The sequence below is a fragment of the Panthera tigris genome, chromosome B3 (assembly GCF_018350195.1).
Source record: "Panthera tigris isolate Pti1 chromosome B3, P.tigris_Pti1_mat1.1, whole genome shotgun sequence".
Taxonomy (NCBI): domain Eukaryota; kingdom Metazoa; phylum Chordata; class Mammalia; order Carnivora; family Felidae; genus Panthera; species Panthera tigris.
The window spans coordinates 1,099,055-1,168,456 of NC_056665.1; the positions used below are offsets into that span (position 1 = coordinate 1,099,055).

A 69,402-nucleotide genomic window follows, 5' to 3' on the forward strand; every position below is an offset into this window, starting at 1 on the left:
GACCTGTGCGTGGCAACAGAATGTGGCCACTGGTCCGGCACAGACCCGCCGGGGGAGGCCCGGGCCGGGCAGAGAAGCCCCCAGGCTTGGCTACTACAGCGCGGGCCAGAGTCGGGCCACAGCGGCACTGGTGTGATGACACAGGGATGCCCGGGCCGCGTGGGGTCCGGCTGCAACACGGGGGGCACCTTCCAGTTGCTTCTATGCCGCTGACCAGGCTGCCAGCACAGCTGCAATCTCAGAAGCCAGAAGAGGTCACCTTTGAGCAAATCTGCACGTCTTTAGTCCAGCGGCTCTCAAGAGCATACGACAGATCACTGGAAGTTTCCGAGTCAGCAGACCCGGGGCCGCGCCCAAGGATTTGCTTTTTCTAGCAAGTTCCCAGGTGCTGCTGAGGCTGCTGGTCCGACGCCACTCCGAGACTCACCGGATTCGTCAAATGTCTTCGGGGCAAAGCAGACCTAGCCCCTTGGGGTCTCCCTTGAACCTGCTCATCACGAGACTGATTTACACCTTCATCCCCGTGACTTTCAACGGGGGGCAGGCCTGGCAGGGGACCGTATGTGGGCGACCAACGGCCGTCACTCTTTCCTGCCTTCTTCCTACACTTGATCGGTCAGGAGGCGTGGGAGGGATGAATAGGTGTAGGGTTGGCCTTGTGTGTGTGTGTGTGTGAGAGTGTGTGCATGCATGTGAATGTGTGCACGTGTGCGTGTGTTTTGCATGTGAATGTGCACGTGTCCATGCATGTGACTCTTGATCTGCTCCCCAAAATTCAAGTTAAACCTTTAAAAATAAGAAATCATAGAGGAAACCAGTATGGTCAGAATTTGCCGTGCTTCCTTGGAAGCAAGAACGGGGGGGAAGGGGACAGCACCCGCCGAACGTCCTGTGCGCCACAAGGGCACGCCCTTGTCTGGTTATTGCTTACAACAATCCTGGGGGACAGGTGTTACCCCCAGCCTTCAGATAAGGAAACTGAGGCATAGAGAAATCCGGGTACCTCCTCGAAGTCAGATGGGGAGCAAGCCACAGCACCCCACTCTGTCGGACTCTGCGGCCTGTGCTGCCGGCCACTGCCCTCCAGCCCTCCAGCCCGGGGTGTGGGGGAGACGCCCGGTTCAGAAGATGAAGCCTAGTGCCGGTCCGGTCCTGGGATGGTGGGCGAGGGACAAGTCGGAACCACGGTCGAGCGCTGGTCCAGCTGCCCCTTGACGAGTCTGGCCAGGAAAAGAGGGGCAGGAGATGCATCCCAGGGTCCACCTGCCTGGAACGGAGACAGGGACGAGTAGCTGGGTCCCAGGAAAGGTCGGGATGGCCGTTGGGGACCCTGGGGGAATTCACAAGCCGTGATTTGTTGCCCAGCCCCACCTGCTCCTGAAGCCCCAGCTCCCTTTTGCAAGAAGCCTGGAGAGGCCATGCGGTGTCACAAAAGGGCAGGTACCTCGGGGGACGGACACCTGGGTTAACCGTGCCTCCGCCCCCTCCAGGTGAAGGTCCTGGCCCCTCTGGGCCCTCTGCTTCCTCATTTGTGCATCAGGATAGCAGTCAGTGCCCCCCTCCCAGAACCCGTGTGCGGACCGGATGACACAGCCGGTCTGGTAAGGCAGGGCAGGGACTCGACCAAAACCTGTTGAGGGAGTGAATATGTTCATTTGTTCCACGTGTATATTTCCTCATCGGCCCCGCGGAAAGCTGAAAGCCCAGAGAAGGGAGGTTTATCTAGCTGGTTCTGCTTGGACGACAAGAATCTCCCTTTTTCATCCTCTGCAGTTGAAACCTTCCAATTTGGGAAACTGGGTCAAGTCACATCACCGTGCGTTAATTACAAGCTGTGATTCCAGCAAAGCTGTGGAAAGCTGAGAGAACCGTCCAGCACCCACAGCCACAGACGTGCCTCGGGTGACAGCGCCATAACCCTCCATAACCTTCCAGCTGCGTGGACCCGGGCGGCTCACAAAGAACCGCTCAGGCCCGTGACTGTGTATCCTGCTTTCGAGGAAGGGCATGTCATCCCATTTTGTGGATGAGGAAACTGAGGCTCCAGGAGCTGCTGATGTGCTTGTTGACCTTGTCACAGATTTCGAGGACGAAGCCCTGGGTTGTCCGACCTGGTACCACCTGCCTGTCCCCCCTGAGGCCCTCGGGGGAGGTTCTGAGGCTCCCATCTGTAGACTGCACCCCATTCGCCCTCCAGAGCCAGACTGGAAGCAGACAGGAGCGCAGCGGCCTCGATCCCGCAGACTCACGAGGCCGTGGGAGCTGCGTCCTTAAGACCATCGCATCCGCGACCTGGCCGCACGGCCAGGATGCTGTATCTTACTGTGGCGCTGTGCAGATCTGGCTGTGACCCGGTCCAGCCCAGGGTGAAGGGCGATGGCGCTTACCTGGAGAGACAGGATGATGCACAGGTGAGGAAGAACCTGCTGCTTACTGGTTGCCTACTGTGTGGCATGTGCATGCATGACCCACGGTGCCCACACATTCAGCAATACTGTCACTATTATTCCCCTTACACCGCCGGTGGGACAGAGGCTTGGGGAGAGACGTGGCTCCGAGCTGGTGGTTGTCTGGGACTGAAATCCCGTTCTGTTCACTGTGACCCCAGGCCCTTCTCAGCAAGGCTCCATGACAGGCTGAACTCTGATATCCTCCCTGCTTCCTCCGCAGAGATGAGTCACGGCCTTTGGTCAGGACCGTTCTGGGAAGGCACGAGTGAAGCTCTCCCTTGGAGAGCCCGTGTGGAGGGACAGGACCCACCTTCGTCCTGCACATGTAGGAGGGGAGGACCATCAGGGAGAGCCAGCCCAGAGCCTGCAGCACAGGCAACCGGAGAGACGGCACGGGGACCCCTCCTGGGACCTAGCACCTGCCACCTGCAGGGACAGGGAGCCACTGGCTCTTTGCTGCCTGAAGGTGGCCGTCCCTTCCCAGCCTGCCTCTCACTCCTGCGTCTCCTGGAGGAGGGGAAAGGCTGCTCCACTGGTGAGATCGTGCCTGGCAGCCCTTCCAAGGGTCCTCCCTTGTCCCCACCCACACGTGGGCACACGCTTTCTTCCTGGTGCCCTCAGCCCTGTTGCTGGCCGAGGCTGGCTCTGCCCTGGGCGGGACATGCCTGTCTGTAGTTTGAGGACGGGACGGGAGGCCCAGTTCAGAGGAAAGAAAAGAAGAGGGAAACCAGGGACGCCTGGACGGCTCCCTCCGTTAAGCATGGGACTCTTGATTTGGGCTCAGGTCACGATCTCACAGTTGGTGGGTTGGAGCTCTGCATCGGGCTCTTTCTGTGCTGACAGCCTGGAGCCTGTTTGGGCCTCTCTCTCCCTCTCTCTCTGCCTTTCCCCTGCTCACACCTCTCTCTCTCTCTCTCTCTCTCTCTCTCAAAATAAGTAAATAAACTTAAAAAAAAAAAGAGAGAGAATAGGGAAACCAGACTGGGGCCTTGGAGTCAAGGCGCTTTCCCAGCGAGCCTTACCGGCCATAAAGCGGACCCTCCCACATCCCTGTGCTGAATTGCCGGGGCCAGAGAGGGTGCTGGACTCATGTCCATCTCCGTGGTTAGTAGAGGCCCTGAAATTCCAACATGGGAAACGGAGGAGAGGAGAGAAGAGGCGGAGGTGGTACAGCCACACACTGGAGCACACACCCGTGCACACATGCGTGCACACACTCTTGCACACACTAGTGCAATGCGGTTGTTCCAACCTCCCAAGACGCCGGGCTGCCTGCCCCCTGCTCCGGAACACTCACCCTTCGCCCGGCACATCTGCGGGAGCCTGACGTCCAGACTTGGGCTCCACCCACCCGTCCAGGCCCCGCCCACCCACCAGGCCCCTCCCCCTCCACACTCCTCCCCCTGCAGGCTCCTCCCTCTCCCCCTCCAGGCTTCCCCTCTCCAAGCTCCTTACCTTCCAGGCTCTTCTCCCCTCCAGGCTCCTCCCCCATGGGCTCCTCTCCCTCCACCCCCTCCAGGCCCCACCAACAGGTCCCTCCCCCTCCAGGCTCCACCCCTCCAGGCTCCTCCCCCACAGGCTCCTCCCCCACGGGCTCCACCGTCTGATGGGCACCGACTTGCCCACCCAGAAACCCCTGTCCGGCTGCTGCGTCCGTGTCGCCCTCCCCGCTGGCAATGCCAGGGTTCGGTGACAGAATGTGGCAGGACGTGAGGTCACCTTGCTCAGCCCTCATCTGAAGAAGGGGCGTCTGAACTTGGTTTTCTTGTTTTGCTCCTGGAGCGGCATCTCCGGGACTTGGCATTTCTGCTTTTTCTGAGCAGTGTCTTGGGACAAGCGCTGTGTGCCGTCCGCGCCACGACGCGCTTCCGGGCATCCCTGCCCAACCCTCTCTGAGCTCCTGGGCCCGAGAAGCCGGACGGCGTCCGGCCATTCGCAGGGCAGGCGGGAGGCCCCGCTGCCAGCTGCCTCGTTCCGTGTCTGGCGCCCTGCCCTCTCCTCTCCTGTGAGTGTGAGTGGTTCGTGTGGCTCGAGTGCTCCTTCACAGCGCATCCGTGCGCAGGGCGGTGACCCCATTGGAAAGGAGGTGTCCAGACATGCCGAGGGGCAGCGAGGTGGCCGCCAGCAGACCAGCACTGGGTCAGCAGGGGCGGGGCGGAAGCACCAGCAGGAGAGGGCCTGGAATGCTGAGCCCACCACATGCCTCAAACGTGCCCTTTTATCTGCAAGCGTGGGACAGACACGGACAGACAGCCACAGAGGCACGAGGAGGGTTTGAAAGAGGCCGGTCCTCGTGTGCCAGAGAACGGCCCTTGGGCACTTAGGGTGCCAAGCTTGTCCTGGCTCGCCCAGGACTTTCCCGATTTTAGACCGACAGTCCCGCGTCCGAGGGGAAACCCAGACAGACAGGCCTCTGTACTTGGCCCGCTGGCTGCAAGGACGGCCCGGATTATCAGCCCGTTTGTTGTCGTCTGAGCAGCACAAATTACACCGCACACAATGTTTTTGTGATAAAGACGTTGGTGAGTTGGCTGCAAACACTGGAAATATGCTGGCCGCAGGGGGATTTCTTTATACTTTTAACATACGGAGCAGCTCAAGCTTCTGGCAGGAGGACCAGGAAAATGCAGAAGTGAGAGAGAGAGACAGCAGAGTTCGGGGTTGGGGCAGCGACAGCGCCCATCGGAGGTACAGGACGTGAACCCTTGTGGGGCTGAAGTTAGGGCTGGCATGGCCACAGGGCTCTGCGGGCCAGGCGGGGGACTCTGTCGTCGCCTCGGGGAGCCACACACCCTGTCCCGCAGACGAGTGTCGCGAGTGTCACGGCTCGATCAGAAGGTCCACACGGGTGTGTTTTGGAGAGCTGGCTAGGGTGGGGGTCGCAGAAGCCCAGGTCGGAGGTGGAGACCGTCCCAGTGCTGCCGGGACCATTTAGGAGGGATGGACGGGACTCTGCTGTCGAGGGTGCTGAGCGGTGGCAGGAGGTGGGCTGTTCAGCTCTGGGTTACGGACGACAGAAGATCGGGCTTAAAGAGGAAGGTGACTTCAGGGGAAATGCTGCTTGGGCCCTGGGCCCTCCGAGTGGAGACACCCTGCAGGCAGAGAATGTCTGAAAGGAGGGAGATAATTTGGCTATCATCGGCCTTCCAGGTCCAAGGTGCCTGAAGCGGGCGGGTGGGAGCGGAGAGGTGGCCCCAGCCCCAGGCAGGGGTGGGAGGGGGAGGGACTGGGGGCTGAGCTGGGTCCGCCAGAGTGCTGGCTCTGACCGCTGTCCTCAGTGTCCATGCACACAGGCAGGTCCCGGGACCCATCCGGGAGGACTGTCCTTTCTCGTGTGACCCAGTTCCAGATAAGATGACACTAATAATACCCAGTCACCTCTCTGGACTGTGAGGAGTCGGCAGCTAATGTTTGCACTGGGCTCGTTATGAAACAGCTCGTCCTGAGGCACTCGTCCTTCCTCTCCTCTCCCAGGATTCTGGAACTGTCTACAGCTGTCTGCACAGCCCTGGTCTTCCCCCAGGTGTCCGGAAGTCTGTGCCCGAGCATCTCTTGGAAACAACTGTCTTCATTGGCGGCCCCGTCTTCAAACAGTTCAGCCTACGAGAATGCTCACTTAGAGTCCACTGCTATTTCTAGATGAGAAAGCACGGCCCCGGGGACTGAGCAGGTGGGTGCTGTGTGACCGAGGCCGCCTCTCCCTCTCTCAATTCCTGCACTACGGGAATGTCGCGTGAGCCGGATGAACTGTGGAGAGCCAGCCCCGATGTGCCGGCTGTCTGGCGCTAGACCAAACGTCTCACGGTCCACCAGGGCCTGGGTCAGAAATACTAAAGTGTGTTTCGACACACGGAGTTAAGGACGCTAATTTTCATCATCTCGCTTATTCATTCCATAAATAGGTATGGAATGCCCGCTGGAGGTCGGGGACGGGACCCGTGCGGGTGGGGCAGTGGGGAGGGGACACAGGACGGCCCGTCTTAGGACCCCGAGGGAGACACATGCCGGCAGGAGCTGCAAAGCGGGGTGTGTGGGCAGAGGACCAGGGAGGCCGGGGTGGAGGCTGTCCCCACCGTCCCGGGGCCCCCGGCTTACAGGGTTCCTGCAGGATGTGCCGGGCCCACGTCCACCTCCGTGAGAAAAGCCGCCAAAACACCCAGAGGGTTCGGGGCACCCCGCCCTGCACACGGAGCACCCCGTCCTGGGGGGGCACGGCCCGTGCTCATTGCTCGAGCCTCACCGGGAGCTTTGCAGGTGGCGGAGGGCTGGCTCAATTGTGCCTGAACTATTTTTAACTGCCTGTCGCCATGGCAGCGTGAGAGCCGCTGGGAGAGATGTAGACTTCCCGACAGGGCTCAAGACGCCGCTGGCCTCTCCTCTCACTTAAGCCCCTGCGTGCCAGCACCAGAATAACCCGCGTCAACCCTGCCTCCTCCTGCAGACAAGCTGGCTCTCCTCTCTGTGCCTCCTCATCTGCAAAGGAGGGATTTTAATTAAAAAGGGCCCAAGCCAAACACAAACACCTCCCTTCCTGAGTCGCCCCCCCCCCCCGGGGGACAGGTCACGTCACCCACGCATGAGAGTCCCTGCGTGCCCCTGTTAGGTTCTGTCGCCGAGGTCTCACTCCCACTTCGGCCCCCCGAGACTGCTAGCAGTCTAAGGAGTCCGCGAGGTCCGGAAACAGAGGGTATCATGTACTTGTTGACACAGGGTCTCGTCCTTGCCCCTTGACCACTCGTTTGCCCCCGTTTCCAGACCCTACGGCCCCCCTGGAGGGTCGCTGCACGCTTGCGTCCTGCCTGGTCCTTACATCCCGAGGGCAGGGACTGCTGTCTTCCCCTCGCTGTGCCCGGCCTGAGGACAGACAGAGACACTTGACTCATATTTGATGACTGAAGGAAGGAAGGAACACAGGGTCAATTGGGAGCGCAAGTGAACTACTGTGATTTATAATAAGAAACACGTTTGGTCTGTGTCCTGCTCCCAGCGCAGAGCTCCTAAAACCCATGGAATTTCCCGAGCGGTGAGACTAAAAAAGTGTCTGTCGTTGTGTCAACGAGCTGGCCTCTGGACCCACCGCTGTGGGTCACCTAAAGACGGGAACAGAAGTGTGATTGGGGCTTGGAACTCTCAAGTGTCTTCCCTCCCCCACTCCGGTGATGGGAAGGGGTCAGAGATCGCGTTCAGTCACGAGCGGCCAGTGATGTAATCAATCGTGCTTGTGCAGTGAAGCCTCCCGAACAACAGCACAATCGCAGAAGGACAGGTTTCGGAGAGCTTCCCGGTGGGTGTGGGGACCCACGGGGCCCCCGCCCCCTTCCCCACACCTGGTCTCCGCACTTGTTCTGTCCGACTGCTGCTGAATCATAACCTTCTAGAACCAGGAATCTCGTAGGTGAAATGTCTGAGTTCTGCAGTGGCTCTGGAGAATTAGCCAAACCGGAGGAGGGGCGGTGGGGACCTCTGATCTCCAGTCGGTGGGTAGAGGTGCAGGTGACAGCTGGGACTGGCACCCTAGACTTGTGACTGGCGTCTGAGGTGGAGGCAGTCTGGCAGGACTGAGCCCTTAGCCTGTGGAAGGTGACGCTGCCTCGGGGTAGATGGTGTCAGAACGGAGTTGAGCTGCGGCCCTCCCATCCCGGCGTAGGGGCCTGACCGGTGTGGACAGCGCCCCCCCACCTGCTGGAACCGGGTGCAGAAATACAGCAAGCCAGGGGGGCTGCCTCTGAGAGAGGCTTCCCCAGGGAGGAAGGACTTGAGTCCGGGCCTGGAGGGTGGGGGGAGGAGGGGGAAGCCCCCCTGAGGGTCTCAGATGTAATCCTCACTTCGTCTGCACTTTACGGAAAAGGAGGCTGAGGCCAGAGGCAGGAAGAAGGGCCCAGAAGCTGCCGGTTAGCGAGTGGCTGAGAGAGATGCGCAGGCCTCGTGGTTAGGCTCCGGAGCTCTGGCTCTTTCCTCTCCGCGTGGCCCGGGATGGGGTGGGGGGGGACGGGAGTTGGGGGGGAGGGGACGTTTCCAGCAGAAGGAGGACAGGCGTCCAGCTTGGCCGTCGTGAGCACCACCCCGAGTCCGCCCGCGAGCGCCTGGCACTGGGCTCGCGCCATGGGCGAGCGTGTGGGCAGGTGCGTCTGGCAGCGGAGAGGCGCGCAGCCTCGCCGGGTTCCCTGAGGCTCCCCGAGCCTGGAGAAGGGCCTCACTCTGTGGGCAGAGGTTCCTGGGAAACCTCAGAGCCCGGCTCCGAACAAGGAGCAGAAAGCCGCCGTCGGAAGGCGCTCCGGGTCTTGTGCCCCCAGCCGCCACTGCACACCTGTGTCGGGACACCTGCCCCCGCGCCCCCAACCGCCAGCGCGCACGCCTCTTCTGCCACCTCTCCCCCCCCCCCGGACTTCTGCGGCTGAGCTGTCTCCCGGGGGCTCTCTTCACACCCCTACGTCCGTCTGGATTTTCTAGAGCTCCCAGAGGACAACCAGAAGTTCCTGCTTTTCAAAATTTCTTTTGTCTGCAGAATTATCCTTTAAGACACTTCATTAAAAAATAATATTGGAGCAGAAGAGCCTCACAGAATCCGGTCACTAAGTAGCTCACTCCAAAATTTCCAGCTACAGACAAGGGCCTTAGACGTGGGAGGTGGAGGCCCCCGTGGCCTCTCCCACGTGACTGCCACCGGGGGCGGGGCCGGGGGCGGGGCCGCGAGGAGGGCAGGCACCTGCTCTGGAAGGAAGTGACGTATTTCTGGAGAACAGCGGCTGTGGAGGGAAGGTGAGGTTCCGGGAGCGGGAGCCTGGGATGGGGTGGCCGCCCGCACGGGGTCACGGACAACCGTCCGACCTGGGAGCCGGGGCCACAGGGGCCAAGCTCTGAGGAGGGGCCCCGGGAGGCGTCGACCTCCTCTTGGTTCTGCAGAGGGCCTGGCGGCATGGCCGCAGCCGGGGGCAGGAGCACATGTGGGGGGAACGCATCTTGGGTGATTTCCGCCGCGGGAGGCGTGGGGGAGAGTGGAGGGAGACATCTAACCCGAGAGGCTACGACCCTCTGCCAGGGTGGTTCTGCTAGAGACCGCCCTCCCCAGGGAAGGTGCTGCGGGCTTTTGCAGGTACCGAGTGGTGGTCGAACCTTCTGAGACCCACTCACGCGTGCATCCTTTGCCCCACCCCAGTCCGGAGGCTTCCCGGGAGGGCTGGACTTGAACGACGGGGGTCTGATGCATGCCTCCGCCGGGTCTCCCCCCCCCGCCCCCAGGCTGGCTTGTTTTCGGAAAATCACTCCTATGCACAAGCGACTTACCCTTTGGGGGAAATTGAGAAATACAGAAAGGCAAAAGGAAAAAGGGCCAGCTGTAGTCCAATCACCCAGAGTAACCCTTCTCCACATTTTGATGTCTCCTGTTCTGCGTGAGTGTTCACATGAATTATACATGCACGTATGTGTGTGTGTTTATTTACATGCATCGGTTTGTGGAAATGCATACTTATGCAATGCGTGATTGTTCTTTAGAAAGAAAGCCGTCATATCACGTCTGTGAGCGCCGACTGTGGCCGCGCTGCCTGGATTCTGACCCGGCTCTGTCGTGTGCTGGCCGCGTGGCCCTGATCTTCACCCTTCGGAGCCTCCGTTTCCTCATCTGTCGACGGCCAAATTCTGGCTGATGAAAAACAGAATCTCATCATGCCTGGGACTGCAGTCTGCCTGGTCATTCGTGTTTCTGGTAAGTCCCGGCTTGCGCCCAGCCCTCTGAGGGTTGGTGTCCTGTGTGCGAGACTCCTGCACCATCTGGGCCGTCCCCCGGTCTGGGGCTCGGACCCCACCCCGCCTCTGATAGCCCATCACCTGTGCCGTGTCTTCAACTTCTGTCCATGCATTGGCTCCTTGCCGCAATCAGTATGACCAATTAACACGCTTGATGGGGTCCTGGAGCAAACGGTCAAGAAAGAATTCTCGAGGCGTCTTTGGCGCAAAAAAGGTGGTTTTATGAAAGCACAGGACAGGGCCCGGGGGCAGGGAGAGCCGCGCTGGGGTTGTGACGCGTGACTGCTTCTATACTTTTAAGTTAGTGGGCGTCAGGGACGGCGTGAGTCTCTAAGGAATTTGGAAGCAAGGCTTTCGGGCCCTTGAGGGGCGAGCTGCTGTTGAGATCAGGTTACCTGCAGTCTCTAAGGAAAGGACAAGGCGAAGGGAGTAGGGCAGCCACGAGTCCCTGGAGCAAGGTCCCGCTCTGCGTGTCTGGGGGCGTCTATCGGTGGCTGGGAGCGAGCGTTCAGGAGATTTAATTCAAGCTACGTTCCTCTTGCCTTTGTTTTCGTCATTATGTTGACTTTATCTTTTAATTTTTTAAAGTTTATTAATTTGGGAGGGGCGAGAGAGGGGGTGGGGTGACAATGGGGTGGACGGGTAGAGGGGAGGCAGGGAGAACCAGGCACGAGCAAGGAAAGAGCGACAGCTGTCCCGAGTGTGGGCGGGGAGGTCTGAGCACACCCGGGGCCAGACGCTGCAGGAGACAGGGAGGGTGAGTAGAGGCCTGGAGACATGAGGGTCAGGCCTCCCCCGGTGAGCTGGCGTCTGGGGAGGGAAGCGGCAGGCACGGGTCCCGGCCGTAAGGGTCTCAGTTAGGGTCCTCGGAGCCTCCGTTTCAGAAGATGGGCCTTGTGTGGCCACGCTTGACGAACCCTGAGCCCTTCCCTCCCTTTCCCAGGTGAGTGAGCGATGGGGCTGTCTCTGCCTCGGGCCTCAGCCTCCTGCCCCCAAGCCTGCTGAGCCTGCTTCTGGAAGAGGGGCCTCACCAGCCCAGTGCCGTACAGACAGCATCCGCCGTGTCAGGACTCGGGTTTTCCAGAGCCCCTGCATCAGAATAGCCTGGGACACTGCTTGTTAAAAGGGTAGGTCTGGGCCCCGCAAGGGGTACGCAGAGTCAGGATGTGTGTGCAAACTGACGTTCTCGGTAAGCTGGCCGAGTCGTTCCCACGCACATCAGAATTTGAGCATCGCTCCAAGGGGGGTCCCCGCACCAGGATCGCCCGGCAACTTGGTAGAAACGCGAGCCTCAGGCCTCGTGTCCACCTCCTGAATCTGGAGCTCTGGGGGCGGGCCCCACGCTGGGTCTTGACCAGCTTGCAGGGGATTCGGATGTGCGCTCAAGGGTCGGGACCACGAGGTCAAGGCAAAGGTCCTCGACCTCAGCTGCACGTTAGAAAAATCCCGAGGAGCTTATAGTGTTCCCAGTGCTCCCAGAGCCCCTGGTTTAGTTGGTCTGAGGAGGAGTCCGGGCCACCGTGAGCTCCTCAGGTGATCTGAACGCGTAGCCCTCGATGGTGGTTAACTGGGGGCCCTTTTGCATCCGTGGGACACTTGGTGGAGCCCGGAGACATTCCTGGTTGTCACGCTGGGGAGGGGTGCCGCTGGCATCCAGTGGGGGGAGGCCAGGGATGCTGCTGGGCGTCCTACAGTGTAAGCGATGGCCCCCTGCCACACCCTCCTCCCCCCACCCTGCATGGCTCCCCCCTCGTCCGCCAAGCCTTTGCTCAAACGTCACCTCACTGGGAAGTAAACAGCCCTCTAACCAGCACTCCCGACCTCTTTCACTTTGCTAAAAAAATTACAGAGTATCCGTGACCTTTTAGCATAACACATACTTTGTTTTTATTTTATTAAAATTTTTTTAATGTTTATTATTTTTGAGAGAGAGACAGAGCTCGAGCAGGGGAGGGGCAGAGAGAGAGAGAGAGAGGGAGACGCAGAATCCAAAACAGGATCCGGGCTCTGAGCGGTCAGCACAGAGCCCCACGCGGGGCTCGAACCTACGAACTGTGAGATCGTGACTTGAGCTGAAGTCGACGCTGAACCGACCGAGCCCCCAGGTGTCCCCACTTTGTTTTATATCTGTGTCACCTCTGACCACTTCGCTAGGCTTCACGAGGGCATCGAGTTTTGTTTCTTCATTGTTTCCCTAGTGACAATGTCTGGCACGTAATAAGCCCACAGTGAGTACTTGCTGAATGAATGAATGAATGAACGAATGAATGAACGAATATAGAATTCTACAATATAGAATTGCACCTGCAGGGACTGACTCAATTGGTGGAGCGACTCTTCATCTCCCGGTTGTGAGTTCAGGCCCCGTGTTGGGTGTAGACACGACCTAGAACTAAAATCTTTACAAATAAATAAAAATAAAATTGCACCCACAGTGTAATTGCAGTTTGATTAAAAAAAAAGTATGAAATATTTGCCATTTTATTTTCTAAAAACTGTGACATGACAGGCGTTTGCATATTTTGCGATGCTTTTCTTTTCCTCCCCTTGTCCCTGAAAGAATATTCTGGGGGCGCCTGGGTGGCTCAGTCAGTTGAGCGTCCGACTCTTTTTTTTTTAATTTATTTATTTCGAGAGAGCGAGCGGGAGCAGGGGAGGGGCAGAGAGAGGGTCCCAAGCAGGCTCCACACCGTCAGCACAGAGCCTGACCCGCGGCTTGAGCTCCAGCACCGTGAGACCATGTCCTGAGCCCAAGTCGGACGCTTAACCAACTGAGCATCCCCTCCCGGCCCCAGGAGCTCCAAGCGTCTGACTCGATTTCGGCCCAGGTCATGATCTCACGTTTTGTGGGTTCGAGCTCCATGTGGGGCTCTGTGCTGACAGTGTGGGGGAAAAGAAAAGTGCTGTCACCGTTTGCTGGCTCCTTCCCCTCCCCCAGCCCGGACTCTCCCTGGGGACGCCGGGCAAAGGGGCGGAAAGTGAAGGGTGAGCTACCAGGTGGGGCTCGAGCCCAAATGTGCTGGCGGGAAGGGGACGGAGGCCTCCGAGGAGGAAGACAGACTTGGAGACGGCTTGTGGGGTTGGCAGAGCGCTGGCGGTGGCTGGGAGGGCGACCGAGAGGGCTTTGGGGCGGCTGCAGGTGCTGGGGTCCAGAGGCCGTGGACGGGAAGGGGACGTTTAGGAAGTGCTTCTATGGATTAGAAATTGGACGTCTTTTGATTCTCTTTGAGCATCTCCAGTGGAGACCTCAGGTGCTTTTGATGACTCGCGGAAAGTGATTTTTTACGCCACATAACTGGGCTGGGACTGCACCGCGTGGGCCCCTGGCTTTTGCGGGAAAGAAATACATGGTGATGTGACAGGTGGTTTGTTGAAGGTGGCGGTTCGTGTGAAATTTATGGTGTTTCTGTACTTTTTCACATTTCTCGACTATAAATGTGTCCCTTTTATAATAAAGACACACAGGCTCTGACGGTTTTCTGTCCCTTTGTCCTTTGAAGAGTCTCTGTGTGGCAGGCAGTAGCTGTGGGGGGCCACTGTCCTCGCCTGTCTGGCCGCAGCCCCGGGGCCGGGGACGGAGCGTGGCCTGGCTGCAGTGACCTTGCTCGGCCCCTCTTCTGACCCCCACGCGACTCCCCCTCGGGCCGCTCTGCTCTGTGCTCGCCTCGGCAGCCAGCTGCTTTGGGTCACGTCCCCGGTCTTAGCTCCGGGGCCTTAGGACTGGATCACCCCTGGTGTCCCCCGGATGGGGGTTTGGTTACTGGCTATACCCATGGGACTCGCCTTACAGAATTCCATCGTGCTGCTGAGCTGAGGCTGTTTTTCCAGGTCGTAGGAGATGTGGCTTCTGGCTGCCCGCCCACGGTGACCAGTGGCCCTGCTTCACCCGGGACTGAGAGGGTTCTTGCGTGGGACCCAGGCCTTTTCAGTGCTGAAACCGAGAGTCCCTGACAAATTGGGACGAGCTGGTCCCTGCTGCTCCCCCGGCACCGGTGGACTTGACCGCCATTGTCTCAGTCCGCTCCTGGCACGTAGCCCTGAGGACAAGGGTGCTGTCTCCACAATGGGGGGGCGGGGCATGCCCCTTCCTCTCCTGGAGCAGGGCGGGAACCGGATTAGAATGCAGGGACGTCCCTCCACATCTGTCAGTGTAGAGGGAGTGAGAAAGGACGGCTCGGAGGGTCCTCTGCTCGGGGGCGCACCTCCCCCCCCCTCCCCCGCCCCGCCAGTGTGCACAGCGCTCCCGGGGTCTGCGAGCCAGAGCTGCGTCTACACAACATGCGGGCCGGGCGCGTCCTGGAACTTGGCACGTGTGAAGGTACTGGGGGGGGGGGGTGCTGGGGAGGGTTTTCAGACAAAGAACGGCAAGACGCTCACAGGACCCGAAGCACGAGCTGACAGCTTCTAACTAGGTTAGCGAAACAAGGCCGCGCCTCGCCGGGAACCGCCAGCACCGCTCTATTTTGGGCATTTCAGAGGAACACTGGCGATCAGGACTTATCCCGGATAGAGCGGCTCTTTGGGGACATTCATTTTTGCTGAAATATTTGCCGAGTGTTTGTATCAAGCGCCTCAAATCTGAGAAGGTGAAAACGGTTTCCGCAGGAGCCTTCGGAACAGGGTGGGGAGGAAGCCGATGGTGACCCCGTCTCCGCGAGGACGCCTTCCGCGCGGTCTGCACAGACACAGGCGATGGGAGGGGGAGGGGCCGGGCCAGGCACAGACCCAGCGCTGTGGGCTCGCTGCCCCTGCTGCTTCCCATAGTCCACTTTCCCCAAAGGGCAGGATGGGTCCTCGCTCCTGCTGGGCGAGCACGGCATCAGGGACCGCGGACCCGCTCACTAGCAGCCTCCCCCTGCCCCCCTACCGGACCCCCCACCCTGCACGCGCCCCCTGCAGCCAGCCTCGCCCTGCCCCTAGAGGAGGGAGCACCCATGAGGGCGCTGGGACGTCCACGGTGATGGTGACATTCTGGCTGGGGCGTCCTGGAGGAGACGTGGTGTGCCTCACCCGGCCTCCACGTTCCGTCAGCTGGAGAAGCTTTGAAAGCATCTCCGTGCTCGGGCCCCACTCCGTTCGACGCAGCGTCTTCCGAGGGGGGGACCCAAGTAACTCAGCGGGCGTCCCACCTTCCTGTGCTTCGGGCCGCCCGCCCCGGAGACGTTCCTCTCCTGAGTCAGCAGGCCTGGAAGCGGCCTGGGATTCTGCGTTGCTAACAATCCCAGGCGATGCTGCGGCTGCTGGAACCACAGAGAGCAGGACGTCGTAGAGAGAACGCGCTGGGCCCGTCGCGGGGAGCCGGAGGGTGGCTTTGATGGCCACGACCTCTGGGCCTGGGTGACGCGAAGGCCGGCTTCTCCACCCACGCAGAATGTCAGTTGGGCAAGGTGTCTGCCTCTTCCAGCCCAGCCGGGCCACGGCTCCGGGGGTGCGGACGGCAGGCGCTAGAGTCCCCTGCCTGCTCACAGGGGCGGGTCGTTTCCCAGAACTTTGAGAGCCTTTGTTGGACGTAACCATGACAAAAATTAATATACACACTTACAATTACATTCTATTAAAAGCAAAGGTAATAGATACTCAGAATTCCTCCCTTCCTAATTATTTGGCGCATTCCACTGCCGTCTGTGCTCCCGTGGCTCCCTGGATCTGCTGTGTCTGCACGGTGGGAACGGCATGGTGTGCCTCTGTCCCCAGTTCTGCATCATGACGGCCTGTTGGCAGCTTGGAATCGGACATTCTGGAAGCATCTGCACAACCGAATTGGCAGGTGTAACAACCCGGGGCTTGACTTACTGCTTTACTGATTGTCCACACTATCAGTGTTTCGTTCCGGAAGCATGCTTGTAATCCAAAGCACTCATATATCAAAGCGAATTCCCCTATAAGAAATAATGGAAACTCGGGTGAATGGTTCCACAACCCAAAAATATTCATATAAAAACGATTACAATACTGTCATCTAATACAAAATAATAAAGAAAATACAAAATATAAAGAAAAATAAACAAATTAACCAGCACTTACCTTCGAAAACCTTCGTGGCTGGTGTGAGGGAGACAAGAGAGAGAGGAGGGTCACTGTGGAGGACGACTTTCACCGTCACTAACGGATGTTGACTACAGTACAGTATTACTGAACTCTTGTCATAGACTATATCGAATATAACTGGCAATAAGGCAGCAGAGGAAAGGGTCTGTATCAGCAGGCAGCCTGACCTGGAGTGAGCAAAGCGTTCCTAAGCTCCCTCTTGGATGCAAAAGCAAAGGACTGTCCACAGGTGCTTGGAAGTGACAAAAAATACATGAGTGCCAGTTACGGGCACCTTCCAACGTGCTGAAAAATCACAGATTTCTGCCAAACGCCACGGCCTGAGACCGAGCATCCGAGCATGGGACACAATCACCCACAATCCCACAGTGAGAGAGAGAGAGAGAGAAGAACCATTCGCTCAGTTGTGATCTTGTGACATTCGGCATCACGTCCTACTCGTATTGCAAGACATCGCTCGTTTATCAAGTTAAAATGTATTAGAAATGTTTGCTAGTCTTGCGGAACCTTCACAGAAAAATTCCTCACAATCCAAGGTTTCTCTGTATATCAATGAAAGAGTTATAATAACGCAGATCAGACTTAAAGTTAGTGGGGAAACGGAAACAGGTTTTGAGTGTCACGAATGTAATTCGTATGGGGTGAGAGATAGTTTAACAGATCACATATCTGATGGTACGACAGTAAATTTTGGAGGGAAGGAGTTGGTGGAAGGGGACAAAAGTCCATTTGTGAGATTGTGCTTGGACTGCATTTGTAGACTGACTGGGGATATAAGAGTTTGTTAAAAATCAATGAAACCGGGGTGCCTGGGTGGCTCAGTCGGTTGGGCATCCGACTTCAGCTCAGGTCATGATCTCACAGTCTGTGAGTTTGATGCCACGTCAGGCCCTGTGCTGACGGCTCAGAGCCTGGAGCCTGCTTCGGATTCTGTGTCTCCCTCTCTCTCTGCCCCTCCCCCGCTTATGTTCTGAATCTCCCATTGTCAAAAATGAATAAATGTTAAAAAAAAATTTTTTTTTTAAATCAATGAAACCATTCTATGAAAATCAATTGATTATACAGAATTTACAGAACATATTGTGTATTTTATTCTTTTTTTTTTTTTAATTTTTTTAACGTTTTTTTAAATTTATTTTTGAGACAGAGAGAGACAGAGCATGAACAGGGGAGGGGCAGAGAGAGAGGGAGACACAGAATTGGAAACAGGCTCCAGGCTCTGAGCTGTCAGCACAGAGCCCGACGCGGGGCTCGAACTCACAGACCGTGAGATCATGACCTGAGCCGAAGTCGGACACTTAACCGACCGAGCCACCCAGGCGCCCCATGTGTATTTTATTCTTATATGTAAGTAGAGTATTACATGTCATTTATATCAAGTTTAGAATAAACTTTTGTAGGTGTGTGTGTGTGTGTGTGTGTGCACATACGTACACAAATACACATGTATATATCTTTACTCATACACAAATCCACAAGTCCTCACTGGGTACCAACTTACATCAATATGACTGCTTTCCATAGGCTGGTGCCCAGAGTTTTGAGGGGCTTCAGGGGAGTCTTACTGCTTAGGAAGCCAAGTGCCATGATGGTTTCCCATGATGGTTGCTTTGAAATATAATGTCCCTTCTAAGAGGCCTATTTCCCTCACCAGAATGGGTAATCCAGCCAATTGCTAAGTGTTTCCATGCTTACAGCACACACTTGAAGAAATAAAAACCAACCAACCAACCAACCAACCAGGAGTTATTTCCAGAAAACACCTCTTGTTCTCCTAGGAACCTCATCCAAGGGGAAAAGCTGTGAGTGTTGTGGGGAGAGAGTCATTAATGAACAGACACAGGTGACTGAACTCAGAAAGCTTATGTTGAGCTTGTGTAGACGGGCTTGTTCTTGGGCCACCATAACAAGACGCTGTAGATCGTGTGTCTCAAACAACAGACGTTTATGTCTCATAGATCAGGAGTCTAAAAAGTCTAAGACCAAGGTGCCAACTGATCGGGTGCCTGGTGAGGGCTCCTTATCTTCCCTCGGTGTCGGGATATGGTGGAGAGAGAGGAAGCAAGCTCCCTCTGTCTCTTCTTATCAGCCCACCAACCCATCACGAGGGCCCCCCCATGACCTCATCTAACCCTAACTGCCTCCCAAAGGCCCACCTCCAAGTACCATCCATCACATGGATGTTAGGCCTCAACACAGGAATACTGGGAGGCCGGGGGTGGGGTGGGGTGGACATGCAACTCAGCCCATCAGCCCATTGCACAGAGTGAGGCCGGAGGCTCCCAGGCCTCTCTGAAGGTCTGCAGTGTGGTTCCACGCCAGGCTGCGGTCTTAAAAAAGAACATGAGACTTTTCACTGGAAATACAGACCTCCCAATTTATTTTCAGCAAAAAGAAGATTGTTCGGTAGTGTCGTTGCGATTGGAAACAAACCACTATTTGATGAAAAATGTAGCCTTTACTATCTAAGATGATTTTGAGGTTGATCGGAAAGAGCAAATCTGTGGTTAAATTCAGGACGTTTGGAAAGGGCGTTTAAGGAGAAATACATGCCATTACATCCGAAACTGTAAACTGCTGACAGTGAGAACGAGGTGGTACAAGGAGGGGCAGGTGGGTCGACAGAATAGCACAGAACGGGACGCTCACGAATAAAGTCGAGTTTTCGTGACATTCAAAAGCGGTGGGGAGAAGAGAGATTTCTTCACTGGGGTAGTGAGTCTGTGACTGGGAGCATGGTTCATCTCAATGCACTGAACAAATGACAGACTAGAAGGAGCAAACATCTGACTCCAAACCCCAAACCCCAAACCCCAGAGCCTCAGGAGGAACCTGGATCTTTCATAGTCTTGAGGCCAGGGCACTGTAAGTGTGGCGTCTGGAAGGCGAGAGTTTTAAAGGAAAATAAAGAAAGATTTAGACAATTTAAAAAGTAAAAACTTACGATAAAACTAAAACACAAAACACTGGAAAATATTTGTAATGTGTATGACAGATTAAGAACATAAATACAAAATATGGAGAAAGCTTAAAAAATTAAGAAGTCAGAAAAATGGGAAAGGATATAAGCAGTCGATCTCACACACATGTGCACATATAAACATAATACAGACAACAGGTAAACACAGTACATCAACATCATTAGTAACTGAAGAAATACAAAACTAAGATATATATATATATATATATATATATATATATATATGTATTTGTTTTTTTTTTCCTGCTAATCAGATTGTTAGGGATTAAAAAGCTTGATGTTATCTAGACCCCATGAGGGGGTACGACAATGGTTAGTATTGTGCTCTGTTGATGACAGTATAAATTTTTATAATCTTTCTGGAAGATTGTCTAGAAATATTTATTAATATGTTTATTCTTTTCCCCACATTCACTCGGCAGTTTCTTTTGTAGATATTTACTCCTAGAGACTAGCCGGGCAAACGTATTATAGTTGTTTATCACGATGAAAACTTAGACATAACTTAGAATGTGCATCTCCTGTAGATGGGTTAAATAAATTATAATATATTTATACAATGGACTCATTGAAACCTATTATGTGTGTTACAGTCATTAACAGAAAAACAGTTTCATTATAGAGTATATTATTAAAAGTATGGCAGGACACCATTTGCATGAGATTTTTATATACATTTATTAAACAGAATTTCTGGAAAGATGTTCCCCAAAATGTTAACAATGGTTAACTCTGCAAAGAAGAATTTCAAGTGATTTTCTATTTTCTTTGTACTTTTCTATCTTCTTTAAAATTTCTAATTGTATTAAAGTGTCGTATTTTTCAAAAAGTGATTTTCGTTTTGAAGACAAAAAAGAGGGGGATTGACAAAGTTGTACCTGGAAGATACTTTGTATCCTTGAATAAAGTCAATTGTATGCAAAGAAGAGTAAGACAGAATTAACTATGAATTCAACTCAAAAAGCTAAGAAAACAAACAGCAAGAGAAACAGGAAAACAAGGGTAGGGAATTAATAGGAATGAAAGTAAAACATAGTGAATTGAAACTAGAAAAATACTACAATTAACAAATGTCAGAGATCTGTCTTTGGAAGAAAAACAATGAAATAGGTAAGCCCTGGTCGGGTCTCACCAAGAAAAAAGAGAAAGGAAGCCCCACAGAGCCAACACTGGGAATGCCAGAGGGTATGATCATGGACAAAGAGAAAAGCTTACAAGCACGCCTCTCAAACTGGCAAATATTTTAAAAAAATAGTATTACTGTAGGACTCCGAAATCTGACTTTGGGGTATTTATCCAAAGGAAATAATCACAAGATAGGTACATAGAGAGATCGATCGATATATAGATGGAAGGGAGACATCAGAGACAGAGAGAGAGACAGAGACAGAGAGGCAAAGAGAAAGACAAGAGACAGAGAGAAGGCAAAGAGATAGAGAGAGACATGAAAGAGAGAGACAGAGAGAGAGGCAAGGAGACAAAGACAAAGAGACACAGAGACAGAGACAGGCAGACAGAGAGGCAGACAGAGACAGAGAGAGAGACAGGAAAAGAGGGAGAGGGAGAGGCATATAAAACCCATTATGAACTCCCATGAATAACTGGTGAATAATAGTGCTCATTTCTGGATAAGGAAATTATGAACAATTTTATTTACTTTATGTCCATTTTGTAATCAACTGTGAATCACCAGTACACCAAGAGAAAATTTAGAAGGTATAAATGAGCAATTGACAGAAAAATAGGCAATAAACACTTCTTTAAAATTCAGCCATGACTAGTAGTAAAAGAAATACAAACGAGAACAATGACCTAATACATTTTTAATTATCACGTTAGCAAGTTTCTTCAACAATGAGATCTCATAAGGTGGAGGATGCACTTAGCCATGAGCAAGGGGTAATGAAAAGTGGTACGGCCTTCACGGAGCAGCCCTTTGCACTCTGTATGCAAATGGTAAAGTTTTGCATACCTTTCCCTCGGGAACCTCAAGTATTTTGCTCTTAGGGAATAATTCTGAAATTTGAAAAAGACCGACGAAAGGGCCTTCACCGGAGTGTGGTTTACGACAGAGAGAAGCCACGGGAGAGCGTCACATCTGAAACAGAGTTGGTTAAAGGTATTGCGGTTCACGCGCACACTCATGTCTCACGCAGCCACTGACAAGGCAGTAGAAGAGCTCGCAGTCGTGTGGAAATAAGTCACAGAGGAACAGACCTCTAGATGGATGGCTTCGTAGCTGATTTTTAAGGAAACGAGACTAACACAGCGTACTCTGTTGTTTAATTCTAGTTTTATAAATTATACTTGTGTATTATAAATATTATATCAGCCTCTTTTTCTTGCTCATCGGCACCTCCCGAGTGTTTAATAACAAGCACTGTGACAGTCGTATTATTCATTTCCGATCTGGCATTAGACCAGACCAAGGAAAGGAAGCATCTCTTGATCTAAGCCAATCATAGCAATCTGGCTTCCCGTTTTCCCAGCGTCCTCAGATATGTCCCATTTCTAATAGATTCAAGGAGAACCCGGCTGTGCGATGTACTTCTGGGAAAGGCTTGCCCTTCGGATAAGAGGAGAGATGTGATTGCCTCCACTCCTTCCCAGTGGTCTGTCTGGGATGTGGATGTTATGGCTTGAGCTGACGGCAGCCTTCTGGAAAACTCCAGGGGGATGCCACAGGCATCAACTGCTGGCCCTGGGAGTTTTGAACCTCTGAACCATCATCAGCAGTGGCCCACCTTCAGACATGCTGTTGTGTAAGAAGATCAGTCCCTCTTTGTTTGAGACGGGCGTTCTGATACTTGCTGCAAAAAGCATATCCGATTTACGTGTGCAATAAACGCATTTGAAAGAAACTTTTTTTTTTAACATTAAAGGTGGGCTAAAAGGACTGGAAGAACATGTCCATATCTTATCTGTATTTTCTAGGCAATACCGATAACACACTTACAATAACAATCTAGTAAGTTATTTAAAAATGTGTAATAGCCTGGAACACATCCAATCCCACGACACTGACCTCAAGAGACCTAGTAGACCTGGAATTGATTTGCTGTGTGATCTTGGGAAAACGCCTCATGGCTCTAGAACATAGCCTCCAAATCTGTGTACAGACAATGAATCAGAGGACTTAAGGCTCCTTGCTTACAGCTCCAGCCAAGCAGCTCAGTATTGACCTCTGAGTCTGTCTTCCCTACGGACAGTGACTGACCAAAAGTGTACTCTGTGCAGGGAACCCGTTCAGGCTGGGAAATAAACACTGTCCCTGCCCTGGCTTGGAACGGAGTGTATACTCATGGACACAGAGAAGACGCTGGTGATTACCAGACACAGGATGGGGTGGGGAGCAAAACGGGAGAAGGCTAAAAAGTACAAACTCCCAGCTACAAAATAAGTCACGGGGATGTGATGTATCGCATGGGGACTATGGTTAGTAATAGGTTCTATATTATTACTTGAAGCTATTTTTTTAAATGTTTATTTTTGAGGGAGCGCAAGCAGAGGAGGGGAAGAGAGGGGGTGACAGAGGATCTTTAGTGGGCTCTGTGCTGACAGGCTGATAGCAGCGGGCCCGGTGTGGGGCTTGAACTCATGAACCATGGGATCGTGACCTGAGCCAAAGTCAGACGCTCAACCAACAGCCACCCAGGCACCCCCATATATTTGCAAGTTGCTAAGAGAGTAGATCTTAGACGTTTTCATCACCAGAAAAAAATTGTAACTATGGTTAATCAGATTACCGTGGTGATCATTTTGCAAGATGTACATACAAATACTGAATCATGACGTTGTGCATCTGAAACTAATACGTTATATGTCAATTATCTCTAAAAACAAACAGAAAAACAAAAACAGTGCGTGGGAAGCATGGCACCAAGGATCACTTTCTAATGTTCTTTGTGGCATCAGAATACTGTCTGACGTGATTCTCCTCTGTTAAGAGTGGAGCAAACCCTCCCCTAAGCCTCCCAACCAAAGCCCTAATTCTGCAGCACGCTCTAGCACCTTCTTGCTAAGATGCCCAATGCGTCCCGTCCAGTTATACACCTGCAAGTGTGTTCCTGGAGGTCTCAGGCTAGGAGGCATTGCCTACAGTGGGGATTCTTTTCTGCTACTACTAGTAAGGCTTATTTTTTGAAAATTGTTATTGTTGTTGTCAATCAAGTGGGTCTAGCACGTAGGGTGCATCTCTGGCAAAGGGGCGGAGACTCCACCAGAAGGCGGATTTGGAGGAGCATGCAAAACGTTTGCCTCGTGTCCTTTTGTGTGAACTGGGGGTCATGGAACAGCAGACCACTGATTCTCACACACACACACACACACACGCCCAGAGACATGCCGACAAATCCAGATTTTTAGAAGGGCCCTCCACGAAGGCAGAGAACTTGTCTTTCTTGTTCACAGCTCAGTCTCCAGCATGTACCAAAAATAAAATAAAATAAAATAAAATTTAAAAAATAACAATAAAATGAAATAAAATAAAAAATAAAATAAAATGAAATAAAATAGAAAATAATAAAATAAAGTAATAAAATAAAATAGTGAAATAATAAAAATAAAAAATAAAATAAAATGCAGATTTGGTCACACGGCCCAAACTCGATACGTTTTTCTTGAATAATAAGTGAATTCAAACACCCCGAAAGTCTTTCTAACAGTTTACTTTGAATATTACTGGATCAGGTAGACAAACACAGCTAAGACCTAGAGAGCGCCGACTGTCTACCAGGCAGAGCACGGGACATTTTACGTATGTTAGCTGCCCCTCCTCCCTGGCCTGATGAAGCAGACCCTTTCTTTCCTTTTTTTCCTTTTTCTGGTCGAGTACAGTTGACACGTGTTAAATGTTGTATTAGTTTCGGGTGCAGCACAGTGATTCGGCCACTTGATAGGTGCCGCCATGCTCACCATAAACGCGGCTTCCATCTACAGTAGATGCTATTATTAATTCAGTTTTATGGAGGTGGAAACTGAGGTACAGACCGGTTAGTGACTCACCAGAGATGCACGGCTGGCAAGTGGTTGGGTTGGGATTTCAGTCCATGCAGTCTGACTCCGGAGTTGGCTCAGCTTCACCAATCCCGTCCTGCCTTGCGGTACAAAGTACAGGTGTAGAGGGTAGTAATAGGTCATGAACTTCACGGGTGTATTCGCATGCATGTATCCAAAAGCACGCATTGTTTCCTTCAGTTGAACAGTCGTTCACTGTTTCCTGCAAGGAGTAGGAGGAAAAATGCTTTCTGAGTTTATCGGTCCTTTAACGGGCCGCAAAATGGAACTTAGGCAGATCCCGTAATTCAACCACAACAAAGTAAACACCAAAACGACTAGGGGGAAAGGCAACCATGTCGGAATGGAAAGGGGGTGTAAGGACACGTTTGGAAGAGATGAAAAATTACAAGGTGGTGACAGGTGTAGCTGTGAGAGTCCGCCGTTGTGAACGAGGTGGGCAATTTTGTAGGAAAATGTAAATGACTACGATTGACCCAAGGAGGAGGAGGGCCTTTCCTGTAGGAAACACTCACCCCACGCGTGCAGGTTTTCACCCAGACATGGGGGGGCAGGCCTCCGCGAAGCCGGGGCGCAGGCGCGCTCACCTTGCAGATACGATGCCAAGTGCTTTGAGTCCCGGGCACCTGGAGCAGGTGCGCTGAAGGGCGGGGCTGGGATGGAAACAGATCCTCGAGCCCACCCCCCTCCCCTGAGTCTTACCGCCACAGCCCCCCTCTTCCCGTCTTCTCCCGCCCACGCTGTGGGCGGACGTCCTGGATCCCAGGGCCTTTGACGAAGGAAGCCCCAGGAAGGCGGAACAGCGTGGACAGCAGAGGATCCCTCCCGGGGTCCGGCACGTGCGGCGTCAGGCTCGCGGCGCGCGCGCCCCTCTACCGCCCCGGGGTCGCCGCGCCCACGCCCGGGGGCCCCCACCCGGCTGGGGCGGAGCCTGGCCGCCGCGGTCGGGGTGCGGGCGGGGCGGCGGGCGCCTCCGCCCGCCCCCGCCGCCCCCGCGGTGCTCGCTCCTCCCCGGCGCACCCGCCCACACGGCCGCGCTCGGGGCGCGGGCGGGCGGCAGCGCTCGCCAGCCAGCCGGCGGGGCCCCGGGACGGCGCGCAGGGCCGGGCTGCGCAGGAGACCTGCAAGCCAGAGCTGGGCGAGACCGTCGTCTCCCACGCCTCCTTCTTTCTCTTTAAAGAAACTGCCGTGTTCTCGCTTGAACTGGGAGAAGCGAGGGGTGACGCAGAGGCTTTACTGACGAGCCTTGAAGTTCCGGGCAAGTCATTCTACAGGACCCGCGAGGCCCGGCGCGAACCCAGCGCCCGCGCGGGTCAGCCTGGCAGCGCCCTTCGGTAAGCGGCCCGAAGCCAAGCCGAGGGCCCCTGACTTCGCTTCTGGAGCAATGACACTACCGGTGGCCTGCACTCAGGTGGCCTCGTTTGGTGAGCACCCCCAGCAGGTAAGCGCACCCGCAGGGGTCTCCGGTGGCTCACTGTGTGAGAGGGATCTTGCGCTCCCCGAAAGTCAGCCCGCGCTGCTGAGCCGCAGGCAGGAGTGGGAGGCTGGAGGGGGGAAGTCTGGTTTTATCACAGGAAACTGTGGGAGAAGGGTGTGGAACACGGGTTTACATTTTTCATTTTTGCACTGACGCGTGGGGGCGAGGTGCGCAGGGGCCTGGATTTTTGGTTGCGGAGCGGGGCTGGGCGATAGGCGTCTGGGTCTCTGCAGGCACTGAAGGGGGAGCAAAGCTTACATGTTTGCAGAAACCTCTGAGGATCGGCAGGGTGGTGAGAGGTTGTGATCCCGAGAATGCTCCAGAAATTGTAAAGAGTTTGAAGGCGAGCATTTCAGAGCAGGGATGGAGACGCACTTACCGCGCAGGGCCTTCTGGAAGCTGCGCACAGAGCCGGCGGCGTGGAGCGCGCCCCGCCGGCGTCCAGCACCTCGGACAGCGCCGGGCAGCGCGCAGAGCCCGGGCCGCCGCCCCCACCCTTGGCGGGGCGGGGGGGGGGGGGGGAAACGGTAACGCGGAGCTCTGCGTCGGATTCGCCTCTAACTGCTTCCCGTGACTGCAGAAGGAAGAGGCGGGGTATAAAATATCCCCAAGCTGCCGCGAATGCTACGGCCGAGCGCGGTGGCCTCCTGGATTTTGAAAGGCGCACCCAAACTCCTTCAAGATCTAACATTATGGAGCGCTCACCTGTGCCAAGGCCCTGTGCTAAGCGCCCCACCTGCGTTCTGCGGTTGTTACGCGCGCCGCGAGCTTGTGTGCCATTATCCGTGTGCTGCGGCTCAGAAAATGGGAGCAGAGGAGGCCAAGTCTAGTCCGAGTCCATGCGACCACTTGGTGGTGTGGCTGCACCTGTAAACCGCACGCCAGGTGGCGGTAGTGGGGAGGTGTGCCTGAGCCGGCAGAATGTCCTCCGCGAAAGCGCCTAACTTGGGTTCAGAGGAACTAAGAGTTCGAATCCAAGCTACAGCTTACAAACATACGCGCTTGGGCAAGATCGCACAACCTGTCTGCGCGGCAGGCTCTGTATCTGTAAGGTTAAGATCATAAGGCTTCCCTTGCAAACGTGTGGGGGAGGGTGGTCAAAGAGATCTGTATGTGGGAAAACTCAGCAAATGGCCCATCGCGGTTGGGAGGCAGAGGACAGAAATGGGGAGCAGGTGTTAGAAGAGGGAGAGGTTGGGTGATGAATGGCAGAGGCCCTGGGGTGCGGGTTGGGTACCCCAGATCAGGGCTCAGAGGTAGGATCCTGGACGAGTTTAATGCAACATGATAATCCTTTAAATATCTATAGGACTTTGAAGAGTGTTTACCTATTGCCTATATTTGACCCTTATAACAATCTTGGAAGGCAGAGACAGAGTTCTGTGCATTGGGCAAAATGCTGCTGGCTAGCAGTTAATTTCACAGCCACCTTGTAGCAGGGCTGAGCTTAGAACCCGGGTGGCCTGCTTCTCTGCCATAGCCCCACCATGACTGTGCACCCTCAGAAGCTTGGATTATGGGGCAATTGTGGACCTGAAGTGCATCTAGAGAAACGCCGTCCGTGCCAGCTGGAGCCAAGGTGATCAACCGAAAACATGTTCAACCATTATCTTTTATTTTGTTCCACAAAGAATTTCAAGTGATGTTTAAAAAGATACACAAGAGGTCAGGTGGACACATATCAGAAGTAGCTGAGATTCATTAGGATATAATTGTGTGCAAACTTACGTGTGCAAACGTGGTCACAGCGGGATGCTGATCTCACTGAAACTGCAGTGAATAGAGCACATCCTTCAACTGGAAAAAACAAACACAAATTGAGAAAGTGGGGGAGAAACAAGATTAAGGCCACATCCAGAAACAAGAAGAACACAAAGCATGAATGTTATAAAGTCCTAGAAACCCTGGGCCTCTAAGTACGGTCATGTGTGTCCCCAGTTCTTTCCTTGGGAACAGGAGGTGCTCTGCAGACGTTTGCAGGTGCCGGTGGACCCTCCTCTTTTGCCTCCCTTTCCCACGGGGGTCAAATACAGGTAGACTCGGAACCAAACGCAGTGCCTCAATCCTCCGATTTACCACGGTGCCAAACACGGCAAGGTTAGCTGGAAATCCGATGCCAAGGTGACTCGAGGAGGAGGAGACAAAACATGGTAGTTTATCTGCACTGAAGTAATTGTGAGTCACTTTTTTTTTAGATATGAACTTAAAATTTTTTTTGCAACATTTATTTATTTTTGAGAGAGAGAGAGAGAGAGAGAGCACCAGTGGAGAAGGGGCAGAGAGGGACACAGAATCCGAAGCAGGCTCCAGGCTCCGAGCTGTCGGCACAGAGCCCGACGCGGGGCTCGAACCCACGAACCGTGAGATCATGACCTGAGCCGAAGTCGGACGCTGAAGCCACTGAGCACCACCCCCCTCCGGCCGCCCCGTTAGTTACCTTTTTATAATGGCTTGCAGAAGCACACCCTGCTTTAAAGCTTACACAACGGGCTTCTCCATCTGGTAGCTCAGCAGAGAGTCCTAACAAACCTGTAGAGGTAAGAAGCTAGGAGGTGATGGGGACAACACAGACACAGCATCATGACTTGTGTCACAAGCATTTTACTTTTACACCCAGTGTCATAGACCCACATACCTACAAAGACCAGGAAAGTAGCCTGAATGTATGAATTGGGTCAGTTGTAAGACTACAGAGAGTGGCAGGGCCCTTGCCAAACTGAACAATGAATGATCCATTTTAAAATATTCAAACTGAAACAAAACTAAAACACTATGCCGGTCAAGCCAGACGTACCTGCCCCTGTGGGCTGCACTTGGCCCCTGGCCCATTACTGGGCAGCCTTGGTCTACACTGCTCAGGCAAAAGATGTGGGGCAGCACGGGAGTCAGAGAGGTTGGGTTCAGCAAGATAAAGGACTCGATCTGTCCTGAAATTCCCCATTTCTAAACTGGGAATGACTGGACAACACGGCCCCTCGAAGCCTCGGAAATCTTAGACTTTCATAATTCTGTGGACGGTAAAATAGCCCCAGGGCTTCTGGACGAACATGGTAATCACTTCCACCCACCCACCCTTTCCATCAGAGAAAGCATCGTTTTATTTTTTTCCGGCGTTGGTGATATTTTAGTCTTCGGTGTGTCTCTTCCAGTCCCTGTGCCTTTGGAAGGCGTGCCCGCCCCATGATGTGGGGTTGAGACAGAAAACAGCCGTGAGGAGTGACCGGGAGAAGGGGCGGGCTGGGTGGGGGACAGGAGGAGAGGAACCAGGCACATTCTGCTCATTTCTCCGTTAACTCTTCTTCTGAAACACAGGGAAGAAAAACACCCACTTGGGGGCTGCTAATTTTAAAACATGGTGCCCAGGGCAGTCAAAGTGCGCGGGGTTTCAAAATTCTGGGCACATGTCAGCCCCTTTGGGTCAGAATTGCTTCCTTCTCTCCGACAGGCTGGGAAGCCCTGAAAGGCACGTGGTCTTTCGTGCATTAGGTGTTCCTGACGTTTGTCTGTGATGCACACACAGCAGGAGGTAAATGCCCAAATGCAAGTGACGTAGCTCTTGGCTGATGCCCTCATCCGATCGGTCACTATTGAATACATCTCCGGCTTCATGCTTCCTTAGTGTCCTCGCACTGCCGCTTCTGACCGTCCTCATCTCTCAGGGGCTCCCAGGTGACCTCCGGCCTCCCGCCGGACCTTCTAAGCCTGAACTCTACACGCTTTTTTGTCCTTAATGCCTTGCACGTGTATCGACCCTCAACATTTATATGGTGGCGAATGAATGAGTGGATGGATGGATGGGTGGGCAGGTAATCCCAGCGTGTCAGTCAAGGCTTACTCTGTTATAATAGAAATTAGTGCACATGTCATAAGCAGACACGAGCCAGTTCATCAACGCTTTATGGGATTAGGAGACCCGGGGGGCGGGGGGACGAGTGAGGGAATGACAAGCGGAGCAAACACGAGGGGCACGGCACTGAGCCAGCCACGGCCTGCCAGCGAGCGCGGCTTGCTGGGTTGTGGGAGCGGATAATCTACCGCATCCCACCCGCAGCCTGGAACCCGCCAAGAGCAGGCTCTGGCGGAAGACAAGGAAAAGAGTTTGCCTGGTACCTACCTCCTGCCGCCACGCGCTCTCGGTCCACATACGCTCTGGAGAGCGTGAACGCGCCCACGCTTCTGTGTTGCGTGGCTTCGCCACCTGGAGGCCTCCGGGGAGACCGAGTCCCCGGTCAGCCGAGCGCAGGTGTGGGCCTGGGCCCCTCGGCCTGACGCAGTGGGGAGGGGGCACGCCTAGAGGAGGCCACCGGGGCCAGGAGGCGAGGCGGTGGCCGAAGCCCTGAGGTGGGGAGTGGGCCCCGGGGCAGAGAGTGGGTCTCGAGGCCTTGCCAGGTGGCGCGCGGCGGGCGGCAGGAGAGCGAAGGGTCTGGTCTGGTCCTGTCCTCACACAAGTGTTTGTTTCCTGGCATGTGTGTCACGTAAGGAACTTCCGTTGGGAGGCCACGGTGAAGGCTGGCCGGAGGCTATACGAGGAGCAGCTCCCCGCGCACAGAGAAGGTCATTCCTGTAGATGGGCTGGGAGCAACCAGGATGCCTGGGCTCCACCCTGTTCTCTCCTCAGCAGCGGGGGTTAGGGACGAGGCCGAGCTCCGGGCAGGAGGTGGCCCCTGACGCAAACGAAGGGAGGCAGGCACCAGCTAGATGTCCCCTCCCTCCCCACCCCCCACCTTGAGGGACGTGGCCGGCCCCCCACACGACACGGAGAGAGGACCCGATTGTCCACCCACATGACCTTCCCCTTTTCTCTTCCTCATCCTCCTTCCAACTACCCCGAAGCCGATGAGGGAGAGAAGACAGTGTTCCTGCCCCGGGGGCTCGGGGGGTGGGGCCGGGCTCTCGGAGGGGGCTGGCCCAGGAGATGAACACACCAGGGCTCAGCACAGAAGGTGGCGAAGTATCAAGGAATCCAGGAGATGTGGTTATCAACCGTGTGTGTGTGTGAGTGTGTGTATGTCTTTGTGGGGGGGGGTCTGTGAGTGTGAGTCTGTGAGAAAGAGTACCTAGTGTTGTATAGCATCCCAGTGTATGAATACGGCACAATTTCTTTATTTTCTTCATCGCAGGATGTCTCGCTTTTGCTTTTTGTGAATAGTGCTGTCGGGAACGCTTTTGTACCTGCTTCGCTGCACAGATTTATCGGTAATTATTGATATGAACGAACCTTCCCCAAACGAGTGGCTTAGAACCAGAACCACTTGTTTGTGCGTGTTTCTGCAGTTTGGACCAGGCTCTGGGCACGTCTGCTGCCTCGCCTGGGGTTCTGCCTGCACTTGTAACTACCAGGGGTCCGGGGTGGCCTCGCCCGCACGGTCGCGGTCAGCGGGGGCTCCCTGTGTCCTCCCCGGCAGGACAGCCCATGTGTCTTTATGAGGCAGCGGGGCTCCAGGAGAGCAAACTGGAAGCTGGCAGGCCCACGGAGGCCCTGCCTCGAAAGTCACAGTCACTCCTGCCGCATCTTGTGGGTCACACGCCGACCCCTCCTCTTGATGGGCGGGGGGGGGGGCACTGGCCCCTGGCGCGCGGTGTGCACGCTAGGACGGCAGGACTTTGTGGCCGTGTTTTCCGGGCTCCCACAGACAGAACCCAGGTGCGGAATTACCCGCTGGAGCGCTGGTCTCGTCCTCCCACCCACTGGGTCCCGTTGCTTCCTGTCCCTCCCCGGGCATTGCCAGGCTGGCTAATTTTAGCCATGCTAATTTGGACACGTGCCTCCTGGTATCTCACTGGGCTTTGATTTGGTTTCGTTTGACTACCCACGAAGCCGAACACCTGTTTGTGTGCTTACTGGCCATTCGTGGCTGGGGAAGAACGTGATCTGTGGGAGGTGTTCATACAGCCTGGAGCTGAGCCGGTTGTAACTCTACTCGGCTCTCTTCCACCTTCAGTGGTTTTTCTCTTGATTAGAAAGGAAGGAGCATTTGAGCCCAGGTTTGCAGGGTGGTGAATAATTAAACAGAGCGGGGTCTCTGTTAGACATCATAGAAAGCGGCTCAGGGGGACAGCGAGCGGGGCGTCTGAGAGTCAGACGGACAGTGCGTGTGGGGCGGACAGCTCTGGGTGGACGGACAGATGGATGGCGCGTGCGGGGAGCAGGGAAGCCCTGGGTGGACAGATGGACAGACTGTGTGGGCGCGGGAGCCCTGGGTGGACAGACTGACAGACGGTACGTGGGCACGGGAGCCCTGGGTGGACAGATGGACAGACGGTGCGTGCAGGCGTGGGAACCCTGGGTGGACAGACGGACGGATGGTGTGTGCAGGAGTCCTGGTGGTCCTGGGGGCGATGTGCCAGCACACGAAGGGCCCTCGCTGAGCGGAGACCTCGCACCCTCACTGCACGTTCCTGCTCCGTTATTTAGCGCCCGGAAATCCTGCTGCAAACGTCCAGGGCCGCACACAGACCTCGACACCCTGACCCTGTGTGCGCAGCGCCAGTGCCGAACAGGGATGGTGGGGCCTAAGGGAAAGGCCAGCGCCCGTGTGTGCGCACGCGCGCGCACACACACACACACCACGTGCACACGCCCTACACACACACGCACACGCATGTACATGCTCACACTTATGTGCACACCCGCACGCACACCCCACACGTGCATGCGCACACCCGTGTGCACACCCGCACACACACAGACCCGTAGGAGGCTGAAGACGGAAGCACTGGGGGACAGAGACTCCCGACCGCACGGTGGTCACGTTGCTGCAGAAGATCTCGCGGGAACACCCACAACAGCGACGAGATCACACCGACACACGGCTGTTGGAGGCAGAGAGACGAGCTGGACCGTCCGCCGTCGTGGCTTCGGAAGAGAGCGACGTCGAGGCGCGCGTACGCGCGTGCGTGTACGGGAGCGTGCGGTTTGGGCTTTCTAGACAAACGGCAAGTGTCTGTGAACGTATGAAACGCTAATGAGGGGTGTGAGTCCCTCTCTCACGTTCGGCCAAGCCGGGCTCTGACTTCCAGGCCGGTGGACGTTGTGAACCGCTGGCCGCCGCTCGCGGCAGTGGCGTCGGGAAGCCGTGGTGCCCACCGGGCGACGAGAAACCCCGGGAACCGCGGCCCCTCCTCGGCAGGAGGGACGGGAGTCCGCGTGGAGGGGCTGTGCCGGCGGACGCCTGGGCCAGGGAGGGGGCCCGCCTGTCCGAATTCGGGGAAGGCTCTCCGGCAACACCCGGCCTGGAGGCTCCGGCTGCGGGAACCGGGCGGCGGCCGCGGGGAGGACGAAAGCGGAAAAGGCTTCGGCGGCCGCAGACTCACCCCCGCGGAGGAAGCTGCAGCCTGAGCTTTGTGCCCTGTGTCGCCTGCGAGCAGCGTGCGGTCCCGTCCGCCCTCCGCCTCGTACCTGCCCACGGGGAGGCCGTGCTTTGGCCTTATTCTGGAAGACTAGGGGGAGGAGGGGAGGGTTGTGACATCAGGGCTGCCGCGAGGTTGAGTTTGCTTTGCGATGATTCTCTCTCTGCTTCCTCCCCGATCGCGATAGTAACCCGTGTTTCTGGTGGATTCCCTCCCGGCCTTTCGGATGCCCGCCTGGGACGACAGCGCATCCGCTATCTACGAGGTGACCCATGGGGTGTGAATCGCTGCCCGATGTCGGCGCTGCGGCAGTGACCCGGGGGGACACACACCTTCCCTCGTGGGACGCAGGTGCCCGTGGGCATGGAGCGGAGTTTCCTAAGCGGCATTTGAGGTGAGTGTGGGGCGGGCAGCCCCCGCGTGTGCGATCGCTTGCCAGGTTTATGTCAGCTGCTGTCCTGTGTGGATGTTTTCTGTCCGCTCTCCCGTAACCCCCAGCGTGGCTTCACCAGGCGGCCGTCCCCGTCCCTCCCACCACATCACAGAGGAAGACACGGACGCAGACGAGCCGGACGATGCGGCCGAGGTGGCCTCACCTGGGATCAGGCGGGGACAGGACTGCGTCCAGCCCTGTGACAGCCGCACCATCAGCACCCGGGCGCCTCCAGAACGCACGCCATGCTTCTCTCTTCTTCCCTCGCTAGGTCTGGTCGCCGCGGTGGCTCGGAGGCGCGGAGGCCAGCGCAATGGAGGAGGACGCTGAACTGAGAACCGACGGAAACTCACTCTTAAAGGCTGTGTGGCTGGGGAGGCTCAGGCTGACCAGACTCCTCCTGGAAGGGGGCGCTTACATCAACGAGAGCAATGACAAAGGCGAGACGGCTCTCATGGTGGCCTGCATCACCAAGCACGTGGACCAGCAGAGCATCAGCAAGTCCAAGATGGTCAAGTACCTGCTGGACAACAGGGCGGACCCCAATATCCAGGACAAGTCTGGCAAGACGGCCCTCATCCACGCCTGCATCAGGAGGGCCGGAGGAGAGGTGGTCTCCCTGCTCCTGGAGAACGGCGCGGACCCCAGCCTCGAGGACCGCACGGGGGCTTCGGCTCTGGTTTACGCGATACACGCGGATGACAAAGACGCCCTGAGACATCTCCTCGACGCCTGCAAAGCCAAAGGGAAGGAGGTGATTATCATCACGACAGATAAGTCATCAGCGGGCGCCCAAACCGCCAAACAGTACCTTAACGTCCCTCCGTCACCCAAAGTGGAAGACAGACAGTCACCTCCACTGTGCGCGTCTCCCTCGGACGTCGAACTGAAGGCTCCGGGCCTGGGCGCTCCGCCCAGCGAGCGGGAGGACGACTTCTTCAGCGTCCAAACGGGGCATCCGAGTGGTTGCCACACCGCCAAGGCTCTCAACGAGCCTGGGTCACCCACCAGGAAAGTTGGGAACCTCAAGAGAGCCCGCCTGCCCCAGCTGAAGAGGCTCCAGTCCGAACCCTGGGGCCTGATTGCGCCGTCCGTGCTGGCTGCTAACGTGCGTCAGGACGACGCCCACGGCGCGGGCACAGACAGTGAGGTCATCAAGAACATTAGCGACGTGTCCTTCCCCAAAAGGGGGCCGCTCTCCAGAGCCAGCAGTATCGACGGCAAAGACCCCGCCCTGTTCCCCACATTCACAGAGCAGATTCTGAAGATCCCAGCCTCGCCGGCACCTGCATCCTGGAAGGCCGCCTACGACAAGGGCCAGGCGTCCCACCCTCGTGTGGCCAGAAGAGGGACTCTCCCTGTGGAGCAGGAGAAGGCTGGAGTCAGTCCATCAGTGTCCCGCAAGCGGCTGGAAAACGACCCGTACGATTTCGATCTGCAGCCAGGGGCTGACCAGCTCAATCCCGTCTCCCTGGAGTCGGGCAAAGGGCCCCTCGAGAGGAAGAGGCTGAACGGCTCCCACGTGGCTCTCTTCCACGGCTCCCGCGAGTCCCTGGACGTGGCGCCCAGCACCTCCCCCAGCTCGGCGCGCCCCAGGCCACTGCCTCTTCTGGAAAGGCGAGGTTCTGGGACTCTGCTGCTGGACCGCATCTCGCACACCAGGCCCGGCTTCCTTCCCCCTTTAAACGTAAATCTGAACCCACCCATCCCAGATATCAGGCCCGGCGGCAAACCTTCTTCTCCACTTGCCGGCGGCCTGAAATCCATGCTGCCCGTGGCTCCCAGCTCACCGAAGAGAGCTGACTCGAGGAGTCAAAAGAAACTACTCCGGAGGCACTCCATGCAGGTCGAGCATGTGAAACAGCTGTCTGGCTTTGAGGAGATCATGGCCTAGACACTTCCAGAGGGTCTCCACGTACCCGACGACAGGCACCATAATCCGGACCAACGCAGCCGCGTGGGCCCTCTTCCTCCCGCCCGTCCCCCCGTGCTGCTGTGCGGTCCGCCTCACAGGGTACGGAACAGGGCCCCGCTTCCCTTCTGAAATGATCGTGCGTTGTTACGGGTTTGCTTGAAAAGGGCTCAGGGTAATTGGGTTCTGGGGATGAGGTTACCGAGAATAAATTTCTCCAAAGGAAGAAAACCTTTGGGGTTTGAAAGTAACGCAGCTGGTACGGTGATCTAGGCCCCTGACATCAGTTCCTTTCCACCAGACAAACTAGAATTTAGATCCCAGGACGGCAGTGAAAGCATGCCCTTAGTACTAAATCTATAAAGTGCCTACAAAGGAAATGAGGCTTTAGAATTTGTCACGTGTGCAAAAGCTCGAAACTGGCCCCTGAGCTGTGAGATCTGGCAAGCTGCGTGTTCTGTGTCAGCCCAAGGCGGAGAAGGGGGGACAGAGCCCCCATCAGAAGCACCAGAAGGCAGGGAAGGTGGGGGAGGCCCCCCCCCATCACGGGGGCTCTGGCTGCCTGTCACCGGGTCATGGGGCAGTGTCCTGCTCGGCACGGTCACGGTCTTCCCAACCCCCGTATCGCACTGTGTTCACGTGCTCATCTGGCTGTGCTACGAGTTCCCAGATACAACTACATGTCCCCCAAATTCCGATGTGCCATTGTCATCGGTGCATCGGACGTGAAATTGGCCTCATCTGCCTGCCCTGACACGAGCCGTGCCAAAATCTTGGGAAAACACAGCCAGGGTCTGGTAATTAATTTGGAGGTAAATGTGGTACAGTTTCCAGAATAGACCTGTTTCTTGCCTGTTCTTCCGAAAAGTCGGTGACACCCCCCCCCACCCAAAGCCAGAACAATACGTAGCGCTGGGTCGCGCACACGTGGAAAGCACAAGTGGGAGGTTCTCAGGCTGGAGGGAGTGGCGGGGACTGGATCGGGTGTTGTAGCCCGAAAACTTCCGGGGGTGCAGACTGGCGTCTCCCATGCTCTTGTCCAGGTAACTCCAGAGAAATCCGGTTTCTGCGAATTATCCGAAGTGTCTACGCGGCGGGAGGTTTGTAGAGATAACCCGGGTGACGCTTTCCAGCCGTTGCGCAAACCCAGGAAGGGAAGCAGAGACTTAGCACGCTTGGTGTGACGGGGCCACATTTCAGATGATGGGCCTGGTCGTTTTCCCGTTCATTTTTCTCTCCTGCTGCTCAGATTTGTGTGCTCTGTGGTTGGAAGAATGTGGTCCCTGGGGGTCGCCTCCCGTGGAGGAAGGAGTAGAGGCTCTGAGGTCTGGGTTTGCAACTCTGTTCCGTCATTTCCCAGCTTGGGGACTTCGGCTTTTCTAAGCCTCCACTCGGTTGTCTGCAAAATGGGCTGGCAGTGCTTCACCTGGAAAGGGCGTGGGGGCTGGTGCCAGAACGTGCCTGTGCCGCACCCGGGGTGAGGAGGGGTCGCCCAGTCTCCGGCACATCTCCAGGCCTCTGAGGCTTCAGAATCTACAAGTTATACATAATATCCTACACAGAACGCAGTAAAGTCCAGCTGAAAAGTTCAAGTGTCTCCTTGAGCTTCTCTGTGGTTCCGTAATTCTGAGCCCCAAGTACACTCGTACAGTAAATTCTGCCACATCCGCTTCTCATACGATAGCGTCTCTGTGATGACACTTGCTAGACCCTTACCGGGGCATCCCGAACAAAAGTGCTGACGACGAACGATGCTCACAGGTAAGCCAAATGTTCATTTTTTGATGCTTCCTCCAGGGCGGGCCTGTGCCCAACCTGGGCACCACTGACACTTTAGGCTGGGTCGTTCTGTGCCGTGGGGGCTGTCCTGGTCCACCCGCTAGATGCCAGCAGCATCCTCCCCCAAATTGCGACAACCAAAAATGTCTCCAGACAAGGTCAGACCGCTGGGGGGCGCCATCACCTCGGCTGATCACCGCCGCTCCAGGAGAAGGCGGTGCCAGAACAAGTCAAGACCCACGAAGCCGCACGCGGTCTGACTGGCTCAGCCCTGCCCCTCACTTGAAGCCGTTCGAACTGTGCTTCTGTAGGACGACTGTGGTCGGGCTCTCAGGATTCCCGGCAAACACAAACGGAAGTGCCGGTGGCCCTGTGTTCCTTTCAGGGAGGGAAGAAAAGCTCGTAAACTCGTGCAAACCGAGGGCTCGCAGACTTGGTTTAGTGTGGACAATCCACGTTCTTTCCAGGGCCCTTTAGTCTCGAATGGTTCCTACCAAAGGCACACGATGAGCGGCAGAGAAACAACCCTCCGAAGCATTACAGAGTGAACCATACAGACAACCACTGTTGTCAGCACATCACGCACGCACACACACGTGTGTGCACATGCACGTGTGGCCAGTGCTCTCCAAGTGTCGTTCGTGCTGGTGAAAGCCCTGCATCTAACTGTGGGGGAGCAGCGCTGCACACGAGCATTTGTCTGAACCTTCGGCCAAGACCGGAAAGCCTGATTCATCCTCGTAGCGAGCACGGCACATCCATAGCGATTAGCTCAGGTGAAACGCGAAACGTGGTAGCTACTCAGCTGGAGTGACCTGTCCGTCCCCGAATGCCTGTGGCAGGCGCTGTCACGGCACTCCCTGCCTGCATCGGTCACTTGTGACCCTCTCCTTGGCCTTCCTCTAGACAGTCACCGGATCGTCCCTGTCTCATCCCTGTTTGACGATGCAGTAGCTGAATTAGGCCGTTCCAACCTAGCGTGCCCACCACAACGCTTTATCCTGGTTCGTGCATAAGTAGGCGATTTTGTCCAGGTTAACAAACCTCACAACGATGCTTCTTAAAAGCATATTTTAGATTCAAATATGCCTCGTAGGTCGGAGATTAGCTTTTCTTTTCGGGATCCTGGCGTCACTACAGAATTTCGCTGCCATCTGTAGTTTTCACAGCCCATCCACTTGAGACCTTCCGGAACGTTTATCAAAATATGGGACACGAGTCTAACGTTTAAAGTCTGGGACTTCGGTTTAATTTCTAGACACTCCAAAGCCGGTTTTTGTTTTACTTGTTTGTTTGAATCATTGTCAATTCTCTTAGAATTTCATCCAGTGAACGGTATCCTGCAAAATGCAGGCTGTGTCTGACCGTCTGCCTCTGTGTTGGTGCTTTGGACGTATCCCTGTTGCTTGAGCTCGTTCTCTACGGCGTTCTACTCTAGCCTCAAGCCGACGACGCGCTCAAAGATGTCTCAAAATCCATGTATCGTAACTGTTAGGCATTTCTAACACGTCAATAAAAGATACACTGCAATCCTTCGGTAGCATTCTCCGTTTTTCTGTAGTGAAATCTCAGCGATAAATATTACCTTTTCCTTATGACAGGGTTGATGTGACTGCCCCATAACGTCTCCCTTAGCAGACACCCAATATTTTACACACTCATCATTTTGAAAATTAATTTTTGCATACACAAAAGTGTAAGTGAAGTGTTGGAGTTTCGCTCTCAGAAAGGGGCAAAGGATGAGAGGGGCGTTTCCCCTGGGAGGGGTGGGCTTCACTTCCTTCCTCTGGCCTCACTGCTCGGGCCTCCCCTGGGGCTGTCTGACACACGCCACCTGTGGGGACTTAGCAGTCGCTGGGCTGGCCCTCCTCGGGCCCTGCTTCTAGTGTCGGCGAGTGTTACACGAGGCCCTGCTCCGGGGCAGAGCGTAAGAATCCAATGGACTAGCCCTTGTCTCTTGAAGTGCAGAGTTCTGTGATTCAAATTTCATCCACACTCCCTGACTCTCCGAACAGCCCCAACCTTACCTCTGGGGCCTCCCCTAGACAGTTGAAAGAAATTGTGTCAACAAAAACACAAAAAGGACTGGCTTCAGGATGTCCCTTCCCCACTTCCGTCTCCGGGAAAAGCAGGCCCACAAGTTTCTGAATCCTTTGAGGAGAGATTACGAGGGACCCTGCGGGGGGAGGAGAAGTGATGGGGGATAAGGTCACAGTGGCCCACCTGGAGTGGGGGGGGGCGCATTCCCAGGATTGATAAAAGGCTTGGAAGTTTGGGGTCCCTTGAGCAGACCTCGCCCCCTTCCGGAACAAAATGGTAGAGGGGAGTGGTCCATGGTGCATCCTGCGAGGCTGGGCGGGGGCTGCGTGGGGGTCAGGCTGGGCAGGGGCATCTGAGCCACTGGCCCTGCAGGAACCCTGCAGCTCAGACAGCACATGTATCCACGTGGCCAGTGAGCCTGTGGATGACACAGCCCGGGGACCGGAACTCCGTGAGCCGTTGAAGACCTACAGGAGACGGGCACGGGGAGCTCCCCCGGGACGACATGGGCACTCTTACCGTCTTTGTTAAGTGGGGGGGAGGGGAGCAGATCACTCTTAACTAGATTTAGAAGAGTAAAGGAGTGAGACGTTTCTCACACCCAAGGGTGTTCTAGAGCCCACGGCATGCACTGTGCAAAGGACAGAAGCGTCACCCATGGCATTTGCCCCCGGGGAGGTCATCAGGGGTAAGCAACAGACCTCAAGGAACAAAAGGGGGTAATGCTTTACAGCTATGATGATACCAGAGCAGGTCACGCAGGGAAAAGTGTCGGATGCTTCTCACCGGGCATCCTCAGCTGAAGGTGGTTCTGTGATCCAATTTCCTGGACTGATCGTGGACAGGGGTTTTGACATCACAGAGTAAAAAACGTAATGCGGTTCACAGAACAGGGTGAGCGTGATGTGTCAGGACTGGGGAGGAGGAGGATGGGAGGGGGGAGAGGTGATGGGGGTACAGAAGGTGGCACACAGGCATTGCAGGTGTGGACCAGCTCAAAGAAACAGCCCGCGGAACACGACACCCCCCCCTCCCCCGCCCCGGACCTCTGTTCTGGATCCTCTGCCTCATCCGGGATGATGGACCCAGAATCCTAGACATCCCTGATCCAGAGCAAAAAGAATTTCTCATACGGTGAGAGGTAAGGGTCTACGTTAATTTTGTAACGATCCCATTAGAATGTAAGAAGTATTTAATACTTTCCCTGCCACGGTGGGCACTGTTGCTTGCCTAGCTGGTCTGATTCCTCCTTTCTCCTTTCCGCTCCGGCCTGATTTTGTTCACGTGGTCACCCCACATCCTGGCCTCTCTTTCCACTAAAGCGACACTGCTCCCTCCCCAGCTCCCTCCAAGGGAAGTCCTGATTGGTCTGAGTTAATCACGACAAGTCCATTCTCCTCATCAGTGATTGGCTAAAGGATCCAGCCTAAGCCAATCACCACACGGCCTTCCCTTCTCAGTGCCTTAGATCCAGAGAAGGAGACATGGCCTGACGGGACCAGCTGGGCTGAACCAAGGACATACATCCCCCGGTTGACAGATTTTCTCTACCTCCTACTAGATGTGACCCAATAAACATGTTGTTCCGAAGCTTACTTGTTTGTTTGTTTGGTTTGACAGCCCTCTTTTGACAATGAGAGAATGGAGTCAAAGGATAAACCAATGTGCAGAGGAGGGCAGAGCTGGTAGGGAGATGGACTGGAGCCTTGATCACGCTCTGCCTGGAGGCTGCATTACCTCTGAACTTCCTGTTACATGAAGTAAGATATTCTTGTATCATTTAATCTAGTTAGAGTTGTGTTTTCATTCACTGGGGACAACATGTGAATTGTTTGTTTACTCAGTTTCTGCTTGATGATTTTTTGTTTAAAGTTTATTTATTTACGTTGAAAGAGGGAGAGAGGGAGAGAGAGAATCCCACGCAGGCTCTGTGCTGTCAGATGCGTGGCTCAAACCCACGAACCGAGAGATCATGACCTGAGCCAAAACCAAGAATTGGACGCTTAACCAACTGAGCCCCCCAGGCGCCCCTAGCTTAGCTATTAACAAGCTGAGTTTGGGGACCCTGGCAGCTTGTTTAGGGGCCACAGATTCCTGCCACCCAATATACTTCTCCTCTGAACGTGACTTAGGCCTCCTCCATCCAGAGATGGAGTCCATTTTTTCACCTTGAACCTGGTCTGGCCTTGGACTTGCTTCGGCAAACAGAAAGTGACAGAAGTGATATTGGAGTGTAGTTCTTTGGGGGGGGGCCTTGCTGTTTCTGTCCTGGCCCTCGTGGGATGCTGCCCTGAGCCTGCCATATGAAGAAATCACGTAAACCACAAGAGGGAGACGATGCATGCAAAACTGAGCTGCTCTAGCCAGCAGCCCGCATCAGCCGGCCGCCTCTTCAGTGGGACCATCTTGGACCTCCAGCCCCGAGGACCCTTGGCTGAAGGCAGCTGCGTGAATAAGCCCAAGCAAAAACGGCTGAAGCACCACCCAGCCAACCACGAAATCACGAGAAATTGTGCGTCTTTGTTGGTTTAAGTCACTGACTCACACGGCAAATGCCGACCGAAGCAAATGCTATTTAATTAAACCTCCTGAGCTTCTGTTTCTTCTTTGTCAAAGGGGGAATAATAACACTTTTTTTTTTTTTGTTTTTGCATGGCCGCTCGTGCAGATTAATTAATGCAAAATACATGAAGTGTGTGAGTAGCTAACACTGCAGGCCGGCACCTTGTAGGTGCTGAATGGTAGCTGTAAAGATTGCTGTTATGCAAACTTTTTAAAGTTAACACTTTCTTCATCCTTAGATTTTATTCTTCAAGGTTATATCCTGTTTCCTTTGACTTCACTTTGTTTGAGCAGCCTTCCTGGCAGCTTACTAGACTGGTCCCCTCCTAACTACCTCGCTGTGACTTATTCCCCTGTTTTATTCATGTCCCTCCCAAGGTAGTAACACAGATGTGCTCTGATCAGTGCCTGAGACAGTGTGACAGTTACTGCCTTCCACCCCTTAGGTGCTGTGACAGTTCTGTTCCTTTATTAACCCCCAGGGGGCGAGTCAGGCCTCCTTGCTCAGTTGGTGCATTCCCACTCTTACCCTCAGCTAAGTGTTGTTGAGGCTCAGGCTTCGAATGCCGTGGCCTGAGCTACGGCCGCGTCAGGCTTCCCGCCTCTGAGCTTATGCAGGTGTTTTCTTGGAACTTAAACACAGGACTTAACATGTAACCTGGCAAAATTTCTTGTTAATCTTAGCACCGCAGCTGGCCAAGGTCATCTTAGTCTTACATCTGTCATTTGCTTCTTCCCTCGGTGCATCTAGATGAAATGATTATTTCTTACATGTTTTTTCCATATACATATATATCAATATATATGTATATATTGATATCGATATATATATACATATATGTGTATATATATGTATATATACATATATCAGTAACTAAAAAATAATGTGCCGCAGGACAGAACCAGGGAAAGAGCCTCAAGGCACAGCACAACATACCTTCTCTGAGCCTGGTACAGAGTCATCTGATTGCTTTGACATAGCTTCGCACGTTAATTCACGGCCAGATGTGCCCCGCGGCGGTACACTTCCCTGTTGTCCACGTGGGGGTCTATATGGCGGTACAATTATTTGTGGAAATCCGGATACACATGTGATAACGCTGTCCCGAAAAATTCTTTACTGAGTAGCCAAACCACAGTCGGTGTCTTTTCTGTTTTACCTGCTCTTAGAATATCAAAACCCTGTAGTAGTGATTATACAAGATATCTTCTTAGGCCAATGGTAATGGAGAAGGCAGTAAGTCAATTTCCCCGCTTTCATGGTTTTGAGAAGGCAAAGGGAAAGAAAGAAAGAGCGTTTTATCCCAGGAGAACCTTCGCCTTGTCCTGATAGCCCAGACATCTGAGTGGCTGAGCGCAGCCTCAGTGGCCCCAGGGTGCGGGGCTCCCGCGCAGCTCGCCCGCCTGCCCCGCCCCCAGCCCGCCCGCCAAGCCGGGCGCCGCAGGGGGAGGGGGCGTGGCCTGCCCGGCGGAGCCAGCGCGCACGCGCAGCAGGGAAGGGGCGGGGCGCCTTCCCCGGAAGCGCCGCCTGGGCGCCACGTCCGCGCCCAGCGCCCCGCAGCCGCCGCCCCGGCCGGGACCGGACCGGAGCGCCATGGGCCCCGCGGGCGCGCGTCCCGGCCCCCCGCCGTCGCCACCGCTGCTGCTGCTGCTGCTGCTGCTGCTCCGGGCCGAGCGGCCGCGGGGCGCCGAGCTCACCTTCGAGCTGCCCGACAGCGCCAAGCAGTGCTTCCACGAGGACGTGGAGCGGGGCGCCAAGTTCTCCCTGGACTACCAGGTGAGGCCGCGCCCCGACGGGCGGCACTGCGGGCGGGCCGGGAGGCAGCGCTCTCGGCCCGCCTTGTCCCGCGTGTACTCAAGCACGGCAGTGGGGGCGGGAGGTGGGTTCGTGGTCGTACTCCCCGCTTCTCCAGGGTTTACAGGCGGAGGCGGGGTGAGCGCAGGGGAGGGGACAAGGCGCAGCGTTTACCAGCAAGCAGTCCTGTTGTGGCCATATGCTGCCGCTCCTGCACTCCCGCCTCCTCCCACAGACCGCCCGGCGCGGCACACGGGTGGGGACTGGTCTCGGGTGAGGGATCTGCCCCGGAGGTTTAGTGGGCAGATCTGGGGTTGGGGTGCCAGTGGGAATCCTCCCCAGACGGCCACCTGCCCGTGGACACCTGCTCCCAGGCATTCCCGGGATGAGGTGGCGTGGGCAAGCAGGAGTGAGGCAGGCCCTTCATGGGTCCTCTCTGGCCAGAGCCACTGCAGGAGGCTTGTGCCTGGGGACAACATGGTGTGGGATGGCCTCTGGGTCGCTGGTATGGCCACTTTGACATCTCTGTGGACAACATGCAAATTGTGTCTGGGTTAACAGCCCCCCCCCCCCCACCCCCGTACAATCACTAAAAACTGGTCATTATGAGGCTGGAGGGGCCTGGGAGGTGGTCTGGTCACTGCTAGGGCAGAAATGCCCTGTCAAAGGATGGCCACCTTGATTTCGGCACCTCCAGCAGCAGGGGGCCGACCACTTATAAAGGAAATCCTCCCATCTGTGCAACGAAGAACTTTGGAAGTGGATGTAGGCCGCTGACTGTGTCCCTCGATGGACGTTGGTTATAGCCGATGACCACCTGTGTGATTTTGCCCAATGCCCATCTTGTCACTCTTATGTTTATAAAGAGTTTGAACTGTGTCATTCCCAAGGACCCTCCCACCTCTGATGGCCACCGGGTCTATGAGCACTCTAATCTGTATTTACTTTTTGCATTTGATCAGTAATAATATTAACATTCACGAGACCCGTCTGGCAATTTACTTGATCTCAGAGCCTCAGTTTCCTCTTCTGTAAAAGGGGAAGGATTAAGCTCATTGTGCCCTTGCAGAGCAAAACCTTGGGAAGTCGGGCAGACGGGCATTCAAATCTTAGCCCTGTCCCTTTCTAGCAGTGTGGCCATGGCGGATTTACTTAACCTCTCCCAACCTCAGTGTCGTCCCCAGGACGACCGAGAGCATCCCAGCACCTGTTCTAGGAAGTTCACGGTGGCCGGTCGGCATTGCACGCGCGCTGGTTGCCCCACTGGTAAAGCAGACGGTGGGTGTGTCTCTGGTTGTCAGGTCATTACCGGAGGCCACTATGACGTGGACTGCTACGTGGAGGACCCCCTGGGAAAGACCATCTACAGGGAAACCAAGAAGCAGTACGACAGCTTCACGCACCGGGCCGAGGTCAAGGGCGTTTATCAGTTTTGTTTCAGCAATGAGTTCTCCACCTTCTCTCACAAGACCGTCTACTTTGACTTCCAAGTGGGCGACGAGCCCCCCATCCTCCCAGACATGGGGAACAGGGTCACGGCCCTCACCCAGGTGAGTGGACGTCGGCGGCCGCGGGCCGGGCTCCGCCTTCAGCCCATTCTTCCCCTCGGGTCCGGTCCTGGCCTGCACTCAGTCGCCCCGCCTCCAGCTCCCGGCCTGCGTGGCTCAGTGTTGGCCTCACCTCCTCCTGCGTTCAGTCCTAAAGGACACGGTCCCCCTTGTGCTCTCCCTCTGCGTTGTTTCGCCGGATCCTCTGGAATTTCCGTGTTCCCACCGGCCTTTCAAACGGCATCGCCTGGGGGGCGTCCGTGCCTGCCCCCACCCCCCCCCCCGCGTGTACAGTGTGTGTGCGTCATCAAGACCGAACGCCTGCTTCGTACGGTGTGTTGTTAGGGCCACGTGAGCTGCGACGGCAGATCAACCCCACGTGTCGGTGGCTTAACCCTGTGGCAGATCTTTTCTCACTCAAGCGGTAACTAGGTTGGTGGAGAGCTTTCCTCCACGGACTGACGTAGGAATCCGGGGTGCTGTCTGGTGGGCTCCCTGCTCCATTCCTCTGGGCTCTGAGCGGGCTTCCTCCGGAAGTCCCGCCTGCTTCTTCAGACTCCCGGCCCGGGAGTCACTCGCCGCACTTCTGCTCAGCCCGTCGTTGCCAGGTGTCCCGCGGCCCCCTGGATGCCGGGAGGGCTGGCAGAGACAGTCTGCTTGGGCAGTGGACTCGCAGCCAGGGCCCCACACTCTGGAAGAGAATCGGGGATAGATGGCCGTGCATGGGCTCTCGGGGCCAGTGACAGACTGAGCCCAGGCTCCTTCGTCAGTCTCCCTCCTGCCCCTCACGCGCAGTGCAGGCTCTCGGCTTCCCAAGGCCCGCCCAGCAACCCGTGCCGTTTACCCTGGTATCCCCTGCCCCCAGTCGTGGCGCATGGCACAGACTTGCCACATGACTGCGTGGCGGGGCCCAGGGGACCCCGCAAGACAGGATTGACCGTCGGGGCTGCGCTGCTCCTGATCCAAAGCCAGAGCGTCTAAGTCTCCAGCGGGGCCAGGTCGCCTTCTGGGCGGCCTCTCGGTGGTCACGTGGTCACCCGCTCCCTTCCTCTGTGGCTCTGACCGTGGGTTCGTCTGCCCTCCCTGATCAGATGGGGGTTACCGCCACCCAGTCCGGGGTGTGGCCTGGCCACGTACGGCTATTGCAACATAAGTTTATTAAAATGAAATTAAAAACTCGTTTCCTCGTTGGCTGCGTAGCCACATTTCCGGGGCCCAGCAGTCACAGGTGGCCAGTGGCCACGTGTGGCAGTTTCCGCCAGACGGCCCTGGGTCTGAGCCTGGCCGCGTGACCCGTGGCGTGTCCTGGGTGGGAGGTCCCACAGCCCGTACTCTTGGGAGTTCTGTGGCTCACCGGTGAAACAGCCTCCGTGCTGAAGATGTGGTAACTCTGGAAGCAGAGCCGAAGGTCTCCCCCTCTAACCGGTGGAAGACAGATCGGGTAGAGAAAAGGCTTAATGGTCACTGCGATCGAGAAATCCTTTCCTGGAGGCTTAGAATTAGATTTGGTTTTCTTGCAGGAAACTGACTACTCACCCCCTTCTGCGTGGCCGGATCTCCTGTTTTCTCCTGCCCAGCCTCCAGAGGGGGTCCCTTCCCCTGGTACCTCTGACCACCCCGCCCGCCCCCACCCCCAGCCTTGAGCACCGTCTGTCTGTGTCTACACCTGAGAGCCTGGCTCCCGTGTGGCAGGCATTTCCTGTGTGCTGGTGCCGGCTGGCGGCAGGCTGAGATGTGTGGCCATGTCAGTTAGCCACGGGGCGCTGTGGTCAGAGCTGTGGTTTAAGGGACGGCTCTCGGGAGGGGCCGGCAGGTGCACGTCCCTCCCCAGACCTCGTTTTCTTGGCGTGGCTTGGATCCCCCATTGGCCCTGGCTCTTTTCTCACACCCCCTGCCCCCCCCCAACCTCTTCCAGCACAGCGGTGGGCCAGAGGCCATGTTTTCTGGCCCCCGAATCCAAACTCTGATGGACGAGCAGGATCCAGAGTGACCAAGGTCCAGGCCGGGGCTAAGGCCACGGGGACTTGTCTACAGCTTGGGTCCCAGCCTGACCAGGCTCCCAGGAGAGGGCAGGGGCCGGGAGGGTGCCCCTGGGGCGGCCGAGCTTCCTGAGAGTCCGGGCAGATCCCAGCAGAGGCTGAAGGTTTTCCAGCGGAGGTCAGAGGTCCCGGGTCGCTCACTGGTGTTCCGGGGAGGATTAAAGGTTCTCCCACCTCTGCTCTGAGGTCAGCTCGTGCTTCCCTGGCTCCGAGCTCTTGAAGTCTGTAAGGACCCGAGTGCTCCTGTCCGTGGGGGCCCCGTGGGGTGCAGGCTGGGGGACCTTGCTGGTGGTTGCAGGCTGAAGACTGGAGCATCGCCAGGCGGGACAGACAGGGTGAGACGCTGGTGTGGCAGCAGAGGAAGGGGACGGTCCCGGGAGGGGGACGGATCGGGGTGTCTCCAGGGAGCAACTGTCACAAGGCAGCAGTGACCGGAAACCCCGGGAGGCTCCCGGATTCCAGCCAGGGAACCAGCCACGGCAGAAGCCACACTCCAGCCCAGGGGGCCCAGGGCCCTGAGAAAACAGGGTTCTTGGAAGCAGAAGGGATTCCGCAGGGTAGGAAGCAGGCTGGACGGGTTTCCTAATGGAAAGCTTGTGGTCACGGGCCATGCACTGGCACAGGCGGGGGTCCCAGTGATGGGGATGTAGTGTGCCTTTCTGGGCAGGGGGTACTTCGGGGGGGGGGGTTGTGCGTCATGTGCTGTGTTGCCCCTGGGTCCCCGTGGCCTTGATGCTGGGAGAGCTACGTTCCCGCCCGTTGCTGCTTTACCCTCTGGGACCTGATCTGAGACCTTCCTGTGAAGGCCACCGCCGCCCTCTTCTCAGAACCGCGGTGCCGTCTCTGGCCTGTGGGTGGGACGCGGCCTCCGACGTGGCGCCTCGCGCGGCGGACCCGACGTGTCCTCTGCCTCGGGCCTCTGCACCTGTGACTTCAGGGTCCTCCCTGTCTCTCTTCCTCTTCCCTCCCTCCTTTTCCAGTGATTCTGGGCCCTGGGAGGAGCCTGCACCTGCCGACCTGCACTGCTGAGCCCCCCAGCCAGGCCCAGGGCCCAGGGAGCGCCCTCTCCGAGTGTCTGAATGAGCGTGGGACGGACCTAAGCGAAGAGGGTGGAATTCTAGCCCGGAAACCCACGTGGGCCCTTTGCTCGTGCTTAAAGGCAAAGTCTGTGTGTGCACGCATAGTGAGTGTGTGTGCGTGTGCAGGCCCCACAGGTGCGCATGCCTACGTGTGCGTCCCCGGCCCCCGCTGATCTCAGGGACACCCCGAACCTGCTTGTGGCGGGGCCCTCGGTGCCCACGTCTGTCCGCCGCTCTGCCCTGTCTTGCCCGCAGAACCGCAGTGACCGGTGCAGCTGGACTAGAGAGGCTTCCAGAAGTGCCGTGTCGTGATTTGGCCTGGACACGGCTCGCAGAGTAGCCTGACCCCACGCCGCGGCCTCCTTCCTAGCCCTTCCCGGTTTATCCGCTGTTCATTCTGCGATGGCGGACGTGCCTTCGTGAGCTCCAGAAGCGTCACCTGAAGAGCTGGGGCGGGGGGTGGGGGGCGTCAGCGCCTACGAATGCCGCCGTGCGTCCGGCAGAGGTCTGTGCCCCGGGTGGTCCTGTTGTGGCCGGCATTTGGAGCCGGTTGACACATCAAGGAACTCGTTGGTGTCACGAGCCCTGCCAGGATCAGGTGGCCGCTTCTCAGCGTCTGACGCCTGTAGGTACGCGCCGCCTACCAAGTGTGGGGCAGGTGACGACGCCGGGCGCCAGCCCGAGATGACAGGGTGTGCGGGTGTCCCCGAGAAAGTGGGTTTGTGACCCTGGATTCTGCCCTTTGAACTGCTGCCCTGTGAAGCTCCCCTAATTCCACCTGGGTGGCAGTGACCCTGTCGCTTCCTGTCTGGGTGGCACTTTGCAGCTCTTCCCCATGGACCCGGGTGACAGCAGCCGCCCGCGTGTCCGCAGGAAACCGTAGCCCTGGCGGCAGACCAGTCATCGGGTGGACACGATACGTGGCCTTGTAAACGCCGGGGCCGAAAGGAGGCCTCGTCCTCCCTCGCGTGGCCTGGTGTGGCGCCTGCCGTGGCCCGGAGTGAACAGCCCGTGAGGCAAGTAAGGGCGACGTTGCTTTTTGGCCACAGTCTCCTATTTGCCTCCCGGAAACAGTTCCATTTGTGACACAAGGGAGGGTGTTGGGGGTCAGTCAGGCGGTGGCTCCGTGACTCGGTCTCCCCTCCCTTCCTGCGCTCACGGTGTGGACAGTTCACCTCTGCGCTTCGGGGACCGAAGCAGGTGTCTCCGGGACGCGTTGCGAGCTTCTCTGGCCTTGTTGGGATAGAATCTTCTAGGTTTTGGATAAATGTGTGTCATAGGTCACCTGTGAGTGAGCCTCATGACCACCACGGGCTTGTGACTCCCTTCGTGGCGTAACCGAGCATCCGAAGCGGACCACGTGCACCTCAGGGCCTCAGGCGGGCGGTCCGGGCCACGCGGGTCCCCAGGCTGGGTCGGGGTGAGGCCGGGGATCAGCTTCCGCGCTCGCCAGACTGTTGGCGGGTTCGGGTCCTTATCGGCTGTTGTGCCCCGGCCCCCAGAGACCTCCTCCGGTCCCCGCACGTGCCTGTGTCCTCTAGGCTGGCAGCTGGAGCTCTGCTCCCTTTCAGCGGCTCCTGTGGTCAGGTCAGGCGCTGGGGTGGTGGCCGTGGCGTGAGGGTGGCCGTGCCGTGTGACCTAGTCACAGCTCATCGTGTCGCGGGAGTCGGGCAGGTGTGGGGGAGGGGGAACGGATTCAAGGTTCTGCCTCAGTACGCGGAGCCGGGTGAAGGGGGTCCCACGTGAGCGTGTGTGTGTAAGCGTGCACGTTCGTATGTGCGGTCGGGTGTGTGTGCATACACGAGAGGGGTGTCTTCCTGTGCCTGTGTGTGTACAGGAACAGGCCCCCACGACTGTGACTCACGTCTCTGAGCTCGGGCAGGTCACACGGCCTCTTGGAGCCTCAGTTTTCTCATCTGTGTGCGGGGCCAGCAGTCAGTCAGGCCTCCTACCAGCGGGGGGGCGATCCCCGCCCGCCACTGTCCCGAATGTTAGGTGAGACCCCAGGGCCGCGTTCGAAGGCCTAGGCTCGGGACTCAGACACGCGGGCTCCGCTCCTGACTCCGCCACCTCCTAGTCGGAGCCTCGGGCTCGCTGTGCGGTTCCGGTGCCGGCGGCTCAGGGGACGTGGCCCGGGTGTCAGCGTGGGCCGTGTGCGGACTGCACGCTCCTCTCGGGGTTAGAACATGACTGCTCTTCTCCTCCCGCCCAGATGGAGTCGGCCTGTGTGACCATCCACGAGGCCCTGAAGACGGTGATTGACTCCCAGACGCATTACCGGCTCCGCGAGGCCCAGGACCGGGCGCGGGCAGAGGAGCTGAACAGCCGGGTCTCGTACTGGTCTGTCGGCGAGACTGTCGCCCTGTTCCTGGTCAGTTTCAGCCAGGTGCTGCTGCTGAAAAGCTTCTTCACCGAGAAGCGGCCCGCCCCCCGGGTGGCGCACTCCTAGTCCCTGCGCCCCGCCCCCAGCACGGAGCTGCCCTCCTAGGTCACGGGCTCCTGCTGGGCCGGAGGCAGAGCCGCCCGGGGAGGGGCGGGGCGGGGGGGGGCACCGAGCTCCCAGGTGCCCGCTCCCGGTGTCCCGGCGGCCGGCGCCCACAGAGCCCGGAGACGGGGACGCATCTGACTGCGTTACGTGCGCGACGCCGAGAAGAGCGAGTGGTCAGGCTGAGACTGGCCGCTGTGCAGGGCCACAGGAAGTGACCCGCGTCTGGCCAGAGGAGGAACCCCGCGTGCCCAGGCCTCCTGGGGCGGCTCCGGGCGCTCCCTCTGCCCCACGGCGCCCGGGTCACCCGGCCTGTGTGTGTCCAGGCCTCTGTGCAGAAGAAGGGGTTCTTTAGTCCGCTTCCCTCTGCGGAGCTGTCTGTGCCTGGAGAAGCCGGGCCCCCGGGGCGGGCGGCTTTGCAGAAATTTCCCATCCCGGGTGAGCGGGGGTGCCCGCCATGGAAGCGGGAGGAAACCGGAGGCCGGTGCCCTCGGTCGGCTGTATCTCCCCGGAGGCAGCACGTGGTTTAATAAACACGAAGCCTGAGCACCGTGGAGACCTGTGCCTTTATTTCTTTGCCCTGGAGGAGCTTACAGACGAATGGGGGCTGTGGGCGCCCGTGCAGACGGCGTGACGGAGCAAGGCTGCCCTCGCGGGGTGTGCGGGGTCTGTGTGCAGGCGTGCGCAGACCGCGGGTAAATCTCCCAGGCGAGCGGAGGCAGTGACTGGGGCCTTGGTTACTTTGTTGCCTCAGACTCGGGAGGTCACTGAGGAAGCAACGTCATCATGTGGTCCGGACAGAGGGGCCGAGAACAGGGAGAAGACGGGGAGTGGCTGTGCTACGTGCCATTTCAGCAGCCACGGCGTCTGCTTAAAACTCAAGTCAGACCGTGTCATTCTGGGTCACCCCCTTCCCGTGGCTCCACAGGTCCCTCGGGTCACGGCAGAGTCCTCGCTGTGGGCCGGGAGATCCCGCGTCATAGGCATACCGGCTGCCCTGCTCCCCTCTCTCACTCCACCCAGGTCTCCTTGCTGTTCCTATCACACACTGGGCCTTGCCTCTGCCCCAGGGCCTTTGCACATGCCGTTTCCAATTAGAACACCATCTCTCTGACACCTGCGTGGCCTCCTTTTGGCTAGATGTCACATTAGCAGCAAGATCTACCCTCACGAGTCCATTCGAGATGGCACCCTCTCACCTGCCCCGGCCTTCTCGTCTTCCTGTCCCTGCTTTTCTTCGAAGCTAGTTTTGTCACCACTGACACATACGTGTACTTGTCTGTTTATTGTCCTTCTTACGCCACTACATGTAAACTCCATGCCGTGTCCTTGGTCCCCAGAATAGCGCCTGCCACGTGCTAAGGTCTTAATACATTATTAGTTACTGAATGTATAGCGTTGCCTGTTCGTAAGAAGTTAATGCATTACTGATCACATGTCTCCGTAATAGCTCTCGAAGGAAGATCCGACGTTTGCCTTAAAGTACCTCTACCAAGAAATCCGAAGCCCGCGCCGTCTGGCAGGTGTGAACGCGTCGTGGGCGAGGTGCACTGGGACACGTCACGTGGAAACGAAGCTCCGTGAGGCTTACTTAGCTTAGTTGAAAGATAAATACTGCTTATCTGTGCCTATGTCCCTGATGGCATTTCCTCTCCCTTATTTAAAAAATTAATGCCCCGCTCAACTTAAAGCAGGACAGAGGTGGGGAGGAAGGAAATGACAGGTGTTGCAGATTCTGCGAAGTGAGGGTCAGAACAGAGCTCTGGATACACGGAAGCCCCGGGGCGGGCAGCCCGGGAAGAGGCCGCCGCCCTCTGACCGTGTAGGTGGGTCTGCAGGTGGAGGCGTGCGTGTGTGTCTTCCAGCCCCGTGTGAGACCACGTGAGTGAATGTGCCCTGCGCAGCGCTGGGCTCAGACCCGCCGATTCCCTCTTTCGTCACTCTCTCCAACAAGACGAGTAAATAAACCAGACATAGTGGACCTGAGAGGCTTCGAACGTCGAAATCTAAATGCGAAAACGTACAGCCAGCCGTTCGCGGCGTTCCCTGCCGGGCGGACGTTCAGCAGCTTGCAGTGGCTTGTCACCGGATGTCCCTGCCCGTGTGCTGTGCTCCTGTGACGGGTCCTTGGTTCTGCCGATCACGGACAAGCCTTGCAGAACTTGATGGGAAATAGTTGCCTGCCTGAGGCCAGCGAGGGCGGCAGAGCCCAGACAGGGCCATTCCGCTTTCTAAGAAGCTTCTGTGTGTCCGGGGGTTCGTGTGAGAGACCCAGGGGCTACTGGAGGAAGTGCCCCGCGTGTGAACTCCCAGAGGGCACCTGGCCTGCTGGAGAGGAGGCCGCTGCTGCCGCGACTCTCGGGGGCGCCCACAGACCACGCTGTTCACGCTCCCTCTTGGAGTGCGAGGCCACGGTGGTTTTAACAAGTCACGTCTCTTACTAGTCGTGTCCCTCGCGGAGGGAAGGAGGCCCAGGTAGGTGAGGGGGGGCTGGGGGACACGGCGTCCCAGCTCTGCCGGACAGCCTTCAGAAGGGCGTCTGGCTTCTCCCGTGGCTTGCCCTCGCAGAGCATCTATGTGAGCTGCGTGTCCGTTTCATTTTTGACTTGTCGTATTTTAGGCAGTTGAAGTATTAACTGGAGTCTCTCTAATTCGCCACACAGGGCAGCTCATCTTAACGGGACTGGTTCTCAGGCAGGTGCGACCCTGGGGTGGGGGGACTGCGTGTGTGAAGCGATCCTCGGTTTGTGCGTTTTACAGCCAGCGCTCACGAACGCGCTGGGTGTATTGCCCTCGGACCGGCAGCTGGAGGCTGCGCAACAGGGGAGCGTGTGCGCGCGTGTGTGCGTGTGCGTGTGTGTGCGATGTGCGTGTGCGTGTGCACGGTGTGTGTCTTAGTTTGTGTGCGTGTAAGCACGTGTGTGGTACGCGTGCACAGGCCTGTGTGTAAGAGTAGGCTGACGCATCCCGTGCCCTCTTCAGGGCGGTGGCCTGGCGAGCGGCCGTCCTCCAGACGCGGCCCGCAGGGACTACGGAAGCAGGCAGGGCGCGAGCGTCCGAGGACGCGTTCTGTGCCCGCGACCTCGGGGAGGTGGAACAGCGTGTGCAGGAGCGGGAAGGGGCCGGGGCCGGGCCGGCACTGACGAGGGGACTTGGAGGACGGACCGAGGCCCCGCGCCCACCTGTCCTGCCCGTCGGCCCGAGGCCACCAGGGCCCCCCGGAGGTCAGGAAGCCGGGACCAGCGGCCCGAACGGCGAGCCTGTGGGGCGAGGGCACGGCAGACCCGACTGGCCAGCGGCTGATGGAGACGGGTTCCAGCTGCCCCCGGGCGTCCCCTCTTCCCTGCTGTGTCCCCGCGAGTACCCGGGGCGGGGGGTTAAGGTGCCGTGTGAGCAACCTGTCAGGTCCTGCTCTGCGCTGCGATTCTGCGTCCGGGGCGCCCTCCTCCCTCCTCGACTCTCCGGAAGACGCCGACCAGGGCCTGGCCTTGGCTTCTGGTCGTGCACGTTCCCAGGCCCGGGGAGCCTGAGCGCGCAGGCCGGGCAAACAGGCCCCGAGGGTCGCACGGAGCCACGCGACACGCCATGGGGGGGTGGTGGGGGGGCACTAAGGAATCTACTCCTGAAATCGTTGTTGCGCTATATGCTAATTTGGATGTAAATTTAAAAAAAATAAAAAATAAGATAAAAAGACTATGTAACCAATTAAACAGAAACTCTCCGACAAAAGTGTAAGATCCAAGTACATTTCCTTTAACAGACGGAGAGACGCGGACATTCAAAAAAGGACGAAAAAACTTGCCAGGAAAATACGCAGCAGACGAGGAGGTAATCTGGCAAAACCCCGTTGAGGCCAAGTGTCCCCCAACAGGAGAGTGACGCGTAATTGTGACACAGTGAGACGTGCACGCGTCCGCCTCCGTCCCCGGGTCCAGGCTCGGCTGCCGAGCCCCTTGTAGTTCCCCACGCGATCAGAGCACCAGGAACCGCTTGTTCTGGTACCTGGCCTTGACCCTGGGTCCCGACACGGCGCTCCCGGATCCTTTGTTCTAACGCGGCTGCGGAGTTAAGAAATAATCCTAATCACGGCCACCGTGGAAGGAATCACTCTCCGCTCTTCCTGTGAGCAAACCCAAGCGGGAGACGCTTGCTGTGTGTCCCCTCGTTTAGCTCTCCAAATGGCTTTCTGACGCGGGGACTCTCAACGTTCCCGTTTTACAGTGGGGAAACTGAGGCACGGATCATTTACTCAGGTTTTCCCAAAGCCGTCCGGCTAGTACCGTCCGGCTGGTAAGAGTAAACTGAGCCATGCTTTTTACTTCTCTCAAGAGGCTCTGAAAGATAAATGGTTTAGTAAAACCCATTCCTGGTGAAAGCTTTGGATACAGGAGTGGTTGGTCGGGGGTGAGGAAGGGTCGCAGGGGAACGTGGCTCAGGCTGGAGCTGCTGATTCTGTCCTTTGTGAATGTGGTGCCACCGAGGGGGGGACACTTCTTCCAGACTGGTGTACGAGAAACGGAGACACAGACACGACAGGACTTACCGTAGGTTTGCTGTGAGAACTGACGCTCGCGCTTACGGACGCTGAGAAGTCCCCGCGTCTGCCAGATGCAAGCCGGCGAGACCAGGAGGGCCAGAGGTGGTGTTTGGTCTGAGGCCGAGGGGTCTGTGGTGGAAACCCGGGCCCGAGTCAGAGCCCGGGAACAAAGAGCCTGGCGTCTGCGGGCGGGGGAGGACGGGCGTCTGGCTCGAGCAGAGGCACGGTCACCCTTCAGCCCGGTGAGTAAGGTACCGGGCACCAAGCGTGGAGTCGGGCGCGACCCCCGGTCCAGCCGCCCCTGGCCGCGTGCGGCCACTCAGGGTGACCCGCTGCCGGGCCGGGCGTCTTCCGTGTGCGGTGAGAGCGAAGTCCCCGGAGGGAGGTGGCGTGAACGCACGTCGTTCCCGGTCAGCGCTGCTCCAGCTGCCGTGCTGAGTCCCTTGATGGCCTTTCCCGGAAACACTCGGGGCATTTCCTTTTCTGAGGGCTGCCGCGACACGAGAAACGACCACAAGAGGTCAGGGTGGAAACGCCAGTAAGGCTCACCTTGGCTCTGAGGGCCGGGCTGGTTCTCCCGCAGAACCTCCGTTCAGAACCTCCCAGCGAAGGCACTTTGCAATTCTCCCACTTGCAACTGGGATGATGCACGTTTGCTGCGGCGAATAGTCACATCAGAGAGTAGCTTGGGTGCGGCTGGAGGTGCTGGAGGAGGTGGGGGAGGAGGAGGCGGAGGCAGAATGACATCAGTAAGAAAGCAAATCCTGGGGCGCCTGGGTGACTCATTGTTACGTGTCCGATTTCAGCTCGTGATCTGAGGTTCATGACTTCGAGCCCCGCGTCGGGCTCTGTGCCGACAGCTCGGAGCCTGGAGCCTGTTTCAGATTCTGTGTCTTCTTCTCTCTCTGCCCCTTCCCCGCTCTTGCTCTGTCTCTGTCTCTCTCAAGTAAATAAGTAAATAAACATTGGAGCGCCCGGGTGGCTCAGTCGGTTGACTGTCCGACTTCGGCTCAGGTCATGATCTCACAGTTTCTGGGTTCCAGCCCCGCGTCGGGCTCTGTGCTGACAGCTCAGAGCCTGGATCCTGCTTCGGATTCCGTGTCTCCCGCTCTTTCTGCCCCTGCCCCCCTCCCCCCCACTCTGTGTCTCTCTCAAGTATAAACACACATTAGAAAAGTCACTCATTCGTGCATCCACGGATTCACCGAGCCACGTGATGACAGGGGTCCAGGCTCGAGGCAGGGCATGGCTCGGGGAAGCCGGGACTCGGGCTGGCCGGAGCGCGGGGGCGGGGCCACAGGTGCGCGAGGGGCAGCGAGGATGGAGAGGCAGGTGAGGGCCAGCAGAACAGTCTGGGTCACCGTAAGAGAGGGTTGGGCTTCATCCTCGGAGGGCTTTTAGGGACAGGCTTTGGGAGGGTCACTGGCTCCCCCTCGCCCCCCGTGTGGAGCGCCACCTGCCGTGCCCAGGGGGCTGGAGAAGAGGGTTGTGGGCGCTCGTTGGCTCCTGCTCCCTCGCCACACGCCGACAGGGGACGTCATGCCTGCCCCAGCACGGGCTCGTCTCCACGCGAGAGGCTTGTGTCCTTCTGTCTCAGGGATGAGCAACCACAGACAGGAGCTCGTGATCGATGCCAGTGGTTCTCGACGGGGAGAACCGTGACCCTGGGGGGACACTTGGGGGCTGCCCCCTTGGCAGTGTCTGGACGTACTTTTGGTTGTCACAAGTGGGGAGGAGGCATCCGGGGAGGGGGGCGTCCAGGATGCCACTGAACATCCATCCGGCCGTGCAAAGGCAGCCTCCACAGCAAAGCCGTGGACCCCAAAATGCCAGGGGTGCCTGGGTTGAGAAGCCCTGGGTCTATCCAAGGATACAGGATAAAAGGGAAGAAACACTGGGGAAAACACACTGAAAATGGAAAACACTTACCAACAACGTTGGCATGGGGCAGATAAAAATTGTGACCAAACGTGTCATCATCATATTAAAAACAAGGAAGTCACTGCCTCTACAAAGATCTTGAAGCAGAGATACAAGCTGTAAAACTGGCGAAAAAGAACTAACCTCAAGCGTTTCTGACATGCAGACACAGGTAGAGGGTACACTCCCCTATTTGAAGGTAAAGCGCTGGCCGGCTCACAGAGCCAAGATCTCGCACAGTCTGCACGGCGTGTGCAAGCTGTGGCCCGCCAGAAACACCGCCAGAGCCCCCGGTTACCGGCAAGCTTGGGAACAGAAGGGTTGGCAAAGGGGTACCGTGAGGATAAAAACAAACGTGAAAGGGAAGTGATGCTCACAGCTTGGAGACAAGAAGCAGCTCCTCTCTGCTTCCTGCTTTCTGCCCAGCAGTTTCCAGAGAGGCAAACACTTGAAGCCTTGGCTTGGGAGGGGGTCCTTCTACTTATGATACAATGTCCAGAAGGAGAAAGAAGGGAGTCCCGCCGCGTGGATGTTTACATTGTCGCACGGTAAAACCCGTGTGTGCGCTCTAAAGAGAACCCAAGACAGACTGGGAGAGGCTTCAGCTTGCAACTCGTAACCGTAAGGACAACAGTCCCAGTGAATCGAGTAATGGATTCGGTGACCACTTATTGAACATCTATGTGCTGCACACTCGGGAGGTAATAACATAGAAACAAACTTCCTGCCCTCGTGAAGTTTACGTTCTCCAGAACAGTCTCGACACAGACGACCCAGTAAATAGGTGTGAGGTCAGGTCGCGATGGTGCGGTGAGGACAGGTGACGTGGGGTGTGCGGTAATGGAGTGAGACAGGAATTAGTGGGGCTGGGTTCAAGGATAGGCTCACTGATGAGATGGCGTTTGAGCAGGAACGTTCCAGCTGGAAGAGCAAGTGCAAAGGCCCTGAGGCAGAGTTCCAGGGCACGTTTGGGGAACATCGGAATAGAACGATAGGTGTGCCAGTGAGCAGGGGGGCTAGCGGGACAGCTCAGGAGACCGTCTTGGTCACGGTGAGACTACATTCTCTATGCACGAGTGAGGCGGGAAGCCAGCACGGAGGTAGCAGAGTCAAATTGTTCTTCTGCAGTTTTGAGTTTTAAATGTTCTTATTTTGAAATGATTCTAAGTTCACGGGAAGTTGCAGAAGGAGCACAGAACAGCCAAATCCGGAGCCCCTGACGACACCCCGTGCTGGTGAGAACGTGGAGCAGAAAGTCTCGTTCGTTGCTGGAGGGGACGTGGTGCGGCCACCCCGGGAGACAGCGTGGCGGTTCCCACAAAACCCCACACGTGACCCAGCGCCTTCGCGGCTCGGCATTAACCCCAAGGAATAGACAAATCAGGTCCACGCGAGAACCTGCGCACGGCCGTCTGCAGCAGCTTTGGTCGTAATCGCCAAAACTCGGAGCAGCCAAGATGCCCTTCCGTGGGTGATGGATAAACTCTGGTCCATCCGGACAACGGAATATCATTCAGCATCAGCGGGAAATGAGCGAAAGGAGCCAGTCTGAAAGGCTACCTGTTACGTGGTCCCGACCATGTGACATTCCGGGAAAGGCAAAACTGTGGAATCGAAGTATAGTGACACACAATGTTGTATTAGTTTTGGGTGTGCAACACAGTGATTCAACAATCCCACACGACGCGAAATGCTCCCCGAACCACCTGTCACCATACAGTGTTACTATAACGTTGACTCTATTCCCTGTGCTGTATTTTTGACCCCTGCGACTTATTTATTTTATGACTGGACGATTACGCCTCTTGATCCCCTTCGCGTATTTTGCCCATCCCCCCACCCCCTCCCCTCTGGCCACGGAGCCTTGTTTGCTCGTTTGTTTTACAGATTCCACATACGAGTGAAACCATACGGTATTTGTCTTTCTCGGACTTATTTCACTTAGCGTTACACTCTCTAGATCCATCCACGTCGTTGCAAATGGCAAGACCTCGTTCCTTTTTATGGCTGAGTAGTATTCTAGTGCGTGTATATAGCGTATCTTCTTTGTCTGTTCGTCATTTGATGGACACGTGGCTGCTTCCACGTCTTGGCTACTGTACACAACGCTGCTGGAAACAGAGGGGTGCTTTTCTCTTCTTGACGTAATATTTTTGTGTTCTTCACGTAAACACTCAGAAATGGAATGACTAGGTCATAGGGTACTTCTGTTGTTTAATTTTTCAGGACCCTCTGCACTGATTTCCGCAGCGGCTGCTCTGATTTGCATCTAGGAGGGCCTTTTCTTCCTGCCTTGTGCGGACAGCACAGCGTCCCTGCATTTACTAGGGGTGTAATGGGGGGGGACACGAGAGCGATGCCCCTGACCTTATATGTCAGAGCTACTGCTCTGGACACCCCGTGAGACACTTGGACAAATTGGATTCTGCCCGGGAGGAGAGACCAGGTAGAGGAGGAAGCTTGTGTAGCCAGAAGGAGAAAACAATGCAGTTCAGAACAGGAACAGGCTGTGTGTGCGTCTGCACGCTTAGACGGGACGTTGTGGAGATGGCGGTAGGATGGGAATCAAGGTGGGTCACGGTGGGTGGACGAGAGCCGAGGGAAGGACGGCCAAGAGCGGCATCCACAGTAAGCCCCCCGCCTCCCCGCCCCCAGGTATCTGGGGATTCGAATCCGCTCAGAAATTCACAGGACTGTTGGGCTGGGGCTGGGCGCTGGGTGGGCTCCACACGGGCCAGGGGATGGGACCTGAGCCATGTTAACCGTGTGTTAGAGCGCCGGGTTTGCCTGGGTACCCTTGATCACGCTGTCGGAGGAAGCAGGGCTGTTTAGGTTGGTAAACGGCAGCTTCTGGGGTCACCTAGTTTCTGTCTTTAACTACCAACGGGATGTTGCCGAAGCACAAGAAAGAGACCAGTTCTGTGTAGACTCAAGGGCAGAAGAAAAGGGGAATTAATACCTGCCACTGTGGGTATTTGACGCTCCGGGTTCTGCAATGAGGCTGTTTGACGTTCCGGGTTCTGCAATGAGGCTGTTTGATGCTCCGGGTTCTGCAATGAGGGTGTTTGATGTTCCGGGTTCTGCAATGAGGGTGTTTGATGTTCCGGGTTCTGCAATGAGGCTGTTTGACGTTCCGGGTTCTGCAATGAGGGTGTTTGACGCTCCGGGTTCTGCAATGAGGGTGTTTGACGTTCCGGGTTCTGCAATGAGGGTGTTTGACGTTCCGGGTTCTGCAATGAGGCTGTTTGACGCTCCGGGTTCTGCAATGAGGGTGTTTGACGCTCCGGGTTCTGCAATGAGGCTGTTTGACGTTCCGGGTTCTGCAATGAGGGTGTTTGACGCTCCGGGTTCTGCAATGAGGGTGTTTGACGTTCCGGGTTCTGCAATGAGGGTGTTTGATGTTCCGGGTTCTGCAATGAGGCTGTTTGACGTTCCGGGTTCTGCAATGAGGGTGTTTGACGCTCCGGGTTCTGCAATGAGGGTGTTTGATGTTCCGGGTTCTGCAATGAGGGTGTTTGACGTTCCGGGTTCTGCAATGAGGCTGTTTGACGCTCCGGGTTCTGCAATGAGGCTGTTTGACGCTCCGGGTTCTGTAATGAGGGCTCACTGCTCACACTCGCAGCCGTATACTGTGGCCTGACGCTGCACCCTGGATATCCCTCCACGGCATGAAATCCGAGCGTCGCACCCACAGGGTTCTACGTGGGTTCCGGGTGTCCGCAGGAGACAGCACCCTCAGCTCTGTGCACCTGACCCGTGTGCCATGTGATGATGTCACTTCCTGTGTGTGCCGTGAGGTGGGAGACTGAGGGAGCGCTGGGCGAGCCGGTGTCGTCCCGGGTCACACGAATTCGCGCGTACTATCCCCCATGATACATGCAGCTGATATTTTTATCCAGTCCCTGCATCAGGCTCCACGTCCGCCACCCGCCAGCGGTGTGGATCGGGGAGACTCAGGACTGTCCTGCCCGAGCTCCTTCATCTGTAACAGGAGGACACCGAGTTTTGTCTCTTGTGATTCTGTGAGAATGCGTTGAGGTAACTCCGCTGAAAGCATCTCATTTTAAATTGTAAACTAGATGACGTTCGATGTTATGGTCTACACGTACTTTTCCCCCCTCGCTATGGAGCTGCTGATCCCGAGTTATCTCAACTGAAAGCCTTAGAAGGAACATGAGATTTCAGAACGAGCCAGGTTATCACAGAAATATGGCAAACTCAATCACAAGCGTTAACCACTTGCCTCACGTAATTAGTAAAAGATCTCATTATCTGAACATAAGATAACTGTAGGAATTAACAAAATTCCGTTTGGGGTCAGTGAGAAGGAGAACAAAAGTTTGCTGACGTCATGAACTCTGGCTTAGTTTACATGATTTATATTTATAGTTATAGTTTTTACACGATTTATAATTCCTGGAGAGCAAACGCGATACAGCAAACCAATTGGTGAACACATTGAATATAATTGCAATGGGAGGTTTTGGGGGGACTTTGCCAAACTATTTAAAGTTAACACAGAAGATTGATTTATGTGTGTGAATAGTTGTGGACATTTAAAAAAGAGGGAGAACGTGTGTTGTCACATAATCTACTGTCTCAGAGTTACAGGCTGAAAACCGTGTGGCCGGGTGCCGACTGGTCAACGAAACCATCCGGATTTGGGGGCAGGTGCACAGGACAGCTCATGGGGCAGGCTGCACTGGTCAGAAACACGTTTGATCAGATCACTGATCACAGATCACATGGCTGGATTTTGTGTCTCATACCTGCCATAGCTCAGCATAAATTCCAGGTGGATTTGAATGCTAAAAAAAAAAAGAAAAGAAGAAAGAAAGAAAAAAAGAAAGAGAGAAAGAGAAAGAAAGAAAGAAAGAAAGAAAAGAAAGAGAGAAAGAAAGAGAGAAAAAGAGAGAGAGAAAGAAAGAAAGAGAGAAAGAAAGAAAAAAAGAAAGAAAGAAAGAGAGAGAGAGAAAGAAAGAAAAAAAGAGAGAGAGAAAGAAAGAAAGAAAGAAAAAAAGAAAGAAGGAAAGAGAGAGAGAAAGAGAAAAAAAGAAAGAAAGAGAGAGAAAGAAAGAGAGAAAGAAAGAAAAAAAGAAAGAAAGAAAGAAAGAAAGAAAGAAAGAAAACCCCAGCAAACCCATAAAATCACTAGAAAGGAATACAGTTATCATTTATGTAACTTTTATTTTAGGAAGGACTTTCTAACCATAAAAAGGTAGGAATTCTAAGAGAAAAGACTGATCGAGCCAACTCATAAGTTTTGCACCTTTTGTAAGTCAAATACCAAAAATGACAAGCAGCACCCCAGGAAAAGCTGCCTGCCCACAGCGTCACGAAGAAATGGCCGATACCTTCGTACATAAGGAAGGTTTACAATCTGCTTCTTAAAGACCTCGAAGTGAAAGCTGTCAGCAAAAGTCAGAAGAAGGTCATTCACAAACTACAGAAGCCAAGAAATACCTGGACGTGATTCAGCCCTCCTGAGGGTTAAGATCGTACCAAAGCACTGAGGTGTTTGCAGCTGGGCGGTAGGAACTGTACTTGAGAAAGCAGGTCTCCGTTTTCTGCAGTTTTAACGTGAAACAAAGGCGCATCCGCCTGTTCCGCACCCCGACCTCCGTCCTCTCGTCCGTGCCTTCGGGAAGCCTGGTCACTGAGATCCCCAAAGCTGAGCACCCAGTGGCAGCCACGTGGCTGGTAGGAGCAGAGCCCTCGGCTGGCTTCCGTCATCTGATGCTCCAAGGTGATGATTAATATCCCGTCGGCCGTGTGACTGAGCACGGAGCCCCGGGGCCCCCCGCGTTTGGCAGTCCAACACCCCTTTGTGCATTTCATGGGCTGACCTTTTCTCTTCCTTCCTCCCTCCCTCTCTCTCTCTCTCTCTCTCTTTCTTTCTTTCCATGCATTTTTTCCTTTCACTAATCTCCAGGTGACTGTGTTTGCACCCGCAGGATGGTAACGCCCGGGCTGGGTGCAGCCAGTAATCGTGGCTGGGTCAGTTTTCAGGAAGCACGGAACCAGCCTTGACCCCGATTTACGTGTTCCCTCAGACAAACCGGCTCTTGAACATTTGTGCAAAGGAGAGGCGGGGGGTGGATCTGTGTTGCAGAATCGTTCGGCGATGCCCCCAGGCAGGGGTCCTCGTCAGGTGCCTGGAAGTCTGCCTGGGACAAATGTCATCTGCCCCCGGGGGAGAGAGTCCGGGCACAGGGTTCCCATGGGACTAGAGGCTCCTGAACTCTGCAGCCAGAATGCCGCCTCCCAAAGTGTCTACTGCGTTCCAGCATCCGGTGTCTAAACTCAGGCCGTGTGGCGCTCGCTCATGGGCTCCGCGTCGTGGGGGTAGCGGAGGGAGGGCCTGCCCCTCTGCGTTTCTCCACGGATGAGGGCAGTGCAGGGGCCTGCGTGCCTCATCACCCTGGCTCGTGTGTTTCCCCGATAAAACCTGTGCTTTGTGCTCATTCCGAGGGACCGGGTGGCACATGGCCGCACCTCTCTCCGCAGGAGGGGGGCCGCCCCTCAGCAGGTGTAATTCTCTGCAGAGCAGGCCACGCACCTCGATATTCACAATGGGCCCAATGCACGGTGGTTGGCATGGGGGCCACGCTTGAGAAAAGCCCTGAGTGGCCCTTGGTCCTGGAGAAGGAAATACGGACGGTCTTCGCGGACATTAACGATATTTAGCGATGGTCAAATGACATTATCGCTTTCATTTCTGTGTTTGTCACAAAGAAGACAAAAGTAAAATCTGCCGGTTGCCAAGTTCCTCCACAAATAATTGGGTCCAGCCTCCTGGCTTGAATCCCCAGGTCCAGGCGGCTGAGAGGGGGCGTCAATAATACAATAAGTCCCAGGGGAAAGGACCCCTCGTTGGTCCTCAACTTTCCAGGGCTGTCCCGGTTTCTGCAGTTCTTTACCTTGTCCCGAATCATACGCCCAGATACCAAACATTCAAAGATAAACAAAAATACACAGAGCCGGACCCGACTTTCACCTGTTACCCGGGAGTGGCTGGGTGGCATCAGCTTTTGGAATCCGTCAGCGACCGTGATGGATCTGGGTCAGCGCTGCTGATGGGGACAGTGACTGGCAGAAACGTGGCACGGGAGGGTCCTGGTGTGAATGGCGGCAGCCGCAAAGAGGGCTCTAGCAGACACGCGCTGTTGGAGTGGGGCTGGGGGCAGGCTCGCTGTCACCCCCTCCCCCCCTGGCTCCTGGGTCCTGGAGCCATCCTTCCCTCCAGGTGGGGGACGTGGGTGGAGGCCTGGAGGCGTCTTCCACGAAACGGGTCTTGGCCGGCACCTGGCAAAGTCCAGGGTCACACCAGCACAACAGGGCCAGGCAGCCGTCACCTGGGAGGGAGGGACACAGAGTTAGTGAAACAGAAATGATTTCGGCTCAGATGGCAAGGACAGGGGTGACGACAGGCAACGTAGTGAGAGGGAGGACCATGCCAGTGAGGCACGACCAGCTGTGTGTAAGTGACCCTGGTGGCGGGGAGATAGCACAGCAGGAGTGTGGCGGCTGTGTGCCTCTCTGGCAGCAGGCTTGAAGCTGGATGGCGGGGACGTGGCGGGGACGTGGCCGGGACTTGGCAGGGACATGGCGGGGACGCGGCCGGGATGTGGTGGGGATGTGGTGGGGATGTGGCGGGGATGTGGCTGGGACATGGCAGGGACGTGGCGGGGACGTGGTGGGGACGTGGCGGGGATGTGGCTGGGACATAGCAGGGACGTGGTGGGGACGTGGTGAGGACGTGACCGGGACACGGCAGGGACGTGGTGGGGATGTGGCAGGGACACGGCGGGGATGTGGTAGGGACGTGGCCGGGACATGGCAGGGACACAGCGGGGACGTGGCGGGGACGTGGCAGCCATGTCCCTCTCTGGCAGGCACTTTCTTGGAATCAGCTGGGCCGGGCCAGCACTCATCGCGGGGGGTCCATCACTCACTGGCCACGGCCGTCTCAGCAAGACGGTGCTGGGAAGAACCAATGACAGGGTTTGGGCTTGTGGGGAGTGACTCGGCGGGGGAGGCTAAGGAAGAGGGGCTTTGGGCTAGATGCCGCCGGGAAGCAGGGTCCCTCTGTGGTCCGGCATGTTAATGAATCTAATCTGGGAGGAGAGCGGAGCGAGGCCACAGCTTGGTAAAGGAGCAGCCGTGGCTGGTGGCTGGTGGCTCGTGTCAGCCCGAGTGGGGGAGGGCTGGTCATTCTGTGGTTTGAGCGGCGCTCAGGTTGGGTCGGCGTCCACGCCCGATGCCGCGCGTTCTTGCCGTGGTCCTGCTCCGGGGGCCGGGTGAGCGGCCCGGTCTGAGGTGGGTGTTCCGTGAGGTGGTTGGTTCTGGGACATTCCGGGAAAACCCCACGTTCCGGGCTGCGCGTGCCGGCCCGCTGCGGGCCTTCAGGCTGCTTTTCTCTGGAGGAGAGGCTGTCCCGACCCTTCCTCCCTGCGTGTGACGTCACGTCCAGCAGGTGGCAGCAGCGGCTTGCGGCCACGCAGGGCCAGGCTCCCGGACCCCCCATCCGCCTCCCAGGGCGCACAGACTCCCGAGTCCTGCAGACTGGTGCGGCGGCCTCAGTGTTCGGGGGGGACCCCGCTTCCCACCCACACGGACTCAGCCTGCTCTCCCTTTGCCGCTTCGTCCCTTCCCATGCCCTGAAATCCCCGAGCGGCGTCTGTCTCCTCGGACACCGACTAAGTCCCTGCAACCAGGCCCGCTGCGCCACGTCACACGCCTGCTTTCCTGCCCCCGAAGTGACGGAGCGCGGTACTTTGCGGACCGAGGCCGTGCATCTGGAGGCACCCGTGGGCGCCCTCCTGAGCTGGTGCAGCCGTGCGGCTCCCGTGGCTCTGCACCCGAGACACCCAGTCGTCACAGGCGTGAGCTTGCGTGCTCGGCCTGGTGTGGACACGCGTCGGCTCCGCTCCTTCCGGCCTGTCCTCTGTCCCCTGACCGTGCGCGCGGGCCCCGCGCTGACCAGAGCTCGGTCCCTGGGCCCGCCTTCCCAGCCGGCGTCCCCAGAGAGGACCGACGGACCATCGAGAGTTAGGTGCTAGTCAACCTGAACCGACATCCCCTGGATGCTCTCAAACCTGCCTCACGTTTTAGTCTAAACCAGTGGAGACCTGTCTTTTAATTTGCCGCGTAGACCCTACTTCTGCACACACACAAATGCCTGTTCTTAGAGGGATTAACCAGGACGCATGTTTGCTCATTCTGCTCCCTGAGCAGGGACAGGAGGTGGGGTGACGTGTGCAAATGCCCTTTACACCCCAAATTAGGAGACTCCGGAGGGGCCATAAAAAATGCCGTCTGTTGGTGGTAGGGGCCTGGTGGCTTTCTGGGTCACACTGAGAAGTAGAAGAGATGCCTGTGGCCCCGGGGGCCCCGGGGGGAGCGGGGCGATGGTGAACGGGGCTTACTGGCCCCAGGAAAGGGGGCGGCAGGTGGGGGTGGCAATTTGTGAAGTACAGGCTGTGCCGAACTGAATGCAGTGCTCTCCCGGTTCCTTCCGGGAGCTTCCCCCCCACCCCCACCCCAGAGCTTTCCAGGACCCTCCAGGCCCCCGGCACTCCTGTCCCTTCCCGCCCCACCCCTGACTCTGGGATTTGATCTTCCGTTCCGAGCTGGGTGACTCCAGTTCAGCAGGATCCTTCGCAATCTCCGTTCTTCTCAGCGTCCTGCTGGCACCAGGATGACGGCCAGCCTTTTCCAGCGCAATGTCAGGGTATGTCTGCAAAATGAGTTTTCTCCTGGTTCCTCTGGTCCGTTTTAAAGGAGCAGACGCTCTTTCTCGGTTTCCTTCTATGGGACTGCAGGGCCCAGCTCTGGCCGGCCCCTCGATGGAAGGACGCGCGAGGGGAGGTGACGGAGAGCGAGGCGGGTGCTGCCCACGACGTGCACCTGCAAACAAGGGTGTTTCAGGCGTCCTGTTGCTACACGAGGAGTGTGTGTTTTGTCAGTGCCACTAATTATGCAGACGAGACTCGTCGTGGGCTGTTTTCTCTCTCATTCTTAGATTCTCCTGGTGAAGGATGGAAAGGGTTTACCGGTCTGGGAGCTTTGTCAAGAACCTTCCATCAAGGCATCTTAAATCTCTTTGGTTTCCCTCTTGGGCTATTTTCTTTGGCCGCTCGATTGTCCCCAACTGCAAAAGGTTATAGATAGGGTTTAATGCGAGCAAGCCCCTCTTCCGGTGAATTCCCCACGCCTCCCCGTGGTACTTAATCATCTGTCCCTCTCACTGCTGCGAATGAACACAAGATTAAGTGCCATGCGAGGACAGACTCGGCTGTCAGCTCTGAGGCTGAGCTGTGTTTCACTGGAGCGGTTTGAGGCCTTTCCTGCCTGAGGCCGGGATGTGTCGTGCAGCTGGAAAATGCCTGAAGGCTAGGTGGCCCCGGAGAAGCGTTCCTGCACAGATGGAAAGCGATGATATGGTTCTGTCTCCAGCCGCTTTCCGCCAGGGTCACCCGCCTGATTAACAAGGATCCGGGGGCTTCGGGATAATCTTGGAATAAGGATGGCTAATTTTGAGGACGTCCTTGTGGAGGCTCATCTGCAAATGGACCAGGGTGAGGAGGTGGGTCAGACCAACCGCGCCTCCTTTGTCAGATTGCCTCCCAGATACCGAGCCCAAGAAACAGGCTCCAGGGAGGCTCCAAGCAGACCGGTGCCCCCTCTCCTGGGGACAACACCTCCTCCAAGCCCTGCCTTCTCCCTGCCTTGGTCGCTGAGCGGGACAGCCAGGCAGACACATGATCTCCTGTCCACCAGCCGTCACAGCAGGGCCAGCCCTGAACTGCCAGTCCTCTGTCCCCACGATGCTGGACCCTCCCGCGGCTTTTCCTGACCTTCGGAATTCCACGGTGGCGCGAAAGCGTCTCATCCCCAAAACATCAAAGGGCCCTGTTAGGAGCTTAGTGGATGCCAGTTAGGCTGACATCCTCTGGCCTTTCAATCCTTGTCCTGTGAGGGGCAGTTCCGGGTCCTCTGGACCTTGCAGAGGGAGGAAGACACACCATCTGTCCCACTCTCCCCAGGCCAGCAAGTTGCACACCGCCCCACCTCTGTTCCGTCCCCTCCTACCCGGATAACAGCAAACATTCCCCGTGCCTCCACACCTCTCTTCTGGGTTGATCCCAGGGCCTCTGGTCAAGCTGTTTGAGAAAGGGGGGTGGTGGGTGGGGCCAAAGCCACCGCCATCAGGAGAACTTAGGGGACGTGCTTTTATGTGGTACCAGCAGCCATTCTGAGAAGGAAGGTGGTTGGTGGCTGGCTGTCAGACCCCTCCTCCCCAGCCCCACATCCACGGTAAAGGGTAAACTATGGTGGCCCTTGGGGTTGGGGATATCTAACCCAGCTAGGTGCCTCCTACCATAAATCCTCTGCTTACCCCTTCCAAGTTAGGGGACCTACGATCCTAAAACTTTATTTAGTTAATAAAAGGCTGTCTTACATTAAATGCAAATACAGCACCCTGTAATTTCTGTAGACCAGGCTACGGACATCAGGACCCTGTATATGATCACTTTTGGGGTTCTTGTGTAACAAATCAGAATAGCAGAGACAGAAGCCTTTTATCTTTTTATTTATTTTTTTAACCTGAAAGAGAGAGAACAGAGGGACCTGAGCCTAAATCAAGATTCGGGTGCTCAACCGACTGAACCCCTCCCCTGCAGGCGCCCCAGAAGCCTTTTGGAGGTAGATCTTATGGTCATTTTGCTTATTATATTTCAGGAAGTTGTGCGATGTCGAGATTTTGCAAAACTCAGCCTCGGGGTGATGTGCCCAGTTCCCCCCCCGCCCCCTTTCTCACTCGGGTTTGGTCCCGTCACTGCCCATGTTGGAGTGGGGTCACGAAGGGACTCCGTCGGGGCTGCGGGGCCGTGGCAGAGCATGGCACCCGGAGCAGAGGTGACCCGGCACGGGCCCATCAAAAGCAGCCCGCCCGCCAAGGCTGTCCTTACGGCCACCTGCCAGCCACGTGTGAACTGTTTTCAGTGGCTCCCCTGAGAAGTGGAAGTGGGGTGGGGGCTGTGAGTCCAGACACCAGCGGGTCTGCGTGAGCCGCGGAGCCTGGTTGGCTACTGGCTTTGTCGCACCGGGAACTGGCGAGATCCAGGACCCGGGGTGACAGCCGTCGGGACAAAGCACAGAATGTCCAGGTGAACGAGGCAGCTCTTTTCTTTACGCTTTTGA

General features: G+C 56.4%; 2 protein-coding genes across 8 annotated transcripts; both read left to right on the forward strand.

Moving 5' to 3' along the window:
- The first annotated feature begins 9,957 nt into the window (after positions 1-9,957).
- Positions 9,958-38,725, forward strand: ANKRD34C (ankyrin repeat domain 34C). 5 transcript variants are annotated; one of them, XM_042987873.1, is made up of 6 exons: positions 9,958-10,155; positions 25,421-25,681; positions 29,163-29,243; positions 30,838-30,913; positions 33,255-33,461; positions 33,772-38,725. In XM_042987873.1, exon 6 carries the CDS (start codon positions 33,814-33,816, stop codon positions 35,392-35,394), a length of 1,581 nt encoding a protein of 526 aa, XP_042843807.1. In that variant the 5' UTR covers positions 9,958-10,155; positions 25,421-25,681; positions 29,163-29,243; positions 30,838-30,913; positions 33,255-33,461; positions 33,772-33,813; the 3' UTR covers positions 35,395-38,725. The 5 variants fall into 5 exon arrangements, 4 of the variants coding, with proteins under 4 accessions (XP_042843807.1, XP_015391234.2, XP_015391235.2 ...); XM_015535748.2 differs by lacking the exons at positions 29,163-29,243; positions 30,838-30,913; XM_015535749.2 differs by lacking the exons at positions 9,958-10,155; positions 25,421-25,681; positions 29,163-29,243; positions 30,838-30,913 and adding an exon at positions 32,699-33,086.
- A 4,635-nt stretch (positions 38,726-43,360) lies between these two features.
- On the forward strand, positions 43,361-51,285 carry TMED3 (transmembrane p24 trafficking protein 3). Of its 3 annotated transcripts, XR_006218319.1 has the most exons (4): positions 43,361-43,570; positions 44,890-45,138; positions 48,155-48,882; positions 49,127-50,456. XR_006218319.1 is itself a non-coding variant. In XM_042987874.1 (3 exons), exons 1-3 carry the CDS (start codon positions 43,388-43,390, stop codon positions 50,700-50,702), a joined length of 669 nt encoding a protein of 222 aa, XP_042843808.1. In that variant the 5' UTR covers positions 43,361-43,387; the 3' UTR covers positions 50,703-51,285. The 3 variants fall into 3 exon arrangements, 2 of the variants coding, with proteins under 2 accessions (XP_042843808.1, XP_042843809.1); XM_042987874.1 differs by lacking the exons at positions 48,155-48,882; positions 49,127-50,456 and adding an exon at positions 50,466-51,285; XM_042987875.1 differs by having other exon boundaries at positions 48,155-50,456.
- Positions 51,286-69,402: the final 18,117 nt, after the last annotated feature.

Coding starts and splice junctions, on each gene's coding strand:
- TMED3 (XM_042987874.1), top strand. CDS start 43,388: ATGGGCCCCGCGGGCGCGCGTCCCGGCCCCCCGCCGTCGCCACCGCTG. Junction 43,571..44,889: donor AGTTCTCCCTGGACTACCAG/GTGAGGCCGCGC, acceptor TCTGGTTGTCAG/GTCATTACCGGAGGCCACTA. Junction 45,139..50,465: donor GGGTCACGGCCCTCACCCAG/GTGAGTGGACGT, acceptor CCTCCCGCCCAG/ATGGAGTCGGCCTGTGTGAC.
- ANKRD34C (XM_042987873.1), top strand. CDS start 33,814: ATGGAGGAGGACGCTGAACTGAGAACCGACGGAAACTCACTCTTAAAG.